The sequence below is a fragment of the Polypterus senegalus genome, chromosome 14 (assembly GCF_016835505.1).
Source record: "Polypterus senegalus isolate Bchr_013 chromosome 14, ASM1683550v1, whole genome shotgun sequence".
NCBI lineage: Eukaryota > Metazoa > Chordata > Cladistia > Polypteriformes > Polypteridae > Polypterus > Polypterus senegalus.
In genome coordinates, this window is record NC_053167.1 from 119,301,591 (window position 1) to 119,373,679 (window position 72,089).

Consider the following 72,089-nt stretch of genomic DNA (forward strand, 5'->3'; position numbering starts at 1 on the left):
ATGGAATGAGATGCACTTGAACCAGATTTGAAGTGTCAAAGCAAAGGGTCTGAACGTTCATGTCAATGTGACGGTTCCGTTTTTTATTTTTAATAAATTCACAAATATTCTTAAAATCCTGTTTTCACTCTGTCATTATGGAGTACGGAGTGTTGTTTGATGTGAAGAAAATGAATTTAAATTATTTTAACCCAAGGCTTTGACAAAACAAAATGTTTATAAAGTGAATGCGGTCTGAATTCTGTACTTGACCCCCCAAGTCCGTCAGTCAACCTGTTGTGTATATTGTGATATCATTAAGAGCATTCACTGGCATAAGGTACATTACACAGTAAATGTGCCTACAATATAAGATCAAACTGATCAGTACAATAAAATGAAAACTATACCAACAAATATATTAAAAATTACATCACTGAAGCAGCCAGCATGATTTATACAGAGGTGTTCAAAAGCAGTTTCAGAATGCAAACATAGTTACTGAATAAAACTACAAAATCATAAAATGAATGACTTATTAGGGGAAGTGGCATTCAAAAGGCTCCCATACACGTAAAGATGACATGACAGTTAGTAAATTCATTTTTATCTTATTTGTCTGGTTTTCCACTTAAAAATAACAAAGAGATATGTTTTAGTGGATTAAACATGAATTGAACACAAAGAATTCATCATGGTCAGAGAGAAAAGAGGACAGGGTCAGACATCGGCAGAGTAGCAGAAGGCAGTCTCCAAATGAAAGTCATGGAGGTGTTCTGTATTGTCCTAAATAATGACCTAGCATCCCACTGCTGTGGGATATCATTACTTAGCAGGGATTTAGCAGCTCTACACAGTCGATTTCTTCATGGGTGTAGGAAACACAACGTGTTTTGCAATGAATTGAAAAATAAAGTAAATTTAAGAAAATCATGGTAATATATCACTACCCACAAACATCTGGATAGATAGATAGATAGATAGATAGATAGATAGATAGATAGATAGATAGATAGATAGATAGATAGATAGATAGATAGATAGATAGATAGTGTTGAGGAAAAAACTTTCCTCTATTTTGAAAGAAAGCTGCACTCGGGTCCCAATCCAGGTGATTCGTCATGTGGTGGGTGCAGCAACGCGCTATCTGCACATGCTCCCAACCATTCACGGAGATCGGATGAGAATGCAGAACAGTTCTTTATTTGCACACAGATATGCACAAATGTCTCAGTCCGTGGTGTGAGCACTTCATTAAACAGTTCACTTGCTTTTATGCATTTCTACTACTGATGTTTTACATGATGCCATCTGACTCTTAATATACATACCTCTATTATTCTGTCCACCGGTATTTGCAGAGTCCTAAAGACTCCCCCAATTACCTAAATGCCACCTCGTTGAAGGTCCTTTGGGCTTTTCTGTTGACTTAGTGCCACTTACGGGTGTTAGGACCTTCCTACTTATTTAGCCTCACTTTCTAGAGGGGTGTTCATACTCATTTACCTCATTTTAACCATGGGAAATTAAGCGGGTGGTTTCTCTAAGGTAAGGCAGACCTCACATGCTGACGCTATAAGCTATGCTTAGTTAACCCTTTAGTTACCTTTGGTCCTTTTCCTTATGTTCTACCACTTCTTCCAGTGAGTTTGGGCCTGACACAAATTATGTGAACCAGCTTTTTAATTCAGTTTGTGTATTCTGTTGGCATCACTGCACTACTGCCATTGTCCCAGCACACTACTGCATAGAAGATGTCACTGGCCCCTATGGCCTGCATACACCAAATGACCTCCACCTCCTCCAGAAATAGAGGCCCTGACTCTTCATGAACACATCCTCTCTGCTGGAACTCCACTCAAGCCTGTCGTTCAGATGTACTCAGATGTACACCATCACCCCCACATCTTAGCCATCAATAAGAACAAGGGGCAGAGTGGGCTAAAAGTATATTCCTCTGTCTTACTGATGTTGGCCTGCAGATGGCTCAGTTTACACCATTCAAAGAAGTCCTTCACTAGGGCCCTGCATTTGTTCTCCTGTCCACCGCTGATACATCCAACTATGGCAGAGTCTTTGGAACATTTCTTCACATGACATGATTTAGTGTTGTATCTTAAATCTGAGGCATTCAGAGTAAACATATAGGGCTTCAGTACAGATCCTTGTGCTTCTGTGACCCACAATTTTAAAGCTGTTGAAACTGTGGTCTAATAGTTGATATTACATTGACCCAAGCTTCTCCCCAAGTGCTTTGGGCTGTAAGTGAAGCCCATAAATATGATTCTGTCCTTGCTGCCATTTCTTCAGATGGGAGTAAGCTGTGTTCAGCAAGAAGGTGACAGAATTATCCACTCTGATGTGATCCTGATGGGAAAACTGCAGAGGTCCAGTGCTCTAAAGAATATGTAAGAGATTCATCAAACAAGAGGAGACCATTTAGTCCATCAGGCCCACTTGTTTAGCTAATAGCTAAGCTGCTCCTTTACCACATCCAGCTTCTTCCTACAGGTTGTAAAGGTTTCTGCTTCATGATGCCTACATGCTGGAAGGAGCCATGCTATTCAGAGTGTTACCTTCCCCAGACTGCTAGATTGCGGCCCCCCTGGTTTGCAGCGGTGCCTCAGACTCCCACAGGGCTTCATGGGAGTTGGAGTTGGTTACAGCCCTGTTGGGATCTGAGGATGCCGCCAGGGGTTGCTGCAACAGCTCCTGAGTCCTCTTGGGGGGGTTCTGCCATACCTGGACGTGCTACCAGAAGTAGGTCAACGAGCACCTGGAGCACTTCCAAGGGTGTTATGAATGGAGCCAGAAGTCATTACTCCAGAAGCCAGAGTCGGGAGGAGGAGGACGAAACTTGACCGGAGTAGTGGAAAGGAGAAGAGAAAGAGAAACAGAAAAGAAAGTATTGTGTATGTGCTGTGCTTTGGACTGTGTTGTGCCTATGGGAAACGGAGAAGGCGTTTCCCACGAAAAAGAAGAGAAAAAATAAAATGCATGTCCACTGAACTTGTGTCCCATGATAGTCTGTGTCGGGTTTAGCTGGCAGTGCCAGCATGGGTGGTCGACACATCATAGACCCCTAAAAACTTTTCAGTGGTTGCTTCCTGTATGAAAGTGTCTCCCACTTAATTAATGATCCTATTGTCAATGTGTAGCACTTCACACTTTTCTACATTAAACTCCATTTTCCAGGTGTTTGCCCAGTTCTGAAGCTTGTCCAGGTCATTTTGAATTCTTTTTGCTGCCTCCTTACTTTCTGCCATTGCTCCAGTTTTAGTATCATCTGCAAATTTCACAAATTTACTGACTATACCAGAATCAGAGTCATTAATATAAATCAGAAAAGTAACGATCCAAGGACAAATCCCTGAGGGTCTCCCCTGATGACCTCATTCTCCTCTTATTTGATCTCTTTGTCTCCTGTCGGGTAACCAACTAGAGATGCAGTTTTGTAGGTTACCTCTGATGCCCACAGCTTCTAGTTTCAGGGGTCACAGGTGAGACATATTAGTCCCTCTTGAGTCTTTATAATATATGAAGTCCAAAGCACCAGCTGGGAGTCATGAAGACGTTCGACTACATTTAACTAAACACTCAGGTCATTCAGGTAAAAACGTACAAGAAAGATCTGGACATGAAAACCCAACACAGTGATTAAGATGAGCAGAACAAATGATGTGAGACTTTTTAATGGTAATTCAGCTCTAAGATGCATCCCAGCAAAAGGTGTAATAAAATAATTTTTCCAGAAAACACATTACTTAAATATTTTAACAGAAGTCATCATTTTTAAGCATTCCTGGTTCCAAAAACATGTCTTTTTGTAATTAATGTGAACATAAATAATAATTTAAAGTATAAAAATAAAATAGCAGTACATGTAACAGTATTAATAAATTAAGTTGAAAGCAATCATAATAACATAATAAAGAGACAGGAAAAAAACAATGTTAATAAAAGCAAGAAATAAATAAATAAACAGTGCAATTTACAATTGTTAGAAAACAATAAAAAGTATTGGTAGCAGTTCAGTTTAGGTATTGCAAGAATATTACTCATTTACTCCTCTGTGACAGAGTGCTGCTTCCGCTCCTCCCTGTTAACACTTTTCATTAAATTTGCTAAGTGCCTTGAGTGTGGGAAGGGTGCTATATAAATATAATGTTTTATTATTATTAAAGCTTTAACAAAGGCTTCTTTTGGTCTTCATAACTCTTATAAAACATCAGTTATCAGATGGGTTATTCATGTCTGTGTTGTGTGGCGTATTGACATGCTGGTAAAATGACTTGTAAGCATGAAGCATTCTCAGGTCTTATAATAAATCTGTAATATCAAGAGGAATGTGTCACAGTGAAGACACCTCAGAGCACTCCAAAGTGAAGTTTTGTTAGGTGAAGGAACACTTTACTGATGCTTTAGAAGTGTTATGGAGACCCAAGGAGTGTGTGTTAAGGTTTTGTTACATAAGAGTAAATAGATGCGTTTTTGCAGTACCTCAACTACAGTGTTGCCAAAATATTACTTTTATTACAAATGCAGTGAGGCCCCAAATGTGCAGATGTGTAGAAACTTGGAATTGGTGGATAAGGGTGTCACCTCAAGTCCAACAGGTGCACAGATGTAGTAAAAGAAACAGCATAGCTGGGGGTGCCACATACGTGATACATATGGCAGAATTGTGCAGATACTGGAGTGTGGCTTTATGTATGGATGAGTGTGCCCAGTTAGCCCGGAGTACCACTCAGGGCCGGTGCTGCAATCAAAGTGGGTTTACAAAATGGAAGTATGAGATCAAAGAGCAAGTAGCGTTCTTTCTCACATCTGACGTTTTTGGCCGCACTGCATGCAAACACTTGCATGAATAAAATTCACAGTGAGTACTGCAAATAAATGTTCATTAAATCACACACACACACAAATAAATACAAATGAATGCTTTGAACATGGCCTTTTGTTCACAAAAAAACCCAAAATGCCTAGTGTTCAGTCAGCAATAATCCGTCTTTGCTTGTTAAATTATTAAAAGAAAATTGTAGAAGTATTTGCCAGCCCTAACCTGGTTTAACTCATCACTGTCACGGATGTCACCACTGAAAAGTCACAGATTTACCAAAACAAAGACTGCTGCCATTGCGTTAATGGCCCAACGGTGACTGAACACTTGGCATTCTGTTCAGGCAACGTTAACATTTAAATTCTGGTGTTAGTCAGCTATGTTAGCCACGGCACAGAGTGGTCTTTGTAATTTTAAGAAATGCCACTTTTACAAGAAACTTGAAAAGAAGAATGCCAGTTTAGCTGAATTTAAGAGATTCAGTTGGCATCATGAGTTACCGATAATGATTAAAACCCACACTACGGGAATCCTAAAGTCCTTTTCTTGTGAGCTTGTTAGAACCACTTCTTCTTTCAGTTATTTCCCTCATGATTGCCGTCTCTCATGCCCTTTAGGTACCTTCATAGCCAGATGCCGAGTTCTGCCTCTGCCTCGCTCCGATCGTTGAAGATACAGGACCGCGATCGTCTTCGGTACATGCTGCCGTGAGGCGGCGTTGGTGGTTTTGTCGTTTTAATCAAGTTTAAATAAAAGTCAGATTTAAGAAATCGGGGGTAGCAGTCTTTTTTCATTAAGATGTAGATTTTATTTTGTGCCAAATCAAAGCAAGATGGTGTTGGGTTCAGCAGATTCTTTTTAATGGCTTCCCTTGTGGAATAATCAATGTTTATCTGTGTAGAAAAAAGAGAGAGAGAAAAAAAATACAATAATAATTGCATGTCTTCCTGCTTTCTCCCTAATTGAAACTGTATACATTACCCCCATGACCCTTTATTATCTTTGTGTGGTAGTGATGACCCCATTAACCTGTTCTATTAAAAAAGAAATCCCTGAGCCAAAGCCTACGGAGAAAACAGTGCAGCTACATATTAATTACCAAGAGGAACACCATAGTGAAAACTATTTGATAATCGTCCATAAATATTCCGCAAAAAATTCAAATTGTCTTTCAGGAGGTTTAATACAATATGTTTGTAAATGCAATTCTCTAAGTTCAAGATGTCAAATATTTTTGAACATAAAAAGGAAAAGGCACAATCTGATTTATTGTCACAGAATCTCAATATATTTTCACTTCTTTAGGTCTATTTTTATTTAGCTCATCTCATGAAAACGGTGGCCCATTGTGCTGCATTGAGGCTTATTTCATAATAAAGGACTGAACAATCGTACATTAAATTCTAGAGTCCTAAAACAATATAAAGAAGTCAGAAAACGCAACAACCAGCACCTTACATGGTCTGTCAACACCAACTGCAACCTCAAAAGGGTTCAGCAGAGATTATTTTTATCCTGAGGAGGTTAAAGAGCTTTAGGGTTGGAACTGAAATCCTCATAGATTTCTACTGCAGTGCTATCAAAAGTATCCTGACCACACGCATCACGATGTGCTTTAGGCACCTAACTGTCAGGATCTCAAGCTCCTCCAAAGGACTGTGCGTACTGTTTTTAAAATCATTCGGGCTGACCTTTCACAGCTTCATACTATTAACTCAGCCCAGTGTCTGAGGAGGGCTGAATCAATCAGGTCAGACAGCAAACATCCAGCTCGTCCCATTTTCACTCCTGCCTTCTGGTTGTCATGTTTCAGCTAAGGGTTTCTCCCCTGGTTGGGTTTCAAAGTCGTACCTCTTGTCTTTTTGTCCATTTTTGTGACATTGATCCATGTTAATGTTACTTTTATTTGTTATCCACTTTATTACCAATGTCGATGTTTTGTTCCTTGTATATTGTGGGTGGTTCTCCAACAACATGGGACTACCTGTCGACAAGTAAACGTAATGTAAGTCTTCTTAAATAATATGCTACCGTGGCTGTTCATTTGTCTGTCCAGGATATTAAATCACCTGTAGCTCGCAAACCGTTTGACCTATTGACCTGAAATTTGGTACGCATATACTATGTGATGTCTACTATCCGCTTTTGGGGTGATGATTGACCTCCAATGTTATTCCTCTTTCTATTTTATTTTATTGTAGAATCAACTCTCGGCAGCAGCCAGCGTTCTCATCCCTACCACCTTCGCTGTTACTTCCCCTACCTCTTCCTGTCTTAATTCTTGAGGCAGATTAAAGACTTAAATGCCAGCTGAAGTGAAAAATTAAGGAAAATATACTAAGTAATTGCAACACAAACACGGACTTAATCAGTTTTAACACGAAAAAATGCTGACGAAAGAAGAGAAGAAGCGGCCCGCTAGGTTGGAGAAAAGAAAAGCTGATCAGGAAGCAGCAAGCGCATCAACCTCTGAGCAAACAAATGCTAAATGGACAGAGAAAGAAAACTAGGAATGCTTAAGTCAAGTGTATTCACTGCACGTTATTGTGCAGTGTGCCATTACTGGTGTATACTTAAATACTGTTTAGCATTCTCAGTTCCAGTTGAAAACCTGTGATTGAATCGTAGTGAACGTTTAGTTCTCACTGTTTTTTCCTGCTTCGATTTGGGTTAGCTGCAGCTTTTTGTTTTCATGCTTCCCAATTTCATTGCGCAGTTATCATTTTGTTTTGTTACATGTTGATGAGCCTTGGTATTAGCCAGCTGCTCAATGGCTCTCTGTTCAAGCTTATTCTCTTCACTGTTCGTTACTTAAGCATCTCCCATGTTTGGCTTGACACTCTGGAGATATTGTTAATGGTGTGTAGCACCGTATTTTACAATCATAATGATCTTGACGCTCAGCTGATGGCACTGATGTTCTTATTTTCCTTGCTATGAGTGGCCTCAGCAATGTGCTTGAGAGTCAGCAGGTTGCGCTGCTGCTCCTAATCCCTTATGCTTGTGGATTTGGCAATGCACTTGAATGTCAAGAGATGCAACTGCTGTTCTTTTCTTTCTACCATGTAACACTCACCAACAGTTTTCCATAAGAAAGATGCTGAACTCCAAGAACTTTGCGGAGGATGGCTCTACCACATCATGTATCACATCATAAGCTTTCAATTAAGAAAAAATCAGGGTGGTTTGAGAGTTATCATGTGACAGATGGACACAACTATTAGCATTTTATATATTTCAATTCTGTAATAGCAGAGTAAGAGCACTAACTAGACCCCTGATTAACATCTAGTATTTTATGCACCAGAATGGGTTTACTTCAAGTACCCTAGTTAAGGCGGCCCTTACCTGAAAGATGTGCACATGAGTTTAAGTGGTGAAGCTAAATGAGCCCAGTGTAACTGACCAACCTCCCAACCAGGCTTGTACCCAAGTCCTGCTGAGGAAGGCTTGAAAGTGAACTAGTAAATGAACAGATGGATAAGACTAGTATCCTGTCCAGGATTGGTTCTGGTCCATCTTCCATTATTGCCAGGATAGGATCTGGCACCCCTCAGTTTTGAAACTGAAATTGAATGGGTTCATAAAATGGTGGCATGCATTGGTTCAGACATAGACATGTGCTTGCTGTATATGTAAATAGTGATTGAATTCAGACTAGCAACTTTGCTGTTAAAGTTTTTGCTTCTCTGGGATTACGTGAATGTTGCCATGGAGATAGTCCCTTATGTCTTGTTCAGACATCAGTCTCTTGTCACCTTACTTGCTTATGCAATGTAATGTTTATTTTCAAGTTCTGAGAGACAATTGTGTGTTTTCTTTGCAAGTATCCTACAAAACACTTGACAAACGGCGTTGATCTTGCATAACACTTTCATGATTATAATCTGAAGGCTGCTTAACACAACTGAAGATTGTGAAGTTCAGGATGCTTATCAACTGAGCTGAATCATGACACCTTCTTCCTGCTGTTGTCTTTGGCTTGCTGCATGCTGTATCTAAGAGACCGAGTTTTGAATGAGACAACACTTTTTTGCTTACTGTCTAAATCCTTGCAGTTTATACTGTTAGCCTACAAGAGTTTAGTGACAACTCCTTCTCCATAACCTAAGTTAATTCACTGTGAGTGAGCAGGAGCTCCCGTACATGTGTTTATGCCCTGTAATGGCCTAACATTCTATTTACTTTTGTCCAGTACTGCTGAACAGTGTTGATCTACGAATTTCCTGGGTTTGACCTTGTTTGATTAACTTTTCCCTGAAAATTTGTAATGTGGCTTCCTTTTGCGATCATTATTTTCCCCATTGCCCCGTGATGCTTTATGAGACCAGCCTGACATCTCAGAGCTATAGCAGCCCATGTTGGATTCACCACCTTCACTCTCTCCTTTCCAGCAAGCTGTTTGAGACCTACCAGCCCCCTCCCACCTCTCCACTTGTCCACCAGAGAGCTGTCAGAAGCAGAAGCAGCCATTTGGGTTGTGGTGACAATCTAATGGAGGTGTGAAGAGACTTTTCAATCCTCAGTGATCCAGTCCGACACAGAATGCCAGAAGCAGCAGTTGCCACCAGATGGTGAGTGACAACTTGGAGTACGCCGATGTACATGTGTTGACATGCCCTGATGACACCATGGAGTTCTGGGTTACGAGGCAGGATTTAATCCGTGAGCGAGCTCAGTATGCACTGGAGGTTCTGTGTTGTCTGGCTTACTGACATTCTGACATTGATAAAAATGAACGAGGATTTCCAACCGCCTCCCACTGATTTCTGGGACTTGATGTCTAATGCTCTCTATTGCTTTGCCTTTGCTTTTCTGTAACTCTTATGTGGACTGGACTTGTGGAAGCCATGCCACATTGAATTCATACTTCCTGCTCCTGCTGTCTGCAATACAGTATATTTTACTGTTTTGACATTAAATCATATCACTGTTCCTTCAAATGTGTCTATGGGGGCCAAGCCTCTCTGAATTCATGCTTCCTGCTCCTGTTGTCTGCAATATATTTGAATGCTTTGATATTAAACTGTACTACTGCTATCTCAGGTGTATCGATGGGGGGCTTCACAGCTCAGGTCATATTATAGGCCAGAAAAATCAAGTTACCAGATGCTTCTCTAGCCTTCAGGGACACGTAAAAAAAAAAACTTTTAATGCCCTCAAACAAGTTCAGTGTCCCCATTTCCATTGACTTCAATGCATCTCTGCAAAATTCAAAAACCTTTTAGAGATTTTACTGAACTCAAAGGAAAAGGCTTCGTTCCCCATGACCCTGATACTAGATCACTGGGATTCGGTAGATACATGAATGGATGGGTGGATGGTCTTAATGAGTTGTGACCTGCAAAGGACTAGAATAGTGTCCAGAACTCATTCTTGCTCATTGCCTGAATAGTCTGGAAGCTGAGATCAGAAGTCAAGTCTGTAATCCTCAACTGGTAATGATACTGCAGCGTCCTGTTGTTAAGGTGGCTCTCCCTTTTACCAGAGACTTACAGTATTGAACTTTTTTTCTCACATAGCCCCAAAGAGTATCTAAGTTATTTTAAGTATACAAATGATGATACCTCCTTGTGTGAGCCGGTTTCAACATAAACAGAATAGATCTTCTTAGCCTTAGAGCTCAGTTTAGCAGAGGGCTTCATCTTCTTAAAATCTTCACAGATCTGCCAGAATTCAATATTTTCTTCACTGAATTGTGACTTTAGGAACATGCTGAAGACTTGAAGTCCTTCTGCAAAGCAAAAACAGAAGGAGCCTGATGTTTGTTGACTCAATGAAGAGTGGGATTGCCTAAACATGTACAATTAATGACATTGTGAAAAGAAGTGAAAAACTGAGGTTTACCTGCACCTGAAAGAGAAGTTACTTGTTCTATCTATCTATCTATCTATCTATCTATCTATCTATCTATCTATCTATCTATCTATCTATCTATCTATCTATCTATCTATCTATCTATCTATCTATCTGTATTAGTTTGTCTGTATTCCTACAAAGTGTATTCACACAGGAGCCTACTGAACCAGCAACCTTGTGGTTTTACAGTTCAGTATTATATGCAAAGTAAGCCAAGAGATAACTGGCTAAGTTGGGATCTCAAACCCCAATCAGTTTTTTAAATAGCCGATTCTTGTTATTTAAACCCCATTATTTAATTTCATGGTTGTTTGTGCTCTCATTCTGCCACCATGGACATTTCCCACACTGTTGATTTTCTTTTTTCTGAGACTACCATCAAAATGTTTTGTGTATCTAAGAAGATTAAATATTATATGATGGACACAGGCTATGTGGTCTTGTGTTTGGATAACTTTATATCTCATTTTTTCTTCGACTACTAATAAAGAAAAAATTGCAATAATTAAGGGGTCCAAGTCTTAAAAGACAGTCAGTCTTTATCTAACCTGCTCTGTCATGAACAGGGTCACAGAGGTCTGCTAGAGCTTATCCCAGCTAGTACAGGGCAAAATACAGGAACAAACACTGAACAGGGCACCCAACTATTGCAGGGCAAAGAAACACACAGACCCCCACCACACACTAGGGCCAATTCAGGAAATGCCAGCACCTAACCTGCATATCTTTGGACTGTGGGTACAAAAACAGAACACCCAGAAGAAACCATATGGGGAGAACATGCAAACTCGAAACAGGGAGGACCCAGGATGGGAACCCTGGTCTCTTTACTGTGAGGTAGCAGCGCTACCACTGCACCAACGTGCCACCCCATATCTTAAAAAACAGATCAATTAAAATTAAAACAAAACAGGTTAATTAGCACTAACTGGTCGCTAATTAAGGAGATTGCTAGAGTGAAAACCTGCAGCCCTCCTGGATTAGAGTTGGGCACCCCTTCTACTTGAGAATAGATATCTGTTGAGTCTGTCATTATATATTCTGTATTAGATTTTTACTATTATTGCACTTTTGACAGAGCCCGTTACATGACCATAATACATTGGAATTGTTTACTTATGTATTTCAAACAGGTGGTGCACAGGCATGGGAAAGAAACTATATAAATAAAATGTATTATTATTATTATTATTATTATTATTATTATTATTAGGGTCACACTGCATCATCCTGCCTATCAGCCACATTATTGTCTTTAAAAAATATCCCACTAACCTTTATGAGCAAGAAGGGTATCAAAGGATTCGCACCACTTCACAGCTTCTTCCGGGGCCACACTACAGAAATGACACATCAATACAGAAAATTAGTTGCTTCACAAATTAAGTTTTCCCCAAATATGTGGCAAGCCGAATTCTTCCCTCTGCCACCATGGTCCATTGCACAACAGTATAAGCAGACTCCTTGAACAATGGAGTTTCCAGTAAAGACCTTATTAACTGCTATCAGTTCAGTCCAGGTAATAAGGGTTGGCAGGGGCAGTGACAGGAGAATAGCAGTCCAATAAAAAAAATGCAGTGCCATTAAATAATAATTCAAGTAACCAGATATTAAACACAAATTACCCCAGTTCTCACACTGCAATAAAACTGATAAACGACTTCCAGCTCCACAACTCAGCTCACTCCTGGCACTCGTCCAATAGCCAGTAGGAAGCTTGTGCTAATCATTAGAGGAACCAGAATGCAGAAGACAGGGTCTGCACATTCTGTGTGTGTGTATGAGTGTGCGTGTGTGTAGTTAGTAAGTGGCAGGTGGGACGCCCTTTCATTACGTAGAATTTTACTTGTCCTCATTCCAATTGTCTCTTACCAAAAATGGCTTCAAGAAGGACCAAAGCTTTGAGTATATGTGTTTATTGTCAAATATTTACAAAGAAGCGATGACCACTGGGTGTACACAAATGCAAAAAATAACTATGAAAGCGTCAGGTCTCTCTTTATAAACGTTGTATCCACTAGATGTGGTGGCTCATCCATCTACCCACTGTTCCAGGAGCGAAAATCCCTTATGCCTTCTCGTGCCCTGTCTCAGCAGTGACGGAGGATACAGGGACCTCGTACGGAAAGCGCTAATAAGTCAGTGCTGCCAACAGCAGGTTTAATTTAACCAGAGTGTGGATAATTTTTGACTCGCCCTCGTACATGCACAGCCTGACAGAGTGCAATGGACATGCAGACTACTAAATCCTTAACAGTAACCTGGTTAAGGGTTTACATGGTCAAATAATCGAATAATTCGTGGAGAAACCTCCCTCTGTTAATCCGATTCCTCAAAAGCCAATAACTCAAATTTCTCTAATTGGAACAAAGGTTAACATGGCATTTTAGGTTTCTGCGAATAATTGGGTTATGGAAGTGCTATTTGTCACTTCTATATTTAAAGGGCTGCTAGCCTGATGTGGCTTTACTTCAACGGTCAGGTAAAGCCCCGGTCAGTAGTTAGTTTTGGGATGACGCTATCTAGAACATCTGAGGAGCACCACGCCACAGTGTCCTCTGGTTGCTTATGAGACCATTACACCCACAAATCTTCCATTAAGTCTTACATTGTTAGGTCTCTCAGGCAGCCTTTAAAGGGCCACAAGGGTGCTGTCACCTCACATTAAGCACACTCTTCTAGCAATTTTATGTCGTAGACTTCATTGATATAATTTTGTCAAGGCAGTTGGTGGCTTGCTCCTGAGAAGCTGGTTATGTAATGTAGCATACCCACAGACTCACTCCTACTAGTCCAGGACTCACCCTGACAAAATCATAGTCTTTTGTCATAGGAGCAGGCTCTGCGCACCCGAGAGTTGATAACCAGTGAATGGTCCTCCAGAATACAGCGACAAGGAATAAGAAATAGGGGTGTTTTGGACTTCACAAACAGAAGAGATCTGTCTGATGTATCTTGTTTTATGTACAATGACAGAATGTAAAAAAGGAAAAAAGGGCCGAGATCACTGGTGAACTCACTGTACACATTAATCTTTGTTTCAGCACCGGCTCCATCAGGTAGAATGTTATTGGCTGTCGCAATAAAGGGGCGACTGTGCTGGAATTTCACGATGCTTGCCCAGCGATTTTAAGGTTGTTTAAATTGACATGGTCCAGCAATGAGAACTGCAGAAGTAGTCAGCAAGTATGACATACCAATGACTAGAAGCTGCATGGTAGGAGAACCATGCCACAGTGCCCTCGGGTGGCCGCTTCATACCACTCAGCCAGAAGTCTTTCTTAAATCTTATATTGCCAGCTCTCTCAGGGAAGTTTGAAGGAGCCACAAGGTCCCAGGCACTGTGTGCCTAAAATACTAGAGCTTAATGAGCGGCCATCATGCCATCCCTCCTAAGCCCCGCTGCTAAATGGGCAGCTCATGATACCTTGTACCAGCCAGATTTTCTAATCCTTTAAGCCATCTTTCTTACTTTAGATGAAGGGTCCCTGGTCCCGCTCTAGACTCAGAAGTAGTATTTGTTTCTTTCTCTTTCTCCTTTGCGATCCATGGTTAACTGGGTAAATACATTGTGTGGAAGATCAGGGATCGAACAGCTCCCTATCCCAGGCGCAGATGGGCTCAGTGACACACGAGTCCCAAAAGCACACTTTTATTTTGTTTTTCTTTAGCACACAGTGCACCAATCAACAATTGCTCAGTCCCTTTCCTTTCTCTCTTTTATTTCTCCTCTTTTTCTCTTGTGCCTCCACTCCTCCTTGCAGCTTTGTCCTCCACCACTCGACTCTAGCTCCCTGATTGTTGGTGAGGGAGCTCCTTTTATAGCACACCCGGAAGTGCTCCAGGTATTTCTTGACCTTCTTCTGGCTGCATGTCTGGGTGTGGCAGAAGAGGTTCCTCTAAGGATCCAGATTCACCTACAGCACCCACTGGTGACACTCACAGAACCCAACAGGGCTGCTCCAAACTACAAAGCCCAGCAGACCCTGCTGGAATCTGTGCTGCTGCAGCAACCCAGGGAGGCTGCCCTCTAACATCCCTGGGGAGATAACGTCCCAAACAGGGTCTCTCCCTCGGTCCTTCAACCCAGTTTGCATTCCGGCCAGGTAATAATCTGGACATCTGCCACAATTGGGTATGCACTGCTGGCACACTGTCAGGGCAACAGGAAGGTTCCTCTCTATCTTAGGGACCTACTGGGTATTGTCCACTCTTGTGCCAGCCTGGCAAACCTTAACCCATCACAAGAGTTAACTGATCAAAAATTATCTCTTGAAAATGGTCGAAGGCAGCCATTTGCATGTCTGTACTCACATTCTAACAAGACAAAGCTCAAATTGTTTTCTTGATCAGGCATTTTTGTGATCAGAGAGAAATGTATGATCGTCTTATTGGAATTAAACAAAATCAGGCAGTAAAAAATACAGCTGGCACAAATTTGTGAGAATTTATTTAGCAGTTTGATGATTAAACTGTAATCATTTTGTGGAACAAAGCCAAAACAAGGATGAAGAAGACAGGGTCCTATTGGGTATTATGCACTTTCAGATTAAAAACGGGTTTACAATATAACACGTTTTATAGAAAGCTTAAAAAATAAGGACAATAAAAAATCGAAACTTTTTCTCCTGGGTTGCGATTGACTTTTGTTCTTACTCTTGCAAATGAATTTCCTTTCTTAGCTATTGGATAGGTGAAACACCTTTTCATAAACTGGCAAGTTAATATTTAATTGACTACTAAATTGTTTTGTAAAGTCAATGATATAACAGGTTGACATTTTATTGTTGGACACTGGCATGTCACCAGCATCTACTGTTGGTGAAATCAACCCCATCTGTCTATTTACAGCATGAGCAGCACTACGTATGTTTCCATTAGCAGATCTTGAAGGGTCAGAGTTCGGGCTGGTGGCTTTGGTCTGCACCTCTCTCACGCACATTCTGGCTGTTTTTACATTCATTCTTTTATCTAAAATGGGATACAATAGAAAGTCTGAGGATCGGAGGAACGTTAATTGCACCCATGGAGCTATAAGGCAGTCTTAATCATTACACCAACTATTAGTCATCCTTTGAATTTTACTGAATACAAAATAAAATCTGCTAATTTGACTGAAAAGTGTTAAGATAAAAGGAAAATGACATAATATTTGGCCAAAATGGTAACAATCTTAAAAAAATTGCCTTGTTATTATATCACAGTTTTTTAAATAAAATAAAAGGAATATACTGTACATATTATTTCTGAGATTGCTGAGAGTATAGAAACAATTGCGTGCCTGGCAAAGGGATGCCTAAAAACAAAATGACCAGAATGGCACTTGACAATGGAAGGTTACAGAGCTTCTCAGGGGACATGGTGTAATGTTTTTTTGTGAGAAATCATGTGCACACCATTTACTATCTTAAACAAATGACATCCTGTCCCCTCAGGGGCTCCATAGAAGGTGGTTCAAGTCACTGTATTTGTTTAGATTGCAACTTCCTGTTTAATGTACAGCTTCATACACCCTTTAAAATAAAATGTGATTAAATATACACAAACTGTAATTCAATAAAAATACCAAGCACAAATATAATATGTTGAAACAGACAAAAATGATACATACTGTCACAAAGAAAAACATTTTCAAAGTTCCAAAAATGGAAGCAGTATCACCCTGAGCAGAGAGGGGGCGCTGTCACTAATGCCATCTCCAATTCTACCTGCAGTTCAGATGCTTGCCAGCCTGACAACGAATGACCCAACTTCTGCTTCCATCACAAAGCCCCGCCCGTTCTAGTTCAGTGATACAAAAACCTTGAAGTGGATGTTCACTGGAGGACCATCATGTAAGGTTGGAAAGGTTGACCCCTCACTTTTTCATTTGACTGACTGCCAACTGTTTTGCACTCCAATGTGCATTTTTCTTTACCCTGTTTTTGCCATTGTCTTTAATAAAATGAGGTTACCATCTGGTACCTTGCTTCATTTTTCAGATTGCAATATATACACCTTAATTATGACCTTTATGAAGGTGGTGCAGTGGTGGTGCTGCTGCTTCACAATAAGGGTTTGTATCCCAGATGCTCCCAGTATGAAGTTTTCTTGTTCTCCCCGTGTCCACATTGGTTTCCTCTCACAGTCCAACACATGCAGTGCCCCTGATGAGTGTGTGTGTTAGTGTGTCTTCATGCACCCTGCCTTGTGCTCGATGAGTGCTGCAATACGCTCTAGTTGCCTTGAGGATGATCAGGTTAAGAAAACGGATGGATGGATACCAATGATATAAGTTAAGAGATGTCATTCTTGCTTCCCAGTAACAAGAATATTTTAATTATGTTAGCATCTCCATAAATCTCCATTGTGAAGATTTATTGTAAGTCACTGGTTAAAGAAGAACCTATACAAAATTCCAGTGTATGGAGTGTGGATTTAAAATGAACATATGGGTAGTCAGTACATGCTGCTTGTAGAGAAGCTTCTCCTAAAATGTACAGGTCAGCAGCAGAACTTCATGAAACTACACAGTGGCCTCAGAGGATCCCCATAAGGAGTGCCTCGGCCCCTTAAATAATAAAAAAAGACACTCAGCGGAGCAATAAATCCAGAGGCCTCCCTACAGCCACAGTGTTCTGTCAGATTGAGGTTTTTACTGTTGATATAGACGTGGCCTTAAGGGTTACCAAAATTTGATCTGATGTAAGGAAATAAAGAGCCCCTCCTTGCCGATGCTCATGTAATAACAAGGTGATTTGTGGTGAGGGTTCAAAGGTAGAGTATGTACATGACGGTGGGATGGTCCTTATTCAATTGGTTTGTTTCTTAAATGGGAAGTGGATGTGCTAGTTCAAAGTTAAGCAGGGAACACGTCAAGTGGAGCTGCAGAATTTATTTTTATATTTTTATATATTTACCCCATCTCTTTGGCAGACAAGGAAACAAATTTTTAACGCTTGCATCCACAATCTCTTTTTTCGGTCATGACCCACAGCTCATGACCATAGGGGATGTGCCTTTTAGCGCAGCTCTTTCTTCTCAACGACTGACTGGTACAATATCCTCATGGCTGTTCCCTCACTCATGAATAAGACACTGAGATATTTAAACTCCTTGACTTGAGACAGCACCTCACCCCAATGTGGAGAGTTGCACGCCACGCTTTTCTAACTGAGAACCATAACCTTGGACTTAGAGGTGCTGATCTTCATCAAAGTCGCATTACACTCAGCTACAAAGTACCCCAGTGGTCACAGGTCAGGAAAAATCTACATCCTGGTTCTACTTCAGCACTCATACATAAAAGGTTGTTCAGACTTCAGCAATATATGAGTATAAGAAATGTATTTAACAAAGATACACCTTACTTTGTCAGCAATCAGGGCTATGATGTCAATCCTTTATTAGACAAAGTGTATGAATTAATTAATTAAGTGTATGAATATACAGTTAGGTCCATAAATATTTGGACAGACACAACTTGTTTCTAATTTTGGTTATGTACATTACCACAATGGATTTTAAATTAATCAACTCAGATGCAGTTGATGTGCAGATTTTCAGCTTTAATTCAGTGGGTTGAACAAAACGATTGCATAAAAATGTGAGGCAACTAAAGCATTTTTTTTAACACAATCCCTTCATTTCAGGGGCTGAAAAGTATTTGGACAATTGACTCAAAGGCTATTTCATGGGCAGGTGTGTTCAAGTCCGTCATTATGTCATTATCAATTAAGCAGATAAAAGGCCTGGAGTTGATTTAAGGTGTGGTGCTTGCATGTGGAAGATTTTGCTGTGAACGACAACAACATTTATTTATATAGCACATTTTCATACAAAAAGTAGCTCAAATTGCTTTACATAATGAAGAAAGAAAAAAAAAAATAAAAGACAAAATTAGAAATTAAAATAAGACATTAGTTAACAAAGAAAAAGAGTAAGGTCCGATGGCCAGGGTGGACAGAAAAAACAAAAAAAAAAAAACTCCAGATGGCTGGAGAAAAAAATAAAATCTGCAGGGGTTCCAGGCCACAGGACCGCCCAGTCCCCTCTGGGCATTCTACCTAACATAAATGAAACAGTCCTCTTTGTAGTTAACAGTAGTTTGTAGTTTGTTGTGAACAGACAACAGGCGGTCAAAGGAGCTCTCCATGCAGGTGAAAGAAGCCATCCTTAAACTGCGAAAACAGAAAAAACCCATCCGAGAAATTGCTACAACATTACGAGTGGCAAAATCTACAGTTTGGTACGTCCTGAGAAAGAAAGCAAGCACTGGTGAACTCAGCAACGGAAAAAGACCTGGACGTCCAAGGAAGACAACAGTGGTGGATGGTTGCAGAATCATTTCCATGGTGAAGAGAAACCCCTTCACAACAGCCAACCAAGTGAACAACACTCTCCAGGAGGTTGGCGTATCAATATCCAAGTCTACCATAAAGAGAAGACTCATGAAAATAAATACAGAGGGTGCACTGCAAGGTGCAAGCCACTCCTAAGCTTCAAGAATAGCAAGGCTACATTGGACTTTGCTAAAGAACATCTAAAAAAAGCCAGCCAGTGGAAAAACATTCTTTGGACAGATGGAACCAAGATCAACCTCTACCAGAATGATAGCAATAAAAAAGTATGGAGAAGGCGTGGAACAGCTCATTATCCAAAGCATACCACATCATCTGTAAAACACGGTGGAGGCAGTGTGATGGCTTGGGCGTGGATGGCTGCCAGTGGCACTGAGACACTAGTGTTTGTTGATGATGTGACACAGGACAGAAGCAGCCGAATGAATTCTGAGGTGTTCAGAGACATACTGTCTGCTCAAGTCCAGCTAAATGCAGTCAAACTGATTGGGCGGCGTTTCATGATACAGATGGACAATGACCCAAAACATACAGCCAAAGCAACCCAGGAGTTTATTAAAGCAAAGAAGTGGAAAATTCTTGAATGGCCAAGTCAGTCACCTGATCTTAACCCAACTGAGCGTGCATTTCACTTGTTGAAGACTAAACTTCGGACAGAAAGGCCCACAAACCAACAGCAACTGAAAGTAAAGCCGCTGCAGTAAAGGCCTGGCAGAGCATTAAAAAGGAGGAAACCCAGCATCTGGTGATGTCCATGAGTTCAAGACTTCAGGCTGTCATTGCCAGCAAAGGGTTTTCAACCAAGTATTAGAAATGAACATTTTATTTCCAGTTATTTAATTTGTCCAATTACTTTTGAGCCCCTGAAATGAATGGATTGTGTTAAAAAAAATGCTTTAGTTGCCTCACACTTTATGCAATTTTTTTGTTCAACCCACTGAATTAAAGCTGAAAGTCTGCACTTCAACTGCATCTGAGTTGCTTCATTTAAAATTCATTGTGGTATTGTACAGAAACAAAATTAGAAACAAGTTGTGTCTGTCCAAATATGTATGGACCTAACTGTACATGTGGATACTTAATAATAATAATAATAATACATTTTATTTATTTGTCGGCACCTTTCTAAACACTCAAGGACACCAAACAATAGATAAAACACACCTTATAAACAAAACTAAAAATACAAAAATTAAAATCAGACAGAGCAATTGTAATAAAAGAGAAACAGTAGTCTTAAACAGATGTGTTTTAAGTTTAGATTTGAAAAGTGAGAATAAATCAATATTTCTAAGCTTTTGTAGTAATGAGTTCCATATGGGAGTTGCTCTGCTCCCCATGGTGGTATGATGGATAAAGGGGACAGTCAAGTGGATGGAAGAGGAGGATCTAAGGGTGTGGGAGGGAATGGCAACGTGGAGGAGGTCGGACAGATATGGAGGGGCAAGGCTGTGGATAGCCTTAAATACTAACAGGAGAATTTTGAAGTCAAGGCTGAACTTAACCGGAAGCCAGTGAAGCTGCTGCAAAACAGGAGTGATATGGTGAATAGAGGGGGTCCTAGTAATGATGTGGGCAGCTGAATTCTGGATCAGTTGAAGCTTATAAAGAGATTAAAACATAAAGCCAATAACATGTTAATCTAATATATCTGGGTCTGTATATGGGACATTGGATCATCCTATATTAGGTTACATACAGAGATACATGATACTTCACTCCAAACCAAGAGCAACCTGGATGGACTGCATACTAGATTGAGGACATCCTACTTGAAGTAGTTAGACAAAAGGCAATATAGCCAAAAATCTTAACCAACTAAAATGCTCCATAAAGGTTTTCCACTACAGGCCACATCATCTGCAAAAAGAAAAGATGTGATCCTGAGGTCACTGAAATGGGCACCTTTCACCCCTTGGCTGCACTTAGACATTTATTCGGGAGAAGCTCCAAGTAGAGCCACAGCTCCTCCATATCAAAAAGAGCCACTTGAGATGGTTCGAGAATCTGATTAGGAAGCCCCCATGAAGAGGTTTTTTGGGCATGTCCAACCAAAAGGAGACCTCCGAGCAGCCCCGGGACATGCTGGAGAGATTATATCTCTTGGCTGTGTAGGGAATGCCTTGGTATTCTCCTTAGAGGAGTCGGAGGGGGTTGGTGGGGAAAATGGATACCTGGGTATCTTTACTTAGACTGCTGCCTCTGCAACCCTAACCCAAATAAGAGGGAAAAGGATGGATGGATGGATGAACTACATATTTAAAGCTTTAATTATACCAATGTTTGATCACCTCTCATTTGTTTCTGTTTCATATATTTTGGCACACTCTCAAGCTCCTGATTTCTGCAATTTAGTCCCATATTGGAGGCCCTTGGCTAGATTCTGCATTACACAGGTATAAGCTTGACATTCTGATAAGATCAAGATGATATCTCTTCCTATGTAAATTATTTGTACTTTTTGCGTAGGAACAACATCTTTCCAAAGAGAAAATTTTTTAAGTTAGATAAGGTATTTCCCCTCGGTTACTCACCTTATAGGGTCAGATTGTGGGTTGACATTTTCATGAGATCCTGACTTTGTCATAAGTAAACTAAACCTGTTCTTCTTCTCCTTCTCCTTCTCCTTAACCCTAAGTGATTCAAAGACAATGAAAAGAGAAGCACAATTAATAAGTGACAGACTTAGTCGATGGTTTTATTTATTTATTTGTAGGGCCACTCTACATATCAGTGTTTCTTAAACTTTTTTTCTTGTGACCTTCCTTATGTCTTCAAGGCCTAGTCCATGATTACCATTAGATCAGGGAGGGTCGCTGCTGATCGTCATATGGGTTTGACCCTTGGAGAATCACCTCTGGCAGTCATAGCAGAGCAATGTCGATTGCTTAAACTGCCCACAGTGACCCATCATGAGACACTTAGTAAACTTTATGTGACCCTTTCACAATTCTGCATGACCCAAAAGGTGGCAACCCACAGTTTAAGAAATAATGCTATATACTGCTCCATAATTTGTTTGCATAATAATATGAACATATGAAAAAGTGCTCAGTTAAAAATGTATATAAATTGATTTATGCCATCCAGTGATCAGGTATTGTTATGATAATAATAAAAGCCTATCATAGCAGCCTTTTTCTCAAGGCAGGAATCAGTCCAGAATGGAGCACCAGTCCATTACTGGCAGAGGAACCAGCATATATGTCCAAACTGTCATCCTCGCAACCACCAAACAAAACTGTTAAGAGAACACTTTCAGTTTTTTACTTTTTTAAATGAAAGAGATCATCAGGACGTATTTTGTAACACCAAGAAAAGAATACACCAAAATATCACTTTTAACATCATGTACAACTAATCATCTATATATATATATATATAAAACAGTTCCATGACTGACTGACAGACAACGCACAGACCAAACCGCTGGACCTAAAGGGCTGAAATTTTGACAGTGCATTCCTATAATGACATGGATAACCACTAAGAAAGGATTTTTTGAAATTCCATCCCTAAGGGGGTGAATTGGGACACTCCAATACATTTGTGTGGAAAATCGTATTCTCTGCGAGCGACAAGGCACGCATGCGTGGAATGAGGAAGGGGATGTTTCTGTTTCTGCCTGACGGTAAAGTGAGCGACAGCCACACATTCCTCTAATATCCGATGACCTCCCCCTTTGACTTTAAGAGACTGCAATTTCCCCTCAAAGTAGGCTTCGCCATGACGATAAATAAGTCTCAGGGCCAAACTTTAAAATACGCTGGCGTAGATTTAAGGGAAGATTGTCTCTCCCACGGTCAGTTTTACGTAACTTGCTCACGCGTAAGTTCGTCCACGAGCCTGGTAATATTAGTGCCGCCCAATAAAGAAACAAAAAATATTGTTTATAAGGAAATCCTCTAAAAAGCAATTAAATATTTACACTCTCATGGCGTCAGAAGTTCCATGCGAAGAAAGTCACGGGCAATAACTATAACTTCATATATATATTTCCGAAAAAAAGAGTCCCGCACGGACGAAGTCGCGGGTAAAAGCTAGTACTGTATATAATAAAATGCTAAGATCTGTCTATCTGTCCTGTGATTACTCACAAAATACTGGGGCTAGAACCTTCATCCTGGTGCTCATTTACGTGATACATTATTTGATGCATGTACTTGGACACATCATCAGTGACAGAACCTGGAGTCATTGGGTGTTTCAGTCTGTCAAAATATCATACATCCTCTTCCAGGCGACCCACCGGGGGTTGATCAGGCCTCAGCCTGTGTCCAAGTGGCTTACTAATGCCCCACGGTTCTCCTCTCTTTAGCCAGAGACACCAGGTGTCTTTCTCTGCAGCCTCCAAGTTGCCCTCATGATGCCAAGGGTTCCACAGGCCCTGAAAACCCCCTGAACACCCCCCACCTCTACAGGCAAGCACCTTGTTATCCACCCTTGCCACTGACAGCCCTCAACTAGCTCCTGGTATTTTGCCTTCTTCCTCTCTCAGGCATCCTCCATCCTCTCCTCCCATGGAACCATATGCAGTGGCGTAGCATGGGTGTCAGCCGCCCAGGGCGGAGGAAAATTTCGTCGCCCCCTTATTCAGGTATTTCAATTTAAAAGACTAAAATATACAGTAATTCTTTGCCGCCCCCTAAAAGTGCCGTTCGGGGCGGGCCCCTGCCGCCCCCACTACGCTACTCCACTGGCCATATGAGCTGTTTTGTGGCCTCTGAACCAATAAAGATGTCAGATCTCAGTCATCCTTAAATCACAACCTTATAAACTGATAGGTTCTGGAAATGAAAAAAATGTGTGGTAGTGACAACCTCAACAAAGTGCTCTGGGGCTGTGGGTTTATTATGGGAAAGAGCTTGCAAAACCAAGTGACTTGGCAGAAAGAAAAAGAAGAGCAGGGACATCTGCTGAGCGTCAAACAAATTGCAGGGGCTGATTACATGTTGAAGAACATTAGACTAGGACGAAGAAGAGCAGCAAAATCTGCTGAATAGAATGCAAGAACAAGAAAGATGGATTGTCTTTACCATTATTCAAATCTAGACTTTTGTTGGGTCACACAACCCCATCTCATAAGAAGATATGACACTGAACCATTTTAAGAAGCTGGAAGTAATTAGGAATAAAGAGCACTTGAGTAACAGACAATCACAGTGTCTCAGAAGGATACGAGACAAAGCCAAGAACACAGAATGCAAGAACAAGAAGGAGACAAACTGAGAAGATCATCAAAACCATGTTTTCAATGTCAACCTTTATTTGTTCATGTTGAATACAAAAGAATGTGTTGCCAAAACAGAAAAATTCAGCTTGCTCTAAAAGAGCTACCAGAAGTACTGAAATACATTATCAGTTTTAGAGGAACTGAAGGAGGTAACTATTTAGAAAATATAAGAAGTATTAATAGCTCCTCTTTAACTTGGTTTGCATTTTAATTTAGGAACATGGGTCTGTGTGTTTCACTAGTATAGTAAATATCAGATTCTGTCTTTCTGTACTATTCCTACAAAATCCACCTCTGAGCTTTCGTGTTATACTTGTGAAGTCGTTAATATCACTCCAAAAATACACAACCTAAGGTTCCATTGAACAGGATCACAAGACTGTTCAGCCTTGGTATATCATTATGTGTAACTAATTTTTAATTCATTTCAATTTATTAAAATAACACATGGCCCTATCCTGGCCACATTAACTGGTAACGCACAAAAAAATACAGAGTGCAACTGACACGTCTGGGTAAAATCTATGAAGCTTCATTCTGTGTACAATAGATAGAAACTATGAACATTTGTTTGTGAACAGTTCTTCAATGGAATAATAAAATGCAAAATGCAGCATACAATATACAAAACACAAGACATAGTAACACAATATAAAATAATACAGTGTTATAAAATACAATACAGATACAAATATAAAATACAAAATACAACAAAAATTGACTATATAATAAAACAGCCCAGTCCCTCTGAGGAATATTATTGGTCAGCCTGGCTTTGGTGTAATCGGTCAGTTTCACTTTGGTGATGGAATGAAAGAAGAAATGTGATTGTCAATCAATCAATCAACATTTATTTATATAGCACATATTCATACAAAAAAATGTAGCTCAAAGTGCTTTACAAAATGAATAGAGAAATAGAAGACACAATAAAAGATAAACATAAGTCAACATTAATTAACATAGAATAAGAGTAAGGTCCGATGGCCAGGGTGGACAGAAAAAAAAAAAAAAAAAAGACATGAGGAGGAGTAAAGGAACATGAGGCACGCTGACAGAGTTGCCCTCAAAGACATCAGGTATAAAACTGGACAAAAAGTGAGAAAGGTGCCTTGAAAATAATGACAGTGACAGTTATGAGAATGCACTCGATAGAGGGAGGTCTGGATAAAAGAGGCTCAGATATACGCAAATACATAGAAAAGGCAGTGATTGCACATGTAGGGTAAGAGATAGCAAATATTTTCAAATTACCGTATATACTCACAGATAAGTTCTACCACAGATAAGTCAGGACTTGATTTTACTGTATAATGTTTGGTATTTTATAATGTCGGTCTTATAAGTCGAATGAAGAAAACTCACGCTATTGGTCCAAGAGATTATGCTATACTAACGTCCATCTGAGAGAATAACCACGGAGCACACTGCCCTTTTTTCTATGTATTGTGCCTACGTGACCACACAGTAATACCTGATCTTTTATGAAGCAACGTTGCACTGATTTGTGTTTTTTGTATCTCACACCCTCATATACCTTTATCATAAGAGCATCCTTTATCTATGATGGAGCATTCGATCAGAAGAAAATATGAAGCTGGTTTTAAATTAAACGTCATTGAAGCAGCAAATGAAACTGGTAACTGCGCTGGTGTAATAAAATTTGATGTGTCTGAGAAACTGATGCGAGATTGGAGGAAGCAGGAAGATGTAAAAAAAAAATTTAAGTGTCTAATTTTTGAACGGGCGTATAAGTCGGGGTCTGATTTTATGATCAATTTTTCGGGTTTAAAGACCTTACTTATACATGAGAATATATGGTATTTTATTACCTGATGAATTGGCTAGTATAAATATATAAAATACTAAAATATGTATGACCTGATATAGCAAAAAATAAAAATGTCCATTAAGTAAACCTTAACAACATTGGAAAGAAGGATACTGGTGTTTAAGATGCTTTTCAAGTAGAGTAGAGTGGAAGTGAGGGTGGCTACAGCTCTAGGAAAGAAGCTGTTCCCCAATCTCTTTGTGTTGAGCACATTTTGTTCTGTACCATTTTCCAGATTGAAGAGGTGTAAACATACAGTGCCCTTGGTGTGCTGGGTCCTTGGCAATGCTATTAGCCTTCTTATATAGTTGGCAAGTGTGGACATCATCCAGATTTGGTAGTTCATTTCCAGTGACCAACTGGACCACCTTCACCACACACTAAATAAATCTCTTCGATTGGTAACGGTGCAGCAATAAAAATGCATTAGCAGCTGTAATGGAAGGTAAGCTTTTATAAACCTCCTTAGAAATTCTAGTCTATGTTGAGCTTTCAACCTACCATTGAAGCTGGTGGAAAAAATTCAGAGACCCCCCCACTCCCATTAGATCTTCTGTAATGTAGACTCCCATATAACCTAATTCTTTCTACTGTTTCCATCTCTTAATAAAGTTTTACTGGATTTCCTGAAATCTACTATGGTCTCCTTAGTTTTAGAGGCATTAAGCACCAGAGATTGTCCTTTTGTTTTTAAAACTGGTACAGTATATCTTCTTCAGATGATTCAGTTGACTCTCACAGGCTGTTGTCAAATCACCGGGCATTGTTACTGCAGTTGCTGTAACAACTAACCCTAACTCTAACCCTCTCCTAACCTTAATGTCCAGTGTTGCCACACTACAGGTTGGAAGCATTTCCAGGTCAGGTGGAACCTCAGGTGGAAGTTCCTTAAAGTGGGAATGATCTGTCTCTGCAGCTCCCCCTGGCGGTACCCATGGAACAATGCCATGCTGTCTAAAGGAACTGTAATTCCTGGCCTGCTCTGACCTGGAAGACTGGCCTTCTGGTTGGGTAAGGATCCTTGAATCATTCTGGCTGGAATACCAGCCCATGCTTTACTCCTCAGCTTGTGTCACTCACTCACACTTCCTCTTTCGATTGGATCACCAAAGCCATACTGACCAATGAGATTGCTGCCAGTGACTCAACAGACCTTAGCGTTTTATTATGTAGAACATTGTACACATAGTCCTCTATGTGTACAGGCTCAGCATACCTTCACAGGTTTACAAACAAACCTACAGTAAGGTACACATCTTTACATTTACAGTATATATTCGCGTATAAGTTGGGTCATGAAATTTGAAAAATCGATCATAAAATCAGACCCCGACTTATACGCCCATTCAAAAATACGACACTTAAATGTATTTATTTTTTTACATCTTCCTGCTTCCTCCAATCTTGCACAAGTTTCTCAGACACATCGAATTTTGTTGCAGCAGTGCAGTTACCAATTTGTTTCACTACTTCAACGTTGTTTAATTTAAAACCAGCTTCATATTTGCTTCTGATCGAATGCTCCATCGTAGATAAGGGATGCTCTTACGATAAAGGTATACTGTATGAGAGTGTGAGATACAAAAAACACAAAACAGTGCAAACGTCACTTCGGAATAGTTTGAGTATTAACGTGTGGTGACATAGGCACAATACATAGTAAAAAAAAGGCAGTGTGCTCCATGGTTACTCTCTCAGATGGTGGTTAGCATATCATAATCTCTTGGACCAATAGCGTGAGTTTTCCGCATTTGACTTATACGACCGACATTATAAAATACCAAAAATTATACAGTAAAATCAGGCCCCGACTTATCTGCAGGAGAACTTAAATGCGAGTATATACAGTATATAGTCATGTGTATCTAGTTAAATGTAAAATTTGGATGAAAAGGGCACTTTGCCAAAATCAAAATGAACACCGAAGAGACAAGAGATCAATATAAAATGCAATAATGGGGATTAAAATAAAAGTGACAAACATACCCCAAATGAAACAAAACTCTGTGTCATGCTCATGTGTTATGAAAGAGTGTTGGAGGCTCTGCAGAGGATAGTATGGGACATATTTGGGCACTAACATCTTTTTCTTCTTCCACCCCAGAGCAGAGGATGAGCCAACAGAAGATATCTGGCATGGTTCAGAAGTTCTGCCCCATCTGGTCTCAAATATACAGAAGAATAGAACCAGGCGGAAGGTGGAATTCAAATAACAGGACCTTCTGTGACAGCCACACTAGCCCACAGAAGCCTCTACTAGAAGCCTAGCACTGAACTGTTTAGTTCAAATTATTTTTTGTTTTTTCCTAAATGTTTCTTAGCGTTATTAAATGCCGTTCTCTGGTAGACCTCACCCTTTTACACTGTACTGTCTCGTCTGTTTCTACGTCCACCATCTTTATGGTCCTGATTAAGCACAGGCTTTTGTAGCCCTGTCTTTTGGTGGGGTGTCTGCTATAGATAACAGCCTTTATGTACATGAACAGTACTTTTCATCCTTTACTGTCTCCTGCCCCACCATTAGAACCCTCTCATTTGCAAGTACAATGGGTCTATGGGCTCAAAGGACAGCCAAGAGGGGACTGGGCAGTCTAATGGTCTGGAATCCCTACAGATTTTATTTTTTTCTCCAGCTGTCTGGAGTTTTTTTTTGTTTTTTCTGTCCCCCCTGGCCATTGGACCTTACTTTTATTCGATGTTAATTAATGTTGACTTATTTTGTTTTCTTATTTTGTCTTTTATTTTTCTATTCTTTATTATGTAAAGCACTTTGAGCTACTGTTTGTATGAAAATGTGCTATATAAATAAATGTTGTTGTTGTAAATTTCAGAGTGGTAAACCTACTTTTGCGACAGAGACACTGTCATAGAGCTCCTTCCAGTGGCTCCTAGAGCCCTGAACCTCCCATTGCCCCAAAACTACCATGTCTCCAAGGTGGCCCTTTTAATGTGTATCTTAACAAAGGGACAGCACAGTTCCATGCCTTCTCACCTGGGACTGTGCGCCCACCTTTGTAACCTCTGGCATTCCCTCATTTGGTCCTACTCTCTTTCCTAATAACAGGCTAGACAACCATAGCAACTGCAGGAAATGCTGCCCACCCTGAAACCCAAGCTTGAAGGATGGACACACGTCATCTCAACCAGCATCTGTGTCACCTTTGTTCTCAGGGCTGTAGCTGGCCCTCTCAACGTTCTCAAACAATATACAATACAATACATTTTATTTTTGTATAACCCAAAATCACACAATGGGCTTTAACAGGCCCTGCCTTTTGAAAGTCCCCACAGCCTCGACTCTCTAAGAAGACAAAAAAAAAACCCTTAAAGCGGAAAAAATGGAAGAAACCTTGGGAAAGGCAGTTCAGAAAAAGACCCCTTTTCCAGATTGATAATAAAATACACAGAGCAGAACACAAGTAATCCTTAATCTCTATAATAATAAAAACCAAAGTCTGTCTGTCTGTCCGCTTTTCATGAGAGAATTACTTAACGGATTTAGATCAGGTTTTTTTCTAGAGTTTACTTGAACATTCCAGTTGATTTTGCGACTTCTCTCATCACGCTATGTATCATAGTTCGCCTGCGGTACTGATTTATTTGCGCAAATCCAAGAGAGAAGCAGTGGGCCGAGGGAAGGGGCGCAGGGCGCTCCTCACTCACGTGCCAGCTTCGGACGTATCTTACATCCGCTTAGCTAGCAAACAAGAGAACTACGTTAACGGATTTAGATTGTTTTTTTTTTCGAGAATTTGCTAGCGATAACTTTTTTGTTTATTGCTATATATACTCTGTATACAGTATGTATGTGTATAACACACAACAGATTTCCTCATCACATATTCATACATTAGAGTAAACAATCTATCAATTTGTTTTTCATTTTGCAGGGGGCACAAACTTATCCCATTATTAACAAGCACAATGCTGGATCTAACCCTGGATGAGGGCACACTCTTATACAAACTCCCCCTCAGTTGATGCAGCTTTGGCACACTAGAATATTAGAAGAATTGTGACAAGAACAGACCATTCAGCCCAACAGGCTTGTCCATCCTATTCACTTAGATTGTCCAAAATAATGACAAGTCGAGATCTGAAGGCCTCTAAAGTTTTACTCTCCACCACGCAACTTGGTCATTTATTCTATTTGTCTATGATTCTTTGCATTAAGAACAATTTCCTAATATGTGTGCAAAATCTGCCCATAGCATGTATTATATTATTTTAAAATAACCAATTCAATCACGTCACGTCTTAATCTTTGTTTACTTAAACTGAAAACATTTAACTCCTTATCCTCATAATTCATATCCCTTAGTCCTGCAATGAGTTCTCCTCTGGACTTTCTCTAGCACTGTTATATCTTTTTTGGAATATGGAGATCAACCTCTGCATTTTGGAGTGTATCTTGCATCTGCTTACCTAGTGATAACTTTTTGTTTGTTTCACTACTACGCGGGTGGAGCCGTGGGTGACGGCTAGTACAATATATTGGTGCAACAGAAATATTACAAGTACAGAGCAAAATTCTACAGTAGATAATATTACATAATATGATTTGGATTTGTTCAGATTCTGAATTCTGCCCACCTGTTGCTTATCAAAACAGCCTTCACAACTGATTTGTTTTAGCTGCATTGGAATAGTCGACTCCATTGGGTGTTCTGCATCTGTAATGGGAGTCTTTGGTTTACATAACTATCACTAATAAGGTGAGTTTTCATAAAACAGATGAAAAGACATTAAAAGAGACACAAAATCAGCCTGCACTTGCACAAGTCAGTCTGCGGTGAAAATGAATCACCAGCAATAGCGTCTTTCTGTAGCACAGGACCCTGCACCAGAGGCTGCCTATGACGCCAATTGAAACAAACCAATGGCTGATGGTGCACTTCCCTATTGAGGTCTGCAGACTTGCTGTGTACAGTTTCACTTGTGAATTTTGGGAGGAACATGCATTATGTTGCAATCTCTTTAGCTGCTTTCTGAGAAACAATAAAAAGAGCCTATCGGTAAGCAAACCACATGTATGGCTGAAATGTTGTGGGCAAAGATGAAGATCTTCTGCTACATCTTTATTTTTCATTTTTTGCTTGTTTTACCTTGCCTTTGACCTTTCAGCCACTTATTTCTGCACAAAGAAAGAAAAACAACAGTAGGGTTTTATGATCACTGCAAATAATCTGTTGTGAAAAGAACTGTTGTGAAGGTATTGTGACATTGGCATGACCATTGTACATTTTGGAGACAAACATTCATTTGTTTTCTGATTTTTTTTGCAGCTTAACCTGATGAACAATACCTTGCTACAGTCTGTAGAGCATGAACCTTTGGTATCATAAAAGCATTTATGGAGTAATGTCTACTCGGTATTATAATGAACTTGGGGTACAAGAGACGGAGGAATGGAATCAGCACTTTGACAACATTGGTGGTAGTTGACCCTCAAAAGGACCATTGTCTCTTTTATGCAGCAAAACCCATGTCTCCTTCTTTGGCTTCTCTGTAATGTTCTGTGGCTCCACAAGCTTCCAGCTACCTCACTGAGCTTGCGCAGACATGTGTCTGACTCTGCTTCACACCACTCATTTGGCACCAGAGGTAACTCCAACTACCACACTTTACCCTGCTCCATGAGCTGGTAAACTTTAGAAGAGCAGCCTCATATAAAAGCTTCTCTTAAGTGCTGTACCTGGTTTTATGGCTGGCTTTTTCAGGTAGCTTCTGTGGTCCCTAATGTCTGGGCAGAGTATTATTTTAAAAAGTAGACCATCGAAGTACAATATCTACTATATATGTGGTATTTACTCTATGAACATTTGACAAAAGACAGGAGAACATTCAGTACATCAAACTCATTTGCTATTAGCTAAGATATCTCAATTTCTCTCCCAGATCATTTTTAAAAGTACTCACATTTTCCTACTTCGACTACTTAACTTGGTAGTTTGTTTGCAATTCCTAGCCCTCTTTGTTTGAAGAAGTACTTCCTGGCTTCAGTCTTAGAAGCACTTCCCCTTAACTTCCACCGGTATGCTTGAGTATGTGACTCAATATTTCATTGAAAGTATTCTGGTGGGTTAATTTTATGGATACCTTTGAGAATTTTAAAGACCTGCATTAGGTACCCACACAGCCTTCATCACGCAAGACCAAGTAGCTTTAATTCCCTGAGCTTGTCCAAGTAGGAAATAAAGAACATAAACACAGGTTGGTACACAAATAAAGTATATATACCCTGTATACAGTATGTATGCATATAACACACAACAGATTTCCTCATCACATATTCATACATTAGAGTAAACGGTCTATCAATTTACAAACATATCCCATTATTAGCAAACACAATGCAGGATCTAACCCTGGATGAGAGGCCTGGGTGAGGGCACACTCTTATACAAACTCCCCCTCGGCTGATGCAGCTTTGGCACACTAGAACATTAGAAGAATTGTGACGAGAACAGGCCATTCAGCCCAACAGGCTTGTCCATCCTATTCACTTAGATTGTCCAAAATAACGACAAGTCGAGATCTGAAGGCCTCTAAAGTTTTACTCTCCACCACATTACTTGGTCATTTAATCTATGTGTCTATGATTCTTTGCATGAAGAAAAACTGAAATCTGTATTTAATATGTTTCCATGTGTCCCTGTGTCCTTGTTCAAGAGTTTATTTTAAAATAACCGCTATAATAATTCCTGTGATTATGTTAAATGATTCAATCACGTCACCTCTTAATCTTTGTTTGCTTAAATTGAAAACATTTAACTCCTTCTCCTCATAACTCATATCCCTTAGTCTTGCAATGAGCCTAGTCGCTCTCCTCTGGACTTTCTCTAGCATTGTTATATCTTTTTTTTGGAATATGGAGACCAACAATAAACACAGTGATCCAAAACCGAACACTGTGCAAAATCTACATAGTCAGCCAAGACAAACACTGTATATTTTTTTAAGTAATGTCTCATTCTCAAATCAATCGCAGGATCACAGAGGTTGGGTTGGTGGATTTCACATTTAAATCCAATTTATCGTCATGTGTATACAGAACATAGAACATAACAACATAAGGAATTTGACAAACAAGGAGACCATTCAGTCCATCGAGCCCGTTTGCTTAGCTAATAGCTATGATGTCCCAAAATCTCATCCAGATTCTTCTTAAAGTTTGTCAAGGTTTCTGCTTCAACTGTGTACAATGAAATTCTTACTTGTGTGTCTCCCGCAGACCAGCGACAGGAGTAGGAACCAACAATATACAATGAATACCAACACAGCACAATGCCATACATTAAATAGAATATCAGACTGTGCATGCAGAAAACAACTGTACAGTTGTTGGTAAGAGTGGCCGTTCATTAGCCGAGCAACCTGTGGAAAACATCTGTCCCTGAATCTTACACCATGAGTGCTCATGGTATCCTGAAAGCCTAGGCAGGAAAGTAGGCAACAGGCTTGGATAGGAAGCCAGTACATTCACACACTCCCATGCTCACTTCCATACGGGGCTAATTTAAGGTTGTAAATCAACATGACATGTAAACTTAACTGGAGTAGGTGGAGAAAAACTCAGACAAACATGGCGGACTATGTGCATACGTGCTCATCACAAACAACGACCAGGTATAGGATTCAAAATTCCCTTGCAGGATCTGCGAGCCAGTGAGCCGGCAGTGCTAACAACTCTCCTATGTCTGTGTGTGTATGTGTGCATGTGCATGCTTGTATGTGGAAATATAGTTACCATATATACTTGTGTGCATGCACTGTCTCTAAGCCACATTGGCCAAAAAGAAGGAACTAAGCCCTGTCAGCCTCAGTGTTCACTCATAATGTCCGTATTTAGTGTGCCTATTAACCCGACCTATACATGTTTTAAATGTTGGAGCAAACCCAGAGCAACATAAAAATAAATGACAAAAATAACACAACCAGGACCAGATTCAGTAGAGTTGTCAATCAGAATTCTCTGATCACTTACCTCCTATATTGTGTGTGTGTGTATACTCTATACATTTTACTGTGTATACATAGAGTACAACATAAATAACAAGAGGCCTTAACTCCATTGTTCAATGTTTTTCTTCAAATAACTCATGCATACATACTGTATATGCAATCTATCTATCTATCTATCTATCTATCTATCTATCTATCTATCTATCTATCTATCTATCTATCTATCTATCAGTTACACAAAATTTGCAAATAAATACAAAATGTAGACACACTTACCCACTTTTTTCAGCCTTTTTTATTCCCTGCAAATCTGAAGAACTCAGCATTTTGAAATATGGCTCCTCTTTGGGGGCAGAAAAGTTCAATTGAGGAAACAGAAACACAACTATTTCCATGCTCTGCTGGAGAATATGCATTGGCCGTGTCTGAGAGTGACTGTGTCTTAAAATCAGCGAATGGAACGACAGCTTTTATAACATCATTGGGTAGACTTCTTTTTTCCCTCCCACAGGAAGCTGTGACATTTATGAAACTACTAGCAAAAAAAAAAAATACATCAAGCAAATAATTCTTTAACAGGGTGTATGGCGTCAGTCAATAAGGATAAAAGGTAAAAAGGAAGTTAAAGGCAAACGGTTATCAGTGTTCATCAGACGTGAGTATAAATCAGCCCACAGTGAATGCTGAAACAGCCGAGTGAACCTAACTGCAGAGGTAAATGCAGTAGTTTTTAAAAAGTTCCAAAATTGTTCTTTTCGTGCCAAGTTAGAAGGAACAAACGTGTGACTGCACTCACAGGGTGTCTGACTAGGAATGGAAAGTATGCTAACAGTAAGGCGTGTCGATAATGAAGCTGCGGCCACCACTCTGTCTCTATTAATTTATATCGTGGGAGGAAAAGCAGAACAACTACAGAAAAGGTTATACACACACCGGACGTTAGGTGGTGGCAGCTTCTGGTGGAAGGCAGTGTGAAAATCCAGGGTAATGAGAGGTAACATTTCTAACTACCGAGACAGTAATTTCATTTGAACTTGTTTTTATGATATTTAATTGCATATTCTCTGTGTGTTTTGTCCTATGATGAGTAAATACTTGCAGCATTACAAACACTTTGATGTTTCTAATCATCCTGCACTTTCACACATCAGCAAAGACCAGGGGTGTCCAGCACTGATCCTGGAGGGCTATCACGTCTGCAGATTTCACGTCCTGCCACTTTCTTCATCAGTGTCCAATTCCTGTTGTCAATCGCCTTCAGTTCCCTTCATTTCAATAGTTTTTTTTAAGATTCAGTCCTCTGAATTGCTTCTTGTTTCTCTAAATGGCAGCTAAACAATAATGAGATTCAAAACCAGCAAACATGTGGCGAGCTAACCTGTGTCCATCACACAATATTTGAAAGTAAAGAAAGGTGAAGAGCTTGGTAATGTAGACCTGCTCAGTCACTTGTGCTGATTGCTCAGATCCATAAATTCATTTTGTCGGAGCTATTACTGTGTTGGAACTGTCTGCAGTGGCTGAACGAGAGCACCATGAGCCAGGATCAGTGTTGGACACCCCTGGTCTTTGCTAATGTGTGAAAGTGCCAAATGTTTAAAAACATGTAAGCGTTTGTAATGCTGTCAGTGTTTACTCTTCATAGGACAGAACACATAGAGAATATGCAATGAAATGTCAGAGTCCTCACTAGTAAGTCAAGTAAAATGAAGCCAAAAGAAGTTAATAGGCCAAAAAAAGGGTCACTAATTAAGAAAGGAGCCACAGGAGCCCTCCAGGATTGGAAGCTGGACATCCCCACTACAGACTACGTTCTTTAAAAATAGCAGGCCAAAATCACACCACTCTGACCCTTTATGAAAGTAATGAACACAATAAAAAGCATGATCTCTGATTGCATCTGCAACATGTTAGAGAAGGCTATGATCCTTAACTCTTCAGGGCAGATGTCGACTTTTGTTGATATTCAGGAGTAGAGGATGGTAATCAGTGGTAAACGGTGCCGAAACTCACTGATACGTTTTAGTTTGACTCTCTTTGCTAGAAGGAAAGTTAGCTTCATTGATTTCACTTGGATTTCCTTTTTAGTGAACAAGTAGCAAAGAGCAAACAACTTCTAAAATGGCATCGACATCTGATGAGAAACCAAAGAGAACGTGCAAAAACAAATTCTCCACGAGTGACATTTTGCATGTTACCACGGAATTGTACTCTGACTTGTTAGATGCGAAAATGAAATTGAGGTACCAGCATCAGCTGATCATAGTGCTGACCATGTTCACATAGCTTATGTGCCCGTTAAGGGTAACATTCGCCTAGAAGGATACCCGCGCTTATGATGACAAAAAGTACAAGTTAGACTGCATTGCACTGTGACTGCCACCATCACATAAAGATAGCCAGGAATTCCTTCTGGCCGTCGAGCTGCCCAGAGCAGTTGCCAGAGATGACAAGCAGGTGCCAACAGCAGCCACAGCACACAGCAACAGGCATTTTATGTGATTTATGTGCAAAACCATTGCTTTGTTAGCAGTTTTTTTTTTTTTGTAAAAATATTCAGCCCTCAAAGAATTAAAGGCAACCAAGCACACTATAAATAATGGTTAGCATTGGGGTATAAAACACTGGTCCTGGAGGGCCGCAGTAGCTGTAGATTTTTGTTCCAATCCAATTGCTAAATTAGAAACCAATCCTTGCCAATCTTGGACCTTATTTTCTTTCATGGCTTGTTAGTCTGTAATGTGGAAGAGAAGTGAAAAAGAGAATGCAGGCAGGGTGGAATGGGTGGAGAGGAGTGTCAGGAGTAATTTGTGACTGACAGTATCATTAAGAGTGAAAGGGAAGGTCTACAGGACGGTAGTGAGACCAGCTATGTTATATGGGTTGGAGACAGTGTCATTGACCAGAAAGTAGGAGACAGAGCTGGAGGTGGCAGAGTTAAAGATGCTAAGATTTGCACTGGATGTGATGAGGATGTATAGGATTAGAAATGAGGACATTAGAGGGTCAGCTCAAGTTGGACACTTGGGAGACAAAGTCAGAGAGGCGAGATTGCGTTGGTTTGGACATGTGCAGAGGAGAGATGCTGGGTATATTGGGAGAAGGATGTTAAGGACAGAGCTGCCAGGGAAGACGAAAAGAGGAAGGCCTAAGAGAAGGTTTATGGATGTGGTGAGAGAGGACATGCAGGTGAAGGGTGTAACAGAACAAGATGCAGAGGACAGAAAGATATGGAAAAAGATGATCCACTGTGGCAACCCCTAACGGGAGCAGCTGAAAGAAGAAGAAAAAGTTAGTCTGCAATCTAATGTTCTTATATCATAGATTATTTTTTCCTTTGTAAGGAAATCATGCAAAAGATTTGTATCCTAAAACGGATCATTTTCAGTCTGTCATATTTTTCCATATTAAACCAAATAGTGCATGATGAATCCACACAGATGCACACGGGAACGATTTAGAGGGAGAACTGCTGGCTCCTTTGTCATTGGCATCTTATTGCTAATAAGGAGCCATTAAAAACAGTGAATGATTGAGATAAGCAATTAAGGGTGTGGAACCGTAACAAGCGAGCCCACTTAAATAAAGCAGTCACTTGAGCAAATAAGTGCTTCATTAGCAATAATTGACTTGGTTGGAGCAAAAACCACGTTGCCCTCCCCTGGTTTGCATGAATAGAAAAATTTGGAATTTTCTGTTCACCCTTCAACTTTCCCACAGGGGGCGCTGTTCCTTCCAATTTAATGTTTGGTCTCCAGAAACTGGCACATTAAACAGACACGAAAAGTGAAAACACAACGACTTGAGAGAAAACCTAACCCAACACTGCTTTCCCAAGAATTAGTTGCTGAACGCATATATTGAAGATGTGCAGTAGTTAGTCGGTTACTTTGAACCACAAACGCTTTAGCGTAATCATTCACATCAGACATTTAGACCTGGTAAGCAAAAATATGTTTGAGGTTGAATGGCACAATTGATCTGAGCTGTGGAGTTAGCAATTTGAATCAACACTAGGACTCATTACTCATTCTGAATCTGACTGCCTCAGAATTCTTTAGTGCAGAGCCATTTCATTTTAACTAAGTGTGAAGCCACTTGGCTTTTTTTTTTAATTGTGCTGCATTTCGCATAAAAAACAGATACGTATATGAATGGAGTGATCTCTTACTGTAAGACTTTGAAAAAAAGAAAGAAAGAGTTACAGATAATAAACTCCAGTGCTTCATGGCAAAACCAGCCTGTTGCCTCTTGAGGCCTAAATTCTGTCTACATGAATAAAACAAATCAATCGCTTTACTTAACATGCAAACATACAATGCTAACATCAAAAGATGTTTAATGAATACCCTTCCCAAAAATTATATTTTTGAAATGTTACCAAACCCATGTACTTTGTAGTGATGGTTAAGAAAAAACAATAATCTCATATTTTCATGAAGAACAGAGATAGCAAAGTTCCTTATATACTGGGCATCCATGGTGACCAATGCTGGACATCAGTAAACAGTAGCAAAAACATCCATGACAAAATTTTATGTCACATAATCCAGATATCAACTTATGCAGTCATATTCTGACAATGTCTCAAACACACTTATTTTTACTAAATATACCTTTTTATATAATACGTTGCCACGTTACCGTGGCTGCTCATTTGTCCATCCAGGATTTTAAACCACCTGCAGCTCGCAAACCGTTTGACCTATTGACCTGATATTTGGTACACATATACTATGTGATGTCTACTATCCACTTTTGAGGACATGATTGACCTCCAAGGTTATTCCTCTTTTTATTTTTATTTTATTTTATTGTAGAATAAACTCTCAGCAGTGGCCAACAGGGCAGCTGTATGGCGCATGTGTACGGGCGCCATTCTCATCCCTACAACCTTCGCCGTTACTTCCCCTACTTCTTCATATCTTAAAAATAATATCGTAAATCATTCTTGAGGCAGCTTAAGTGAAAAATGAAGGAAAACATAGTAAGTAATTGCAACACAAACACCGACTTAATCAGCTTTAGCGCGAAAAGATGCCGACAAAAGAAGAGAAGAAGCGGGCTGCTAGCTAGGGTGGAGAAAAGAAAAGCTGGTCAGGAAGCAGCAAGCACATCAACCTCTGAGCAAATGAATGGTAAACATACAGAGAAAGAGTCTGAAAACTAGGAATGCTCAAGTCAAGTGTATAATGTGCAGTGCGCTGTTGCTGGTTGTTAAATAAATCAGATGGCCCTTAGCCATTAGCTAATTAATAAGAATAATTATCAATCAATCAATCAATTAACATTTATTTATATAGCACATATTCATACAAAAAAATGTAGCTCAAAGTGCTTTACAAAGTGAATAGAGAAATAGAAGACACAATAAAAGATAAACATAAGTCAACATTAATTAACATAGAATTAATTATAATTCTTATTATTATAATTATAATTATTATTATTATAATTATAATTCTTATAATAATTATTAATTATAATAATCTTGTATATAAACGCCTACACGTGGAAGTGTGTCTGTCTGTCTGTCCAGCCTGGAAGTGAGAGGTGGAGCTGGGGTAAGAGCTCCACCTCCGAGGATACGCAAGCGAGGCCAGCATGTTAGCAAAACGAATCCTCCAAAGAAAGACAAAGTCACTTAGCCGTTAAAACAGGGCGCATCAGCAAAACGAAACTACTAGAGGAGAGAGACGCCAGAGTAGTTCCTTTCAATTACCTGACATCTCTCTTTTTTCTGACGGTTTCAATTTTTTCTTATACAACAGACTTTTTACAGCATGGGCTTACGCAGCTAGCTATATATAATTATAATAATAATTAATAATACTACTAATAATTAGGCATTAGCCTGAAAACCATGAGGACTGATTGAGATCATTTATGTTAGGTAGAATGCCCAGTGGGGGCCGGGTGGTCTCATATCCTCGGTACCCCTGCAGATTTTTTTTTTTTTTTTCTCCAGCCCTCTGGAGTTTTTTTTGTTTGTTTTTCTATCCTCCTGGCCATCAGACATTACTTTATTCTTTGTTACTTAGTATTGCCTAATCTTTTTTTTATATTTTTCTTTTTTCTTTCTTTATCTTGGAAAGCACTTTGAGCTACATCATTTGTATGAAAATGTGCTATAGAAAAAAATGTTGTTTTTAGCATTTGACATGGAGTGCCCCCGTTACTACATTTATATTCATATCCACAGTCTGAGTACCTTTGGTTTATTTAGAAACTGAAGTGACCTTCTGTTAGTTGAAGCATCTCACATACTGTATGCACAAGAACGTGGTGTATTCCCTTCCTGGTAAGGTTTTCACTTTCTTTTCTTTAACGTTTAATCTTCAGTTTGTACTGTTCCCTCTGGGTGCACTTTTTGTTGATATCACATAAAATGCAGTGTTAGCCAATGAATAAGCTGCTACTGGGCTGAACTCTTGACCAATGAATAAGGCAGAGAGTTGGGTCTCTAATTCAAATGTTCAATTGCATCTCAGTGTGTTCCATTTTCGTTCACGAAACATTTTCTGGAAGTGGTTTATTTAACAATATTTTATTAAAATCACAAGTGTTTGAGAAGTTGTGACTGGATGACTTGAAATGTGGATTATGCAGCACGAGTAATGAAAAATTTTTCATAGACACATCTCATAATGCTTGCTGTTAGAACATTTGAACAGCCTAGACGAGAACAGGCTATTCAGCCCAACAAATCTCACCAATCCTATCCACTTAATTCTTCTAAAATAACATCAAGTTGAGTTTTGAAAGTCCCTAAAATCCTACTGTCTACTACACTACTTGATAACTTATTCCATGTGTCTATTGTTCTCTGTGTAAATAAAAACTTCCTAATGTCTGAACGAAATTTACCCTGTACAACTGTGTCCCTGTGTTCTTAATGAACTCATTTTAATGTCACAGTTGCGATCCACTGGACTAATTCCCTTTATAATTTTTAACACTTCAGTCATGTCACCTCTTAATCTCATTTTGCTTAAACTGTAAAGGCTCAGTTCTTTTAATCTTTCCTCATAATTCAACCCCTGTAGCCCTGGAATCAGCCTAAATGCTCTTATCTGGACTTTTTCTAGCACTGCTATGCCATGTTTGTTTGTGACCTGGGAACCGATACTGCACACAGTACTCCAGATGAGGCCTCAGCAATGTGTTATAAAATATAATCTCCTTGGACTCAAGGCGCTATATAACCTGACATTCTTTAAGCCTTCTGAACGCTGTCTGCCAGTTGATAGTGTTGAGTCCACTACGACTGCTAAATCCTTCTCATAAAGTTTACTCTCAATTTTCTGACAACCCATTGTGTATTCAAACCTCACATTTTTTCTTCCTACATGTAATACTTCACATTTACTGACATTACATTTCATCTGTCACAAATCTGTCCAAGATTGTATGCTGTTCAAGTCCCTCTGTAATGATTAAACATGATTTTAGATTATCTGGAAATCCACCTATCTTGGTATCATCTGCAAACTTAACCAGCTTGTTACTTATATTCCTATCCAAATCATTAATATATCTTAAAAACAGAAGTATGCCATATACATATAGACATACTGTGTAAATATTTTGTAGACAGGCAGAAGAACTGAGCACAGAGATGTTTTGGGGTGCCAGCTAAGTTGCCCTTTTTAATCCTTTATTAGGCAGGTTTAAAAAAAATAAGCATGTGAGGACACAAAGCACAAATAAACTCAACAAAACTATCAGAGTAGCCTCCATGGCTTCAAAACTATCAGCTCATAAGAGCTGGTCTAGAATGTGGAGCTCCATTCTCTAGCAAGTCCGGACCCAACTGAGATGTTGCAATTCGGGTATGTTGGATTGTAATTCATCTCTGACTGGTAGGGGTGGAGTCATTTTTCCTCATTGGGCATCTTCATGGTACTATGATGAAGAGGAGAAACAATACCATTAGCAATAGCACCCCCTCTTTCCCTGGTGGGGTGCTGCCAACCTTTAGAATAGCCCTTAAGATGCCTCTCTGACACATACAGTATGTATGACTATACATATGATCCACATGATCTAAAAGAAAATGTGATCAGGCCTTCTTCTTCCATTACTTCAGTTGGTTCAGTTTCACCTCTCATTTGCCCATTGTAGTCACTTCTGGTGGTGGACAGGGGTCTGCATGCGCAGTCTGACTGGTCTAAGGATTTGGAGCCCCATAAGCAGCAAGTTGTGATGCACTGTGTGTTCTGACACCTTTCTCTCATGGCCAGCAATATGTTTTTCAGAAATTTGAGCTACAGTAGCTCTTCAGGTTAGGCTTCGCTCTCCACCTGCATCAATGAGCCGTTGGCTCCCATGAACCTGTCTCCAGTTCACTGGTTGTTCTTCTTCTGACCATATTTGATGGGGAGTAACCACTTCATAATGAGAACACCCCACAAGACCTGTCATTTTGGAGATGCTCTGACTCAGTCATCTAGCTATCACAATTTGGCCCTTGCCAAAGTCACTTAGATTCTTAAGTTTGTCCATTTCTCCTTTTTCCAGCATATCACCTTCATGAACTACCTGTTCACTTGCTGCCTAATATCTCCTACTCCTTTACCTGGCAGTGGCTTTCCTTTCCTTCTTCTGGTCCACTTCTGATGACTTCATATCACTGACCTTGAATTTTTTTTTTGCAAACTGTACAGTATACGGGGCTAAAAACCCCAAACCTTTATGCTCTGTTGTCTCTTTTATTACAGTATATATATATATATATATATACTGTATATATATATATATATATATACTGTATATATATATATATATATATATATATATATATATATATATATATATATATATATATATATATATATATACGAGGTGTGGCAGAAAAGTAATGAGACTGATTTTTTATTTACCAAAGTTTTTATTTTTTTCAAACATCAATGTTATCCCCTTTAAAGTAGTTCCCTTGGACAGCTACACACCAATGGAGACGTTGTTCCCACTGTTGGTAGTAGCGCTGGAAGTCTTCAACCGGTATGGTCTTCAACACTCTTTTGGATGTTTTCTAAAGTCCCGAAATGACGTCCTTTGAGGACATTTTTCAGTTTAGGAAAAAGGAAAAAGTCACACGGACTGAGGTCAGGTGAATAAGGGGGCTGGGGAACCACAGGAATGCCTTTTGAGGTCAAAAATTCTGTTATGAAGAGGGCAGTTTTTCGGCACCATTTTGGCACAGACCTTTCGCATGTGCAAATGTTCAGTCAAAATTTGATGAACGGTAAATCTGTTCAAATTTCATTGTTCACTCAACATTCTTAATGTTAAACGACGGTCTGATCTCACAAGAGTGTTCACACGTTCGATGTTTTCATTGGTTTTCGAAGTTGAAGTCCTCCCTGAACGGTGTTCATCTTCAACGTGTTTTCTGCCTTCCAAAAATGATTAGTGCCAGCTCGGGATAAAGAATGTTCCCCATAGGCCTGTTTTAACTTTTCAAATGTCACACTTGCCGTTTAATGGCACAACGTTGCTCCAAATTCCGCTGTTCCATTTTTGCGTGGACGCACAACCAAAAACACAACTTCGCTAATAGCAGTCACAAAAATCACGTAGTTAACGGAAGGATTTGAAACTCGCACTGAGCTATGAGAGGGTACTGATAGACGCGCTCTATCAAGGACAACAGCGCAGCGTTGCCAGATCGCTTGCAGTGTTGCCAGATCGCTTGCAGTGTTGCCAGTCTCATTACTTTTCTGCCACACCTCGTATATATATATATATATATATATATATACTACTAAAATACCAAGGCTTCGCAGCGAGAAGTAGTGTGTTAAAGAAGCAATGAAAAGAAAAGGAAACATTTTGAAAATAACGTAACCTGATTGTCAATGTAATTGTTTTGTCACTGTTGTGAGTGATGAGTGTTGTTGTCATATATATATATATATATATATATATATATATATATATATATATATATATATATTTACACACACACACATAAACATATATATATATATATATACATATCTATACATATACACATATATACTGTCACAAAACGAGACAAAGACAGAAAAAGGTTTGGGGCAGCCACCCATGTAATTAGGTATCCTGGCTGCAAAGTCGTTTTCTTTTCAAATACAGCACTGAAGTGCTTACAACAGAGTCCAAAACAAGACTGTCAGAGAAGGGAAAAGGGAAGGCTTTTAAAGGGGAGGCAGGAAGTGAGGTCATAAGGATCGGGCACGTGTTCATTTTCATTGGTTTAGTCCCGGATGTGACATCAGGGGCCGGAGCTGGCAAGGTCTGTCTCCATTGGCTCGGTCCCAGAAGTGACGTCCAGAGAGACAGGTGGAACCTCCCGGGGTAGGTCTACAGGGAAGTGAGAAAGAGAGTTAGTGCGCTCTGCCACATCCGGCATGGCTCAGAACTGCCTTCACTCGAGCCCTTTAGCTGCCTCCCATGCGCGCGTGTGTGACAAGGCCCCCTCAGCCCAGACCGCCGGGTCGGGCGACCTAACCGAGAGGTCGTGAACCCGAGAGAGCATCAGCGTTGGCATGGAGAGCACCCGACGATGAACGAGCGAAAACTTGCGGCTGCAGGTCAAGAAACCACCGGGTGACCCGCGGATTCGACTCCTTGTGCAGGGCCATCCACTGTAGAGGTGCATGGTCCGTGACAAGGGTGAACTCACGGCCCAACAGGTAGTACCTCAGCTGAGTGATCGCCCATTTAATCGCCAGAGCCTCCCTCTCCACCGCCGCATACCTGGTCTCCCGGTCCAACAGTTTCCGCTCAGGAACATGACGGGTGTTGACACCATCGACACTTTGGCTCAGCACGGCTCCCAGGCCTGTGTCCGGCGTCCGCCTGGAGGATGAAAGGCAAAGAAAAGTTAGGTGCCATCAAAATAGGTGCGGACGTAAGGGCCTTCTTCAAGTCACCAAATGCAGTGTCTGTTTTGCAGTCCATACCACAATGTTCGGGCCCTCTTCTTTGTTAAATCAGTCAAGGCGCGCTTTCTCCAAAACCGGGTACAAACCGGCGGTAGTACCCGGCTAACCCGAAAGGCTTGGACCTGCCGCTTGGTTCATGGACGGGACCATTTCAGAATGGCATCAATTTTGGAGCACTGTGGCCTTACGGTACCCGACCCACCAGGTAGCCTAAATATTTGGCCTCGCTTAATCCAAAGAAACATTTCTTGGGATTAATCCGAGCCCGCCTCACCAAGTGTCCGTAATACCGCTTGGACATGCTGTAGGTGTTCCTTCCATGTGCTGGAATAGATGACCACGCCATCTAGGTAGGCAGCACTGTATGAGTTATGAGGCGAAGCACTTTGTCCACCAGACGCTGAAAGGTTGCTGGAGCCCGTGTAACCCAAATGGAAGGACACGATACTGCCAGTGTCCGCTAGGGGTACTAAACGCGTTTTTCCTTCGGAGTCCGTTAAAGGAACCTGCCAGTACCCTTTGTCATGTCAAGTGTGGTCAGGTATTGAGCCTGTCCAAGCCTCTCGAGGAGGTCGCCCACGCGTGGCATTGGATAGGCATCAAATTGGGAGACTTGGTTAAGCCGACGGAAGTCATTGCAGAACCTCCAACTCCGCCAGGCTTACCGACGAGCACAATGGGGCTGGACCAGGGACTATAACTTTCCTCAATTACACCTAGTTCCAGCATGCGCTTGATCTCAAGCTCCACTTCAGCCTTTTTTGCCTCGGGAAGACGGTACGGGCGTTCTCGGACAACAACCCCGGGCTCTGTCACAATGTTGTGCTCAATCAGAGAGGTCCTTCCGGGGTGTTCACTGACTACCTCTCGAACGGTCCGGATAACTGTTTCCAGCTCCTGCCGCTGCCTGGGTCTCAAGTCTGTGCCAAAGTTAAGGTCGTGTGTGTGAGCGAAGAGTGAGCGGGCTGGCCGGAGGAGGGATCGGGTCCCTGTCCTTCCACGGTTTCAGCAGGTTCACATGATAAACCGCTCCTTTGGCCGCGATTGGGTTGACTCACCAAATAGTCGACCAGTCCCTTCCTCTCCTTAACTTCAGAGGGGCCCTGCCAGTGGGCAAGCAACTTAGAGTGGGAGGTAGGCACTAGGACCATGACCCGATCTCCGGGTGGAACTCCCAAGAGACGTGCAGCGGTTGTAGTAGCGAACCTGTGCTGCTTGAGCCTCCTCCATGTGACTTTTAAGGACAGGCGAATCTTTCCAAATCTATCGCAGAACTGCGCGATATACTCCAGTATGTTAGTGGTGGGAAGAGCCTCTTCTTCCCAGCCTTCTTTCAAAATATCCAATATGCCCCGAGGTTGTCGCCCATACAGTAGTTCAAAGGGGGAGAACCCCGTGGAGGCTTGTGGGACTTCCCGATAGGCAAAAAGGACGAGGGGGAGGAGCTGATCCCAGTTCCTTCCATCCTCGCTGACCACCTTACGCAGCATTTGCTTGAGAGTTTGATTAAACCTCTCTACTAATCCGCCGGTTTGAGGATGATACACCGAGGTTTTAAATGCTTTATTTTCAGTAATCTGGCAGTCTCCTTGAACGTCTCCGAGGTGAAGGGGGTCCCCTGGTCTGTCAAGACTTCTTTGGGGATCCCCACGCGCGCGAATACCCCTAGTAATTCCCCGCGATGGCTTTAGAGGTAGCTGAGCGCAACGGAACAGCTTCGGGGTATCGTGTAGCATAATCCACGAGGACTAAAATGTACTTGTGTCCTCGGGCTGAGGGCTCTAGAGGTCCCACCAGGTCGACCCGATTCTGTGGAAGGGAACGCCAATCAATGGAATAGGAACAAGAGGAGCACGGTCCCTCCTAGGAATCTGTCGCAGTTGACACTCCGGGCAGGAAGCGCAAAGCGGCTAACCTCCTCATTAATTCCTGGCCAGTAAAACCGGAGCTTGATCCGCTCCAGAGTTTTTTCGGTGCCCAGGTGGCCACCTAGGAGGTGGGCGTGTGCTAGCTCGCAGACCTGCCGCCGGAAGGTACGCGGCACTAGCAGCAGCCTCGTCTCCTGCCCGTCATGCATTGCTACACGGTAAAGGAGGTCATTATCTAGCACAAAGTAGGGGCCCTGTGGCATCGACTGACTAGTGCGCTGGCCATTGACAAGGACCACTGCATTTTTTACAAACTTCAGGGAGTCGTCATTCCATTGCTCCCTTTGAAAGAAGCCGGCGTCTTTTAAATTGAAACCGCAACCGGAGAGAGGGTCAGCGCCGACCTCAATGGGCGTGGGTTTCCTCCCGCCCCGCCGCGGCGTTGGTGGATGACGTGTCAGCCTGCGACGGCCCGGGAGTTGCCACGTCACCCAGGACGGCTGCTTCCTCTCTCTGCCGGCTGATTACACGGCGTGGAGGCAGCTTGAGACGGTTCATCTCCGTCCATAACGAGGCCCAACTTAACCCGGAGTGGTATGTGTCTCACGCTTTTAATTCAGACCAGTCCCGCCCTAGTATCACCGGGTGTGGAGGATCAGGAAGGATTGCCACGGTTACTTTCTGGACTGATCCTCCGTAGCTAATGACACAGCGGCGGTCCTGTACCAGCGGGTTTCCCGTGGACACAGGTTATACTGGTCTTGAAGTTTAGCCATTGTCGCGGTAGCACAAAGCGGCGGGCAACAATGGAAATGTTGCTGCGGAATCGAGCAGAGCGGAAGTTTTAAACCCGTTAACGATCACCACGCCTGTATGCGGGACCGCCAACGGGTTTGTCAGAGCACACCAAGCCCTCCTCCCCTCCACCTGCATTCCTCCTCGCCTCCAAGCGGTTTTGCGTGCCAGCGCCGCGGACCCGATACAAGCTCCGGGTTGTACAGGGAGGGGCTAGGTCTTGGGACATACCCGGCTGAGTTTGACAGAAGGACGGTTCTGCTCTCCCAGAGTGTGAGGCCGCCCTCTGTGTTTCCAGAAGCTCTATGAGCCCTGACATGTTAAGTAAACTGTGCCCCAGACCGGCTGGGTGAAGCCCTGGGGAAGTGCTTTCAGGAGCAGATAGCAAGCTACCTGCTCAATGACCTGGTAGGGCTTGTTTTCCAAGGGCCGTAGCCACTGCCATACTTTTGCCCATAAGGACCAGGCTTGTTTACTGGTCGGCCTCTCAGGGGCCAACCTCCACTTGTTATTTTACTCACCTGCCAGTCTGGGGCACCCCAAGGTGGTAAATGGGGCTGTGGTTTCACTGGGGGGCAGGCACTCTCCCCCAAGAGAGCATACTGAGTCCCTCTCGTCTCCCCCCTCCAGGGCAGCCCATTTGGTGAGCCCCACCCGCACACTCCCTGGCCTCTCTAGATGGCCTAGTTCTGCGTGCTGGGAGCGGAGCCCGCACCGGGTCTCGCCGAACCACGGGGCACCCTCCCGCCTGAATACTCGGCCCCGGTACACTCCCACCTGGGTGTTTTGCAGGTCCTGTCCCCTTCTCTTCTGGGACTTCTCCATCCTGCCGACTACGCCACTGTCACAAAACGAGACAAAGACAGAAAAAGGTTTGGGGCAGCCACCCATGTAATTTGGTATCCTGGCTGCAAAGTCGTTTTCTTTTTCAAATACCAGCACTGAAGTGCTTACAACAGAGTCCAAAACAAGACTGTCAGAGAAGGGAAAAGGGAAGGCTTTTAAAGGGGGAGGCAGGAAGTGAGGTCATAAGGATCGGGCACGTGTTCATCTTTCATTGGTTTAGTCCCGGATGTGACATCAGGGGGGCCGGAGCTGGCAAGGTCTGTCTCCATTGTCTCGGTCCCAGAAGTGACGTCCAGAGAACAGGTGGAACCTCCGGGTTAGGTCTACAGGGAAGTGAGAAAGAGAGTTAGTGCGCTCTGCCACATCCCGGCATGGCTCAGAACTGCCTTCACTCGAGCCCTTTAGCTGCCTCCCATGCGCGCGTGTGTGACAATACATACATATATATCTACATATATACACACACATATACACACATATACATACATACACACACATATATACACACAAATACATATATATATACATACATACACACACACATATATAAACATATATATACTGTACATATAAATACATATCTACATATATACACACACAGCTATTTCGTATCAGTGCAATACGCTGTTTGTTAAAACGGTTGACTCCCGCTCTTACGTGCAATAACAAATCAAATCATTCAGTTGTCTTTGCTCATATGTCATTTTAGAGCTGGACGCCTGGCATCTTTTTTTGGCCACAAGTTCGTTTCTGTTTGGTGTGAAGTTCTGTGTTGTGGAGATTCTCAGGATGGACTGCAGGTGCTCATCAGTGAGGCGACTCCTGTGTGCTGTTTTGTTAGTCTTTATCACTGAGAAGAGCTTCTCACACAGATATGTGCTACCAAACATGCACAAGGTTCGAGCCGCATGTAGACGGACTTTTTTTGTTCTTCAAAGTCACCAAAGCGCCGTGCAAACTCAGTGCGCAATAACTCTAGCCGCAATAACTTGCCGCATCATAAGGTAGACTTGATTAACGCGGTTAGAGTTCGGCAAGGCAGCTGAAGCGCTGCATTATGGGATCTGTAGTTTATTGTGTTACCAGCGCTTCATACACCCGGGCTTTAATAACAATAATACAGTATATAAAATGATCTCGGGCGGATATAATTACACGCCAGGCCGGATGTGGGCGGCCCTTGAGTTTGACACATATGGACTAAATAGAACTTGAAAAGATATATTTTTTCAAATGTGATCGCGCAATTCAGATAGAGTTGACGCAAGCACTACAGCCTGCATGCCTCAATGAGTCATCCTCCCTCGCTCTTACTTTTTTACCGTTCATCTAATGAATACACTGAGTATGGCTTTACCAAAACAATCATTGATGGTGAATAAAGTATCCATTATTCGAGTATGTAGAGCGGGATATATATATATACATATATATATACCCGTATCGCAGCGAGAAGTAGTGTGTTAAAAAGGTAGAAAAGAAAAGGGAACATTTTAAAAATAACGTAACATGACTGTCAATATACAGTATTTGTTTTGTGAGTGTTACTGAGTGTTGCTGTCATCAAGGATTTGATTATCATTATTTCTTTCAATCAGGTTCGTATTTGTAGGATGTGTTGTGTTCAAGTTACATTCCGTGTTTGTCAATCGTTGTAAAGATGACAGGTTTCATTCATCGATTCGTTTCTTACTGCATCAATAAACAGCTCGTCTTCTTCTTTATCTGAGACCTGACACACTGCATGCACGGGTTTTTTACACTGTCTTCCTTTAGCGGGACATTGACTTTTTCCACCGTGTGCTTTGTTTCCACAGTAGCTGCATTTATGAATATGCTTATCAGACGCTTCATATTTTTTGCTGCCTTTTCAATTGTGTAATTCGGTTTTGTTCAGCGCTCTTTGGAACTGTTGCTTTTATCTGTGCACTCGTCAGTTCACGTGAGCCGCTCGGTGTACATGCATCGAAGGTTCCCAGCTGTGCTGGTGCCATCTCGTGCTATGTCCATGGCTGTATTTAATGTTACCTTAGTCCTGGCACTTAAAACTTTCTCTCGCAGTTTCACTGAGTTTGTGTCAAACACCACCCTGACCATCTCATCTTCCTCTCCATAAGCACAGTCCTTCACCCGTGAATATTTACCCGTGGCAGTTTGCTATTGGATTGCCGCTGATGGACGGCCTTATATGGGCAGGCACTAAATTACAAACGCCAGCGGTAGCCTGTCTATGAACTTAATTTAAAGTGTAGGTTTACATCGTGCTTTGTTTCCGAAGTAGCAGAACTCATGAATATGGTTGTATATGTCACTCGCTCGCTTCTTATTGTTTCGCTGCCTTCTCAATTATATAATGCATGTTTTATTGAGCGCTTTTTTGAGGTCTTCCTGGTTTTCTATGTACTGCTTGATTACGTGGGAGGCGTGATGATGTCACACGAAACTCCGCCCCCACGGCGTTCAAGCTCATCTCCATTACAGTAAATGGAGAAAAACTGCTTCCAGTTATGACCATTACGCGTAGAATTTCGATATAAAACCTGCCCAACTTTTGTAAGGAAGCTGTAAGGAATGAACCTGCCAAATTTCAGCCTTCCACCCACACGGGAAGTTGGAGAATTAGTGATGAGTCAGTGAGTGAGTGAGTGAGTGAGTGAGTGAGTGAGTGAGTGAGTGAGGGCTTTGCCTTTTATTAGTATAGATATAGAGTCACATCTGTGTGTATAGGATAGCCTAAGGACTCTGGTGATTGTAATTTCTTGCCACCCCAGGAGTTGCCGTTGTGTCTTAATGCCTTTTCTCTTTATCCTTCGGTAGATTGGAAGATTGACGGCTGTAACACCACTGACATCACTTCCAGTGTCTGTCCACCTGGACCAGCCTCTTCCTCCCAGAAGGACTCAAAGACACCATCTTAGGGCAGTTCTGTCCCAAACTCAAGTCTGAAAATATATCTCTGCAATTATTATTTGTTTTTTTCGTTTCTCATTCCATCAGCTATACAGAGTGATGAAGGTGGTACCCCTACTCTATTATAGTAGTCTTTTCTTACACTGACTATATTATTTTTTATAAATATATATATACAGTATATATAAAATATATATATTTATATATATATATATATATATATAGTGGAAACCAGAGGTGCCACAACCCCGACACAGACAGGCAGAGGCATGATTTCCCACACAGCACATGTTTATTTACAAGTAGGAAGCATATTTGCCTCACTTTCCACAGCAGCAAAATACAGTACAAAGCAGCACCAAATACGCAGTTTCTTTACGCCTTTACCTCTCCATGGCAAGCTTTGTCCCTCTTCCTCTCGACTCTGGCTCTCCGAATGGAGTGTGGTGGCTCCTTTTAAGTTGGTCCTGGGAGTGTTCCAGGTGGCTCGTTAATTAGACCTTGAATCACTCCCATGTGCAGTGGAAGTCCAATGTTGGGCTCTGCAGCTCCCCATGGAGGCCACCCAACACGGCTGTACCAAACTACAATTCCCAACGCTCCCTGTGGGAATCACAGCCACCTAGGAGGGCTGCTGTCTAGTGTCCCTGAGAAGGTAGTGCCATGTGGATGCTCTCCCCGCCGGTCCTTCCTTTTAGCTGGTGTCCCGGCTGGGTAATGCCTGTAGCCGAGTTTACTATATATATATATATGTGTGTGTGTGTGTATTGGGCCCTCGGGTTACAACGTCTCGATATACAACGTTTCGAGTTTACAACGCTCACTCCCATAAAGACTTGACGTGAGAAGAAATAAAGATAAGGATTTTTTTACACTTATTTTTTTCTGTTTCTACATTACAGTGTACAGTACAGTATATTTATGTCCTTTTCCTTTTTCTGTGGCTTAGTTGTGTTTTTATGTTCTAGATTATGATTTTGTTAGGATAAGTAAGTGACTTAGGCTAGTGTGTGTTTCGACTTACACAAAAATTCAGGTTATATCACTGTTGTGGGAACGGAACTCTGTTTTAACCCGAGGACCCCCTGTATATATACTCAGCAAAAAAAGAAACGTCCCTTTTTCAGGACTGTGTATTTCAACAATAATGTTTTAAAAATCCAAATAACTTTCCAGATCTTCATTGTAAAGGGTTTAAACAATGTTTTCCGTGCATGTTCAATTAACCATAATCAATTAATTAACATGCACCTGTGGAATGGTCGTTAAGACCTTAACAGCTTACACAAAGTAGGCATTTAAGGTCACAGTTCTAAAAACGCAGGACACTAAAGAGACTTGTCTACCGACTGTGAAAAACACCCAAAGAAAGATGCCCAGGGTCCCTGCTCATCTGCGTGAACGTGCATTAGGCATGCTGCAGGGAGGCATGAGGACTGCTGATGTGGCTAGGGCAATAAATTGCCATGTCCGCACTGTGAGACGCCTAAGACAGCGCTACAGGGAGACAGGAAGGACAGCTGATCATCCTCGCAGTGGAAGACCATGTGTAACAACACCTGCACAGGATCGGTACATCCGAATGTCACACTTGCGTGACAGGTACAGGATGGCCACAACAACTGCCCGAGTCACACCAGGAACACACAATCCCTCCATCAGTGCTCAGACTGTCCGCAATAGGCTGAGAGAGGCTGGACTGAGGGCTTGTAGGCCTGTTGTAAGGCAGGTCCTTACCAAAAATCACCAAGAAAACAACGCCGCCTATGGGCACAAACCCACCTTCGCTGGACCAGACAGGAGTGGCAAAAAGTGCTCTTCACTGATGAGTCACGGTTTTGTCTCACCAGGGGTGATGGACGGATTTGTGTTTATCGTCGAAGGAATTGAGCACGTCTGGGACCTGTTGGATCGCAGGGTGAGGGCTAGGGCCATTCCCACCAGAAATGTCCAGGAACTTGCAGGTGCCTTGGTGGAAGAGTGGGGTAACATCTCACAGCAAGAACTGACAAATCTGGTCCAGTCCATGAGGAGGAGATGCACTGCAGTACTTCAAGCAGCTGGTGGCCACACCAGATACTGACTGGTACTCTTGAATTTGAGCCTCCCTTCATTCAGGGACACATTGTGAAACATTTTTAGTTTATGTCTTATGGTGTTGACTCTTTTAGTGTTCATACAAATATTTACACATTAAGTTTACTGAAAGTAAAAACAGTTGAAAGTCAGAGGACATTTCTTTTTTTGCTGAGTATATATATATAATATATATATATATATATATATACTGTATATATGCATATATAGACACATACATGTACATATCATATAAATGGAAAGACTTGCCTTTAAGCACATCCATTGGTAACTAAGCTTTTGTTACCATCTGTTGAGATTATTATCTTGTTCCAGTATTAAATGAGAGTGAAACCAGAAAATATGTCATTGCCAGCAGTTCGCACAACCTTTTTGTATAAGCTTTTATTTTTATTTATGTCAAAAATGCATGACGTATAAGGGAACTCCCTAAAGCTCTTCAGGATGTATCTGTTCGGTTTCTGGAAATTAACATGTAAGAGTATGTGGCATGTTGAAGAAACCCGGCAATAATTTTGTGTATAATTCGCAGGAAGTGTGGTTAACACACTATTTAAAGAGCCTTGAGATTTAACTTCCTTTGAAGATCCCCTAAACTTTTAGCCACTTCTAGCTTCATGTTGAGGCACACAAAGGCTCACCTTTTCTCAGTGTAGTCAATAAGCGGATGATTAAATGCAAGAGCTCTCAACGGGAAGAGTGAACGCAAAGGGGGTTCACAGTGTAAAACCCTGTAGGGCATTTTCAAAAGAAAAGATGCAACAGGAGATGGTTAAGCCATGCTGTACAGTGAGTGTTAAAAGCAACTTTTTCCTATTACACCTGTTACAAGAATTCAGGACGCAGTGAACTGACTGTAGTTTAGAGAGGTAACAGCAAGACAGCTTTCAAGTGTAGGCGGGCAGACATAAAAAAAAAATTAAATTAAATTGCCTGGTTGCAACCACCCACCTCTTCTACACAGATCAGTCGCACTGAGAGAGCACCTGTTTGCTCTTTGGTTAAACTCTGCGCATTCATTAGCTGTAAGGAGACAACAAAGCTCAAGATAAGGAGATTCAATAAAACTCTCTGGGCTCAAACCAGAACTTATGAAGAATTAGTTTTAACATGAAGCTTGAAACATTAGGTCACTTAAGCATAATTTCTCAGTGATAGCTTTTGAACTTCCCTGAAGACAAATGCTAAGTGTTCGCTGGAAACTCTGTGTTGTGCATAACAAGCAGCTCTTTGTCTTACTCGGCTGTGGAATCAGCTTGTCAGGAAGGCCTCTGCATGTTACCGCACAATAACAAGATATTTAAGGGAGATGATTCCACTTACCAGCACTTAGTTTTGATAACCCATGAACTCAGGATCTCTGGATTTTAACGCAGTTTTATCCTGCAGGTTTTTCTAACTTATTGGCCTGTTTAATATAAATTTTCCTTTGTTCTGGCAGTGCCAGTATCATGCCAGGGTGAGCCTACCCACTTTCCTCATTGGTCCACCCTATAGCTTAAGTTTTTAAATTTACTTTGAAAATCTGCCTATATTGCAGGTATGCATTTTAATACATAACAACATTTATTTCTATAACATGTTTTCATACAAATTATTTTGTTCAAAGTGCTTTACAAGATGAAGAAAGAAAAAAATATATAAAAATAAGATTAGGAAATGCTAAGTAACAAAGAATAAAGCAAAATCTGATGGCCAGGAGGAGAGAAAAAAAAAAACAACAAAAAAAAAACTCCACAGGGCTGGAGAAAAAAAACAAAACAAAATCTGCAGGGGTTCCAAGGCCACGAGACCACCACTGGACATTCTACCTAACATCAATGATCTCAATCAGTCCTCATGGTTTACAGGCTTCACGTGGAAGAATCAAATGATGATGGTCATGTGGACCTCTGGCATTTGATCCATCAATGTAAGGACTGCATGGTGCCTTGATAAATTATCCATTGACTATAAACCTACAGAGATGAAAAAAGAAAAATATAAAAATATGATTAGGCAATACTAAGTAACAAAGAATAAAGTAAGGTCTGATGGCTGGGAGGGCAGAAAAAAAAAATTCCAGAGGGTTGGAGACAAAAAACAAACAAAATCTGCAGGGGTTCCAAGGCCACGAGACCACCCAGCCCCCAATAGGCATTCTACCTAACATCGATGATCTCAATCAGTCTTCATGGTTTACAGGCTTCACGTGGAAGAATCAGATGATAATGGTCATGTGGACCTCAGGCATTCAATTCATCAATGTAAGGACTGCATGGTGCCTTGATAAAATATCCGTTGATTTTAAACCTACACAGCCAAATCACCAGTGTGAACTTTACCACTTGAAAAGTTCATTTAACCCTTAAAAAGGTATTTGGAAAGCTCATATATGCATGGCGATTGCACACTGCATGTCTGCATAACAAGGTTTCGAAAATAAGACTGACTTAAAATGTTGCCAATTACAGCTACTCAAAACATGTAACATTAACTGCAGGCTCTCAACTTGTAACTTAATGAAGTTACTTAGCACGTCGACGGAGCTTCACTGAATAGATTTGTATGGTTCACCGAAAAGAGTTGTTCAAAAAAGAACAAATCGTTCAAGGATTGCCCAGCACTATTTACTCGTGAGCTATGTGTTGTTGGCATCTACGAACAGCCATTTTCATTTTTATTAGTGAAAGGAAACAAAGAGAAGTGCAAACCGTGACAGAGACTGATGTCAGTACTGAAAATGTTGATGATGCTCCAATGGTAAGCGGAAACCCTGCTATGTTCAGTTTAGCAAAGGGTGTTCTAGCAATGCTATTACTGAACATGCTGGAAAATCTACAATGCAGACCAATCACCCGGGTCACGGATTTGTGTGATATCCACAAACCACAAACCCAATTGGGATTAAAGTTTCCTACTTCTGTTAGAGTCAGTAAGCCTCACAGCTTCGTAGCTCATTGATACAACAGATTACAGTGCGTGGGTGGAATACGAGATACCGAATAATACCATTTTGCTGTTTTTGTAACGTGTATTCGGAGACTGGAAATGCAAGCCAGAGACATGCAAGCAAAAATTGCAAGCAATGGTTTTAAACTGTTTGTCATCATAATTGTAATGGATATTATTTGGCCATTTGTGCCTTGTGAAGGGCTGGTGAAGCATGTCTTACATATTAATACAAGGTAGGCAGTCAATTTAACTTCACCATTTGTAAATACATTTAAATTAATATTAACAAAAACCTTTGAAAATAGGTGGGCAAAAAAATGACATGTATATATGACTGGACTTTTGTTTAAATTAATATGTATTTAACAGTAGTAAAAATAATGTGATTTTTTTTTTTTACATTTTGCTAAATGTATTAAAAAACAAGTAACAGTCTATACAGTCAAGTCAAATCTGACAAAACTAAATTCAAATCAACCCTAACACATGAGAAAGAGAGGAAGGCCAGGGAGTCAAACTTTGAGAGTAGTAAAGATAGAAAGGAGTCATTCTCCCCAATATAAGTGTTCATTCTAAAATGTTATTGATTAGATCCTGCCAAGATTTTTAAAAATATTTGAACAGATCCTTTAAGTGAGAATTAATTTTTTTCCAATTTCAAATAGTATATAACATCAGTTACCCACTGACTTAACAGTGGTGGGTGAGGATTCTTCCATTTGAGCAAGTTAAGTCTATGTGCTAATAGTGAAGTAAAGGAGATTCCAGTTTGTTTGTCCTTCTCCACTTTAAATGGTACTATTGCTCGTTGGTTTTTGTGTGTTGAACATGATGGTGAACAGGTTGAGACATTCCTGTAAATCATCTTGCACATATGAAGTATGTTTTGTGAATAAATTGTTCCCGCCATTCAAATGTTAACATGATTTTGACTCACCCAGTATTATAGAAATGCTGTCTAAGTCCTCAAGACTAATCAATATTTCCTCCGAAATAGAAGTAGCTGGGAAGTGAGGAAAATTAGGCAGATTTTCTTTAGCAAAGTATTTGAAGGTAGTGGAAAAACTATGTTGATGGAAAGTTACATTTGGAGTGTAATTGTTTGTAGGCTGCAAAGACTTTATCTATGTCTATATATCTATGATTTAATCCCATTCGTTTCCCAAACATTAAAAACTGCGTAAATTTGAAAGGGTGGAAATAGGTGGTTATCGTGCAAAGGTTCCACAGATAAAAGCTTCTCTGTCTTGAAGTACTTCTTACATTGGTTCCATATTGTGAGTGAATGAAGCACATTTGGGTTGTTAGTATATTGGCGATGATTTGTATTTACTGGGGTACAAAGCAAGGAATATAAAGAAGTATTGCTTGTGACAAATTTAAGGCCATTCTTTAATTAAATCTTGGTGCCGCTACTTAATACCATCTGTTGATGTCTGCTACTCTGCCCCAGTGGTTGATGTGGCTGTGAGCTCCTCTCCAAGACCCAGCCATATCAAACATCTTTTTGCTGTCATCAACACGGTCTCCATCCATGCCTTGGCTTCCTTTTATTTTCCATTGCAGGATGCTCAATCTGGGTGGTAATCTTAGTGGTGGAGGCTCAACTACAGCATGTGCAGTTTATTGTTAAAGACAGAAAAGTGCAGCTATTGTGTTGAATAACAATTCTACTTGTTTGCCAGCAGAATGATTCCTTTCAGCAATGAGCCTGAGGGCCATTTTTCATTATTAATGATGGGCCAGGGACTGGAGTGTGATGCTTTAGCGATAATTTTGTTTCTTTTCATATCTTGTGTCATTTTTTTATTAATACTTATGTATAATTTTTATACATTTTTGTTAATTATGTAAATTTACCCCAAATGGCATGTCCACCCTGATGTCATGGTTGAAGGACTGCTCTCGGTCTATACAATGGGAGTCTGGTAGTGAATCCTTCAGTGGTTTATTTTTGCTTCAAGTGTTCATGCAATTGTGTGTTTTGATTTTCTTGATTTTGAATTTATTGCTTAAGGTTTTAGGGTTCTAACTATTCTTTTAAGTTTGGGACTTTTTTCTGAGTTGCCTTTTCAGGAAAATTCTTTTTGCCATCTTTTATGCTGTTTTCATTCTTTGTGTTAGATCCCAATAAATTATGAAGATTGTGTTGCATTTGTCAAGCCAGAAGTTTACAGTTCCTCTCCCTTGAAGGGAAGCTAAGCCAATGGTATACTTTTGGACATTTACTTTGGAATTCCCCTTTGGGCCTGTGTAGACCAAAGCCAGCCGGTATGTAAAGTTTGATATCAGGCTGCCTACAGGGAATCCAATCTCTAAACAGGCAAGTGAAGATTTGGGACTGATTTATGTTTTGTTTTTTTTTTTTTAGGGTAAATCAAACTTTTCTTTTTTGTTTTTTCGAATGCACTTAAATCAGAACACTGCGGGCCTAGCCTATAATTGTAATTACTTAATAAAAATTATATCTCGTTTTTACTTTGTCCGTGCTACTGTCTATCACATTCAATTTTTAAATGTGTGTCTTGTGTATAGTTAAAGAAGAATAAACAATTAACAGAAATTATCACTGTAATTATATTAAACATAAGTTTTTCTTATTTCTGGGTCAAGTAAAATTGCAGGTCCATGGTAAGTGTGCTGAAGGCTCACTTGGGGGAGATCAGGCCAAAGTGCATGCTCATCTGTGAGTCTGTTGCACCTCTGATTCTTAATGAGATTCAATGTTGAATGTTTAACTCAAAGATGTAGAAAGATCCAAACATGATCAAAATGTAAGTAGGAAGTATGTTGTAAATCAGTATAGTGCTGTGACCAAAAAATGGACAATTCCACCTCACTGTGTAGCGGGGCTACATAATAGTATATTCTATGCTTGTGTTGATTGCATTTTGTATTCATCGTCCCGTTTACTGTCAGTTATGTGTGCTGTCTAAGTGAATGTTGTCCCCGTAAGTGCAGTGGGAAAGGATGATGGAGAGAGACTGCAGCCCCAAGATGGAAATCACCTGTTTACACACCAGATACATCCGAGACTTTTTACATTTAAAAAAGAGGAGTGAAGGTGAAGGGGGGGCGACAGTCAATAGGCGAGGAGAGAGAGAAAAAGAAGACAAATTACCACCCATCTACAAACTCATCACTGCTATTTATTGCTAAATTCCACTGCCTGCTTTTTCATCATCCGATTCTACATCACGACAGCCAGAGCCAATAACCCCAAGGTTCGAATCCATTCCAACCATTGCCAGGATGTTTACGGTGAGGTCGTTTTGTTGTCGGGAGGAAGCACAATATCACCAGTTTTCAATACTGCCAGACTTTATTTTGGGACAAATTTATCAATGCATTTGCAATTACTGAGTTTATCCGATCTGTGTTCTATATTTGTGTTGTGTGCTTTTGTTTATTGATTAGGGGCAAGGGAGGGTTTAACGTAAATATTTGTATATTCGTGTTTCTTATAATAATTAGTCACTGGTGATTCTTGGATAAGTGGTGGTTTGCACTCACATATATATATTTATTATTGAATATTTGTCTGTCTTTGAATTTTTTAAATATATCAGTGTTTAATTTTACATATCTGTTCAGTGTTTCTGGTTATTTTGTCGTGTCAGGAAAAAGTAAGACAACTTGTAAGGAGTACGGTTTATTATTAGAGCAAGAAACCTCAGGTAATCCAAGGTTTAAGTCTTGGTAGTGTAGTGGCTGGTCTGGGTAAGGGGTCGGCCGTTACATAAGTGGTGCCCTATTTGAGGATCTAGATTATCGATCTGACTAAGCTGTCTGCCCTTAATATTTTCCTTGATTACCACCATGTCTTTTATGCGTGCCGAGCAGGGTGACACCATTGCTTCAAGACAGTGTGAGGAAGGAGTAGCCGGGGCTCGGCATGTCACGGTCATAGCATGTTCAGCGGTGCAGGAGGTGATGGATTCTTTACAGTCGCTGTATCTTGAAGATCACCATGGACCTGAAGAGGATGGCCAAGAAGATGCTTCACCTCTGTAAGAAGACCTGGCACAGCAACTCGCTCGACTGAATGAGAGGGTCAGTGAAGTAGCCAAAAGCACATTAGAATGCGAGGATGCTTTGCGGGCCCATATCATCAGATCCCAGGAGGATATGAAAGAACATACAGTATAAACGAACAACTTAAACTCCTGGGGCAAGAGATCGTGCTGTGCTTCCAAAGGCAAGATCGACGCTGGCAAGAATCTCTTCAGCGGGAAGTCACAAGGAGTCTCCAGACATACCGTCAGTCACCTATCCACTCTACACCTCAGGGGTCTCAAGGTGCTATATATGTTAACCGGCCTGCCAACCCTGGGGTACGCCTGGCCTTTCCCAAGTGGGAGCTCAATATACTACCAACGATATCCTCAATTTTGTGGAAGAAGGGGAGGAGTATTTGGGTATCATTACCTTAACAGCTGAAGAACTTTTGGGAGTGATAAGGGCCTCTTTTTTGGGGCCAGTGCACAGCTGGTGGCTGACAGCAAAGAAAAACATCAGGGACTGGGGATCCTTTTGACAAGCTTTCCTCACAGCTTTTCTTCCTGAGGATTACGAGACCATTTGGCTTAAAGAACACTGGTGCCACTTTCCAACGGCTTATGGAACAAGTACTGAGGGGGTTAATTGGAAAGTCCTGCTTTATATACATCGATGATGTTATTATTTACTCCCCTTCGATAGAACAGAATCTCCAGGACCTGGGTACCATCATCTCCAGCAAGCACACCTCACCCTGAACACAAAAAAGTGTATAACGGCTGACCCCTTAACTGGCTGGCACCACGCTACCAGGTTGCATGGCCTGGATAAATTACTGATGAAAACCTAAATCTACCAAGCCGTACCTCTGACAAATAATATTTTCCCCCAATCAATGCTTAAACACAAGCAAACAATATCCGAAGGTAAATCAAGAGCAGTAATATATTAGATGAAATAAAATGTAAACTACAGTAATACTAAACTCCGGCGTAATATATATATCCCTCCACCATACCACCAAAGTGAAAGGCACTATATATACAATAATAAATCCTCCCTTGTCCCTGCACACAAATAATAAACACACAATACAGATAATGACAATGAATGATTACTGAAGTGATAATGAGTCCAGGTAAATAACTTTCCAAATTACTGACAGCTGTTCAAAATATTGGTGTTTGATTCCCCCGAATGAATACCGGAACAATCTCACCGTGATTCCTCAGCGACAGTGGAAAATAATGTCCAACCCCGGGGTTTCTGGAGATGAATGCATTGCAGTAAATCTGGCCGAGTGAGAAGCAAACTGGAAAAATGTCACGATGTGAATGAAGGCAGAAAATGATGATTGGTTGCTGTTAGGTGATTCTCCTTCTCTCTCCTCTCTCTTTTCTTCTTTCATTCCTTCCCGTTTAAAAAATAATGAGCCAGATTTAATGGAAAAACCTCCGGTTCTGACGTTTCCAGGGGGTTGCTACCTCCCTGCAACAGCCTTCCCCGTTTCTTATTATGGGGACAACATTTAAACAAACACATACTAGTTTAAACGTGGTGATGTGACGAAATGCGACAAGGCACAAATACAATAAACAACAACATTTATGTGGCCCCGCTACATTCATTTAACCCCAAATCCACTTCAACGGGCATATTGTGTCTGCAGAGGGGGTCATTTGAGACTCAGAAAAGATCTCAGCCATCCGGGACTACCCCACGCCCATGGACTTAAAATCTTTACAGCGTTTCTTGGGGCTAGTGGGGTAGTACCATAAATACATCCCTCAGATGGCTGACATAGCGGCTCCCTTAAACCACTTAAGGAAGTAGGATGTCCCATAGGAGTTGACTAAAGAATGTCAGGACGCTGTTGAGCAACTGAAATAACATCTACAGAAGCCACCCGTCCTGGCCCAGCCCGATCCACGGCTCACTTTTCAAGTACAAACAGACGCCAGCAACCTGGGGCTCGGTGCCGTGCTCACCCAAAGAAAGAAAATGGAAGATCACGTCATCGCATATGCCTCGCAAGCGATGCACGTCACTAAGCTCAGTTATTCAATGGTAGAAAAGGAATGCCTGGCTGTATTGTTGGCTGCGGAAAAATGGAAGCATTTTCTTAAGGGTGTTAATTTTGAAGTGTACAGATGAAGCGGGCCATCATGCTGTGACCTGGCTGTTCAATCACCCGAAGACATCTTCCCGTCTGACCAGGTGGATGCTCCACCTCCAGAATTTCACCTTCAGGATGATGTACTGGAAGGGCTGTGGCAACATCGTGCCTGTTGCTCTGTCTTGGGCATCAGAACCCTCGGGGTTGGTGTGTTTGGTGGAAGTGAAAAAGGTAATTCCAGCTCTACCCAGTAATCTCTACAAACTGGCCAAAGAACAAGCAGCCAGACCTTCCTGCCAAAATATTTGTAAGGGATTGGATAACCAGCACACCGACCGGGTGCACTTTGTGGACCTCCAAGGAGTTCTTTATAGATCTATTCCATCGTTCCTTGGAGGCATGCAGCAACGGAGGTGCTCATCGCTGAGTTTTTGAATTATTATCACAACAGCCCTTTAAGTGGTCACCTTGGTCAGACGATAACCCTCACGAAGATTCTGGAGGTAGTGTGGTGGCCATCTGTCTAGAAAGATGTATGCCACCACGTGAAAAACATGGCCACACTTGCCAATAGCTGAAGAACCCACCTGGTAAGCCATCAGGTGATGTTACAATCGACAATCGCAGATGGACTGGGGGAGATTTTGGGGTGTCAATCTGATGGGGCCATTTCGAATGACCAGCTCACGGAAGACCATCCTGATTGTGGTAGTGGGTTTTTCCTCTAAGTGGGTGGACCTATTTGCACTGACAGATGCCCATGCAAGCAAGGTTAGTTCCACCCTGAAGAATAAGATATTCACCCGCTGGGGGGTCCCAAAGAACATCATTTCTGACAGGGGTTCCCAGTTCATGAGTTCAGTCCTTGATGACCTCTACATGACCTGGGGAGTGAGGAAAAATCTTACTATAGTGTACCATCCCCAGGTTAACATGACTGATGAGTGAACTGGACCCTGAAGCAGATGATCGCCTCCTACATGGGTGAACGCCATCAGGACTGGGATAAATGGCTCCCCGAGCTCCGGTTTGCCCTGAACACTGCAGTGCACAAAGCCACAGGTGAAACACTTGCTTTGGTTTGCTTGTGTTTAACTGTTGATTGGGGGAAAATATTATTTGTCAGAGGTACGGCTTGGTAGATTTAGCTATTCCTCAGTAATTTATCCAGGCCACGGGACTTGGTAGTGTGGCTGCCGGCCAGGTAAGGGGTCAGCCATTACAACTGAACTTCTTGGAATGATGCCTCTTTAATACTAGGCCAGACAGTCTTGGCTTTATGTAGGAATGTGCTGGTGTCAACGATACCAGCAAGTGTCATTGGCAACAACACCAAAAGAGTTTTGTGCATGCTACCCAAGACTTTGAAGTCAAACTGCATCTTGAATCTCAATGACATCGAAAAGCAGTGCTCCATAACAGAAGATATCATCTCATTCACAATATCAGCAACATCACCCAGAGTGGAAAAATCCAACATGCTTCCATTTAGATCCCCTTTACTTTAACAAGTAGATTTCCAACTTTTGTACGTGGCTGTCTAACTCATCAGTAGGATAACAATGCTGGTCAGGGAATTCATATAGAGCGCGTACTACTCGAAAACAGATTAGACATTGATATTTGCCCTTTAAAGTATCATCATAAAAAATATTACATTTTGATTGTCATCATTTGAATTTATTCCTTGAGCTGAAAATAGTCTTGGGCCAGACTTTACACAACAGTACCATGGACCCTGGGTGTGGTTCACTTCCTGGAGTGATAGCAATACTTCCAGGTTTCAATGGTTTCTGGCAAGACCTTTTCCAAGTTGCTCATCCACCTGGGTGGAGTAGTGGCTCTGAGGCTAGGGATCTGTGCTGGCAATCAGAAGGCTGCCGGTTCGAATCCCATAAATGCCAGAAGAGACTGTACTCTGTTGGGCCCCTGAACAATTGCTCCATCCTGATGACTTTAATCTATGTCCAGACCTACAAGCAGGTCCCCCACTTTACAGGGCTGGTACCAGAACTGGCACTCCAGCCACCTTAAAAAACCTCACACTGTTCAGCGTGGTGCTGAGGTGTCACCCGCTGCATGGGTGCACTTGGATGTCCGTCCAGGTGGTTTGCCGTGTGGTGCTATAATCAGCTCATTTTCCCATCCTTTCTCTCTCCACCACCTGGAATTGCTAAGGGAGAGTGAAATTGGAGTGCTAACCAGAGATTGAAATATTTGCTGCAATAAATTGTCCAGATTATCTACTAGGGAGATATATTTATATCATCCTACTTAACACTTATAATCTTCCCTCTGCAAGCAAGTACTCTGCAGTAGAAATAATTCACGCTGTCCATTGAGTAAATTTGAAGAACCACTGGGCAGATCTGACCACAGTCTGATCCACCATACTGCCACCTTCGTCTGTTTATTATATGACACAACAGCTCCATTATCACTAGCCGAGCCAGAACTTTTTGTGAATGTTTAGCAGTGTTGTTGTTTATTATAAGAGTTCCAATTTCTAGAGTTTTAATTTTCTCACTATCAGGAACAGTCCTGTCTCCTTTTCACTTCACTCTGCACACCTCAGACAATAAATAAAACACCAGGTCATGCCACTTGCAGGCATTCCCAGATGAATACACTTGAGGGGAGTATGGATAAAGGGAATGAGACAGAGAAGAGGAATCAAGTGGAAGATTTTGTTTCTTGGTACAAAAAGAATTGTCTGCATCTTAACATCAGCAAAACTAAGGAACTGGATCTTGACGTATACCACACCAAAGAGCCTCTGTGTTCGGTTGCTATTCAAGGAGTGGATGTAGAGATGGTCCACTTCTACATGTACTTGAGGGTCCACATTTCTGACTGCTCTTGGAACACAGAAGGAGTATATAAGATAGGGCAGAACATTCTCTTTATACTTAAGAGACTGCATTCTGTTATTGTGGGAGTGAATGGCCAGTGCAATATTCTATGCTTTGGTGTGCAGGGCTCTGTTATAGGACACACTCTGGACCCCCTAAAGGTCATAGCAAAGGAAAGAGTTAAAACAAAGCTGAGTGCCATTATGAACAATGCTGCACATTCTCTCTATGACACACTAACACTGAGGACTTTCAGATAACAAATTATTCAACAGAAGTGTGTGAAGTAATGCAATCGGAGCTCATTTATAGAACCAGCAATGCGTCTTCATAATGCCTCACTGAGGCTGTGATGGCTAAGTCACAACTTTTCTTTCTTTTGAATTTTCTTGCTTTATGGTCATTTCAGTGTGCGTTCAGACCAAAGGCTGTGTCAATATTTATTTATTTATTAGCATACTTAGCTATTTACACTACCGATCAAAAGTTTTAGAACACCTCAGTTTAGGTTAGCAAAAACTGCAAAAAAGGAAATTTTATAATATTTCAAATGAGCCTTCTTCATGGAACAACGAATAGGTTAGAACCTAGAGATTCTCTGCAGCAATTAAAGTTCATTATGCCTTGCAAGTTGAAGCAAACAATTTGCACAGGTGTCCAAACTTCTGTTGATTACTTAAAAACCCTCTGTCTGTCTTAAAGCAGAGTTGGAACAGACTGTGTTAGTACACCCACTGAAGTACTACTTAGACAATTTCACACCGTAGAAAGTTGTAATATACCAGTGATAATGTCAAGAAAATGGCAGTTCACAAATTAAATGAGACAGAGCATTATTACTCTTAGAAATGTAGTTATTTCATTTAGATAAATTGAAAAAAAAAAAATCAAAACTGGAATAAACTCTGAGAGGAAGAGATCTGGCAGACTCAAAGTCACAACCCAATCAGCAGACAAATTTCTGAGGGTCACCAGTTTGCTGAGAGCAAGTCTCAGTTTTTACTGTAAAAAGGAAACTTTGTGTTGCAGGTTTAACATGGTGAGCGGCAGTAAGAAATCCATACCTTAAAGAACAAAATAGGGCTTTAAAATATCAGCTGTGAACTACTGCAGACTGGAAGAAAGTCTCTTCTTCACAGTAGAAACTGCAGACTTGCTTTTTTGCCACTATTAACTTTAATTTACTTTAATTGCTGCAGAACAGGTTGAACCCTATTAGTTATTCCTTGAAGGCCCATTTGTAATATTCTGATATTTTCTTATTTTCATTTTTTCTAAACTAAACTTTACATTTTGACCTGTGATAGTTTACTGCTTACCTTTTCACCATTTTAGGTTACTCATCACTTTTAAACTGATTAAATTTAAAAAAAATTGTGGGGAAAGCCAAGCAAAGGACACTTTTTATTGGCTAACTAAAAAGATTACAATATGCAAGCTTTCGAGACAACTCAGGCCCCTTCTTTAGGCAAGATGTAATCAATCATTTGCTTGGCTTTTCTCTACATACATAATGGCTAACACGGTACAACACCCAAGTATTAAAGAAAAAATGGAAAATTGAGGTGTTCTAAAACTTTTGACCAGTAGTTGTATTCATTTATTTACTGTAAAGAGCTTCTTTAAAAAGGCAAATTTCCCCCTGGGGACAAAGTTCTATGTATCTGTGTATCTATCTATTTATAACACCCGATCATGACACTTGCCGAAATTCTCAGATATTTCTGCACCAATGCAGCACAACATCACAAAACCAAGGAAGTGGTTATTGATTTTTGCCACACCAAAGAGTCTCTATACTTAGTCAGGAAGTGGAGGTGGTGCACTACTAGAAGTACTTGGAGGTCCACATTAATGATCGGATGGACTGATCTAGCAACATATAGGAACTATATAAGAAAAGACAGAGCCTGAGAAGATCATGCCCCTTTAATGTGGTTGGTCACAGCCTTTACATCTTCTATAACTCTGTGATGACCAATGTGATTTCCTATGCTGTGATGTGCTGGGCCAGAAACATCACTTCATGAGAAGCCCACTGAATCAACAAGTTAATTAAAAAGGGTAGGCTCAGTTATGGGATGTACTCCGAACTTGAATTTTTAAGGTGAGACCAGTGACCCTAGCAGCAGGGAGGTTAATTTAGACAAAAGAGGGTTGTTATTTTTTGTAAAGTAATAAACCCACTGTGAACTTTAGAGAGATGACTCAGAACCCAAATAAGGCACAGGTGACCAAAGTAGTAGAGTATACGGGGTTTAATTAAACAAAAATAAAGAAAAAATACAGAAAGGGAAAAAGCAAATGATGAACAATGGGGTTAAACAACAGAAGGTAAACCACAAGGTCTTCAGATACATCCATAACAAACCCATTGAGGGGTTACCCCACTTACCACTGCTTTCTATCATTCTTTGATTAACCTGTTGTACAAATCAGTCCCCACTACTCTTTCTTTTTCTTCTCCCTGCTATTTTAGACATTTGTTCAACCATTCAACCCAAATCCAAACTCAAATACTTTCTTAATGGAAAAGGGTTTGTAAGATCTGGTCCACCATTACATCCTGGTCATCACCCAGAATCCAGGTGCTGCCTATTCAGGTTTCTCATTAGTCTACTAGGCGTTCCTGCTTGTTACCATCACTACAGAGTTGTACATTGGTCAACCAGCCTGACAAAGAACCTGTTTTTACCTGTTCTCAGGTCTTGAACAACCCATCTATCTATCTATCTATCTATCTATCTATCTATCTATCTATCTATCTATCTATCTATCTATCTATCTATCTATCTATCTATCTATCTATCTATCTATCATAAAGTGCCCTACATATCTATCTATCTATTAGAAAGTGTGTTACGAAGTGTTGGAATTAGTGCTCTGTTGGTGCCGACCCGACACAGACCGACAATGGAGGTACAGATGAAAATGAAACAAAAATATTTATTTTCTTCAGCTGGGGCCACATCTTCCCCTTGTCCCCCAGTCCTAACACAGTCCTCAAAAACACACAAAACAAAACACCCCAACACACTCTTCTTATCCTCCACTCCTCCCAGACAGCTTTGTCATCCTCCTCCCGACTCTGCCACCCGGAGTGGTGACTGTCGGCCCCTTTTTTAGCCCACCCGGAAGTGCTGCAGGTGCTTGTTGACCGACTTCCGGCTGCACTTCCGGGTGTGGCTGCGCTCCCACCCAGACAGGCTCGTTAAGACGTGCAGCTCCCCCTGGTGGTGGCCACGGAGCCCAACAGGAATGAGCTCCGGTGTTCCAAAATTGTGGCCCCGATGCAACCCAGGAGGGCTGCCACCAAGTGTTCTGGGGTACGTAACATGGATCCCCCAGATCTAGTGTCAAAGGGGCATCCCCGCCATCCGTCACACATTTCTATGTAGGTATCTATTGTGGAAGCTGGCCCGGACACAGATAGGTGGACACCGAAGGTTCAACCACCAACACACGTTTATTCATATTGTTCATATTTACAGTGCACACAACCCAGTACTCCATACCAAATCACCCACAGTCCAGGTCTCTCACAATGCCTTTCTCTCTCTTCCTGACCGCCTCCACTCCTCTCCTCTGAGCTCCATCCTCTTCCACCCGACTCCAGCCATCGAATGGAGGGAGGCAGCTCCTTTTATATTCACCAGGACATGTTCCAGGTGTATCCCAAAGCGCTTCTATCAGTACTCCCTGGTGTGGCGTAAGTGCTGCCTGTGCACCCGGAAGCACTCCGGGTGTCCCTGGTCTTTGTTCCCCCAGCACTTCTGGGTGTGATGGAAGTGCTGAGGACCAGGGCTCTCCAGGCATCTGGGTGACCCCCGGCGGTGACCACAGGCCCCTATTGGGTTGAGCTTCCATGTACCATGTACCTCGTGGTCCGGAGGAGGCGTAATCCCTCCTTCGGTCCTTCCGGGGGTCTCAGCTGGGTACCGCCTTCAGCCGATCGCCACACTATCTATGTGTGTATTGCTGTCTCCTATGTTGGTGCTCTAATTGCAATACTCTTTAGGAAATTCCTAAATGAATCATGCAGTGAAAACATTAGAAAAATATTGATAAGAACGGACAATTCAGCCCAACAAAGCATCACAACCGTATCCACATAATTTCCCAAAAACAACAGGAACTTATTTCATATATTTACGGCTCTCTATGTGAAGAACTTTCTAATGTTTGTGTGAAATTTACCATTGACAAGTTTTCAACTGTTCTTGTTCAACTCATTTTAAAATCAGCCTCAATCCACTGTGCTAATTCATTTCATAATTTTAAACAGTTCAATTATGTCACCTATTAACCTCCTCTTCCTTAAAATTGAAAAGATCAATCTCCATTCATTTTTCCTCATAATTTATCCCCTGCAGTTCCGGAGTCTGCCTAGTTGTTCATCTCTGAACTTTTTCTCTTGCTGATTTGTCTTTTTTGCAGCTTGAGACCAAAACCGTACGCGGTATTGAAGGTAAGGACTGTGGTATAACGTTTATGCATAACCTCATTGGACTTGTACTCCACACAATGTGCTATATAACGTAACATTCTGATAGCTTTCTTAATTACTTTGGTACCTGTTTAGACGTAGAAAGTGAGAGGTCCACTATAATTCCCTGGTCTTTCACATATTGGGTATTTTTAACTTTTAGACCTTCCATTATGTATTAAAATGTAATAATTTTACTTTCCATGTATAATACTCTACATTTACTTACATTAAATTTAATTTGCCACAGATCTGCCCAAGCCTGTATGCTGTCCAAGTCTCTGTGTTATGCTTTGACTAATTCTACGGTATCTGCCATTCCACAAAGTTTGGTACCAAATGCAAACTTCATCAGCTTGTTGTTTCTATTCATATAAAGATCTTCTTCTTTCGGCTGCTCCCGTTACGGGTTGCCACAGCGGATCATCTTCTTTTATATCTTTCTGTCCTCTCCATCTTTCTCTGTTACACCCATCACCTGCATGTCCTTCTCTTAGGCCTTCCTCTTTTCCTCTTACCTGGCAGCTCTATCGTTAACATCCTTTTCCCAATATACTCAGCATTTCTCCTCTGTACATGTCCAAACCAACATAATCTCGCCTCTCTGACTTTGTCTCCCAACCGTCCAACTTGATCTGACCCTCTAATGTACTCATTTCTAATCCTATCCATCCTCGTCACACCCAATGCAAATCTTAGCATCTTTAACTCTGCTACCTCCAGGTCTGTCTCCTGCTTACTGGTCAGTGCCACCATCTCCAACCCATATAACATAGCTGATCTCCCTACCATCCTGTAGACCTTCCTTTTCACTCTTGCTTATACCAGTCTGTCACAAATTACTCCTGACACTCTTCTCCACCCATTCCACCGTGCCTGCACTCTCTTTTTCACCTCTCTTCCACACTCCCCATTACTCTGTACTCTAATCCTATTATGATGATTTATATATAAATATATACAAAACATAGTGGCGACTCCAGCTCTGGGCAATAAAGGACACCTCTTTTGACATCGCCCAATTCTGATAAGGTTCCTCACACCATCACCCTCTGCTTCCTGTGTTTTAACTAATTCTACCCCCATGTACCTACTACACCGCAGATTCCCAGTACTTTTAGTTTGATGGCCAACCTCTAATGTTGGACATCATCAAGTGCTGTTAGTAACAAGTCACTCACTACTCTGAAAGACTGAAAGGATCTGGTCCACTATCACTTCTTAGTCATCACCCAGTTATATTTACCTTCCTGAAAGGTTTGCAGTCTGGCAAGAAGCCGTTTCAGTCTTTATTGACCGTAAGTGCAAATCTGGACAACTCGAAACACACTATGCTGTTAGATTGATTGGATGTTAGCTCTAAATTGGACCAGAAACTGTCTGTTATTGTGTTTCTCTGCTCCATTTTGTTCAGAGCAGTTATTTATTCCTAAAATTATATAACATTTTTTTTGCCTTCTACCTGTGACACAAGCGTATAATTTTTAAATCAGTGATTTAAAGGTAGCTGCTCGGCTTTAAAGAAACTCAATTAGAAACAATCTTTGTGCTTTCTTTGACAACTGAACTACTCAGCACATATTTCTAATTTTTGTAATTTCCTCTTCCGACATTTCAATTTCATTTTGCAGCTGTCTGAAACAAAAATAACCAATTGGTGAAATTACTCCGCCTACATCAAAGCATGAACCAGGCACTTAAAAGTGAGATACAGTGCTGTAGTTATGCTAAAGAAGACCTTTGCCATTATATACAAAGTTATTTTAAAATGTAGAAGTACACACACACACACACACTGTAATTATTTGACAAAGATCAGAGGATGAAAGGGAAATCTGACAATGTATGCTGAACAAAAATATACAGAATACATAAGAAAAAATGTTCAAGATGATGGTGCATCCATGCTGTTTAAATGCTTGGAGTGTACTAAGATTTTGAATGATTTCATTATTTTGTATTATAACAAATGATTACCAGTCCTCAAATATAAACCTCCCAATAATTTAACTAATCTTTGATACACATTTACATTTATTTACTCATCAAACACTTGTATCTTAAGCAAATTAAAAATCACAGCTACATTATGGTAAATACTAGAAGTCTTCAATAAATCGATAAGTAAGTTACTGCATCCATTACTGTATGCTGAATAATGTAACTGAGCTAAGTACCACTCACATTTCAGAGAAATAAGCCCTAAAGA

At 41.1% G+C, this 72,089-nt stretch overlaps 1 protein-coding gene across 1 annotated transcript; it reads right to left on the reverse strand.

The window, feature by feature from the left end:
- Window positions 1-3,636: 3,636 nt before the first annotated feature.
- On the reverse strand, window positions 3,637-34,536 carry rgs18 (regulator of G protein signaling 18). The gene is made up of 5 exons (XM_039735359.1): window positions 34,323-34,536; window positions 21,552-21,650; window positions 11,954-12,015; window positions 10,387-10,553; window positions 3,637-5,712 (listed from the first exon to the last, which is right to left on the reverse strand). The coding sequence occupies exons 1-5, from the start codon at window positions 34,460-34,462 to the stop codon at window positions 5,443-5,445; spliced, it is 738 nt and encodes a 245-aa protein (XP_039591293.1). The 5' UTR covers window positions 34,463-34,536; the 3' UTR covers window positions 3,637-5,442.
- Window positions 34,537-72,089: the final 37,553 nt, after the last annotated feature.

Bases quoted from the DNA above. Each gene is read 5' to 3' on its own strand.
- rgs18 (XM_039735359.1), bottom strand. From the start codon at position 34,462: ATGCATATTCTCCAGCAGAGCATGGAAATAGTTGTGTTTCTGTTTCCT. The intron at 12,016-21,551 runs GTGAGTAACCGA...TCATTTCTGTAG, and splicing joins CCACAATCTGACCCTATAAG to TGTGGCCCCGGAAGAAGCTG. The intron at 10,554-11,953 runs GTTAGTGGGATA...TTTGCTTTGCAG, and splicing joins TACCCTTCTTGCTCATAAAG to AAGGACTTCAAGTCTTCAGC.